At 41.5% G+C, this 60,948-nt stretch overlaps 7 protein-coding genes across 12 annotated transcripts; 5 read left to right on the top strand and 2 right to left on the bottom strand.

Annotated features, from left to right (window-relative positions):
* Positions 1–2,709: 2,709 nt before the first annotated feature.
* On the bottom strand, positions 2,710–5,069 carry atox1 (antioxidant 1 copper chaperone). The gene is made up of 4 exons (XM_037262411.1): positions 4,922–5,069; positions 4,124–4,199; positions 3,382–3,512; positions 2,710–3,079 (listed from the first exon to the last, which is right to left on the bottom strand). Exons 1-3 carry the CDS (start codon positions 4,925–4,927, stop codon positions 3,388–3,390), a joined length of 207 nt encoding a protein of 68 aa, XP_037118306.1. The 5' UTR covers positions 4,928–5,069; the 3' UTR covers positions 2,710–3,079; positions 3,382–3,387.
* A 3,834-nt stretch (positions 5,070–8,903) lies between these two features.
* mbnl3 (muscleblind-like splicing regulator 3) lies at positions 8,904–21,999 on the top strand. 3 transcript variants are annotated; one of them, XM_037261483.1, is made up of 7 exons: positions 8,906–9,822; positions 14,321–14,485; positions 15,057–15,260; positions 15,326–15,550; positions 15,978–16,125; positions 16,426–16,526; positions 17,086–21,999. In XM_037261483.1, exons 1-7 carry the CDS (start codon positions 9,649–9,651, stop codon positions 17,101–17,103), a joined length of 1,035 nt encoding a protein of 344 aa, XP_037117378.1. In that variant the 5' UTR covers positions 8,906–9,648; the 3' UTR covers positions 17,104–21,999. The 3 variants fall into 3 exon arrangements, with proteins under 3 accessions (XP_037117380.1, XP_037117378.1, XP_037117379.1); XM_037261484.1 differs by having other exon boundaries at positions 8,907–9,822; positions 17,083–21,999; XM_037261485.1 differs by lacking the exon at positions 16,426–16,526 and having other exon boundaries at positions 8,904–9,822; positions 17,083–21,999.
* Positions 22,000–23,120: 1,121 nt separating this feature from the next.
* rap2c (RAP2C, member of RAS oncogene family) lies at positions 23,121–27,682 on the top strand. The gene is made up of 3 exons (XM_037262289.1): positions 23,121–24,079; positions 24,782–25,067; positions 26,333–27,682. Exons 1-2 carry the CDS (start codon positions 23,807–23,809, stop codon positions 25,058–25,060), a joined length of 552 nt encoding a protein of 183 aa, XP_037118184.1. The 5' UTR covers positions 23,121–23,806; the 3' UTR covers positions 25,061–25,067; positions 26,333–27,682.
* Positions 27,683–28,626: 944 nt separating this feature from the next.
* On the top strand, positions 28,627–32,735 carry zgc:92907 (uncharacterized protein LOC436733 homolog). 2 transcript variants are annotated; one of them, XM_037262288.1, is made up of 6 exons: positions 28,627–28,836; positions 29,161–29,323; positions 30,145–30,283; positions 31,031–31,138; positions 31,320–31,349; positions 31,381–32,735. In XM_037262288.1, exons 1-6 carry the CDS (start codon positions 28,756–28,758, stop codon positions 31,433–31,435), a joined length of 576 nt encoding a protein of 191 aa, XP_037118183.1. In that variant the 5' UTR covers positions 28,627–28,755; the 3' UTR covers positions 31,436–32,735. The 2 variants fall into 2 exon arrangements, with proteins under 2 accessions (XP_037118183.1, XP_037118182.1); XM_037262287.1 differs by having other exon boundaries at positions 31,320–32,735.
* Positions 32,736–34,412: 1,677 nt separating this feature from the next.
* Positions 34,413–43,537, top strand: si:zfos-80g12.1 (sestrin-3). Its single transcript, XM_037262286.1, has 9 exons — positions 34,413–34,665; positions 39,350–39,547; positions 39,899–40,081; positions 40,292–40,543; positions 40,995–41,097; positions 41,307–41,431; positions 41,500–41,666; positions 41,750–41,894; positions 42,636–43,537. Exons 1-9 carry the CDS (start codon positions 34,600–34,602, stop codon positions 42,723–42,725), a joined length of 1,329 nt encoding a protein of 442 aa, XP_037118181.1. The 5' UTR covers positions 34,413–34,599; the 3' UTR covers positions 42,726–43,537.
* Positions 43,538–45,106: 1,569 nt separating this feature from the next.
* On the bottom strand, positions 45,107–53,383 carry foxo4 (forkhead box O4). Of its 2 annotated transcripts, XM_037262284.1 has the most exons (4): positions 52,793–53,383; positions 51,617–52,209; positions 48,991–50,408; positions 45,107–48,197 (listed from the first exon to the last, which is right to left on the bottom strand). In XM_037262284.1, exons 2-3 carry the CDS (start codon positions 52,067–52,069, stop codon positions 49,002–49,004), a joined length of 1,860 nt encoding a protein of 619 aa, XP_037118179.1. In that variant the 5' UTR covers positions 52,070–52,209; positions 52,793–53,383; the 3' UTR covers positions 45,107–48,197; positions 48,991–49,001. The 2 variants fall into 2 exon arrangements, with proteins under 2 accessions (XP_037118179.1, XP_037118178.1); XM_037262283.1 differs by having other exon boundaries at positions 51,617–53,383.
* Positions 53,384–54,365: 982 nt separating this feature from the next.
* ubl3b (ubiquitin-like 3b) lies at positions 54,366–59,558 on the top strand. 2 transcript variants are annotated; one of them, XM_037262291.1, is made up of 6 exons: positions 54,366–54,543; positions 54,822–54,935; positions 56,917–57,025; positions 57,549–57,635; positions 57,727–57,804; positions 58,172–59,558. In XM_037262291.1, the coding sequence occupies exons 2-6, from the start codon at positions 54,909–54,911 to the stop codon at positions 58,222–58,224; spliced, it is 354 nt and encodes a 117-aa protein (XP_037118186.1). In that variant the 5' UTR covers positions 54,366–54,543; positions 54,822–54,908; the 3' UTR covers positions 58,225–59,558. The 2 variants fall into 2 exon arrangements, with proteins under 2 accessions (XP_037118186.1, XP_037118185.1); XM_037262290.1 differs by having other exon boundaries at positions 54,367–54,527.
* Positions 59,559–60,948: the final 1,390 nt, after the last annotated feature.

Raw genomic sequence — 60,948 nt, forward strand, 5'->3', positions numbered from 1 at the left:
ACAAAAAAAAACGTGGAAAAAGTGCCTTATTCATTTCAAACCGCAATAATGAGCAGTTGAATTACTTTTCAAAACAGTTCAGCCCTAATCAGAAGTATGATTCCGGCTTTTCGTCTTGGCACAAAATTCCCAGTAGTTGGGCTGTTGATGAGAAAAACTTTCAAACTGAGGGTGAAAAAAAGTCACTTAAGCCATTTTGCTGCAAACAACAGCTGCAAACGGGAAATGAGCAGCTGTCTCCTGTTCGTGGGAATTAATTGATGATTTATTCGTTCATGTATCATTGTTATCATCTTAAAATTAAGTGCCGAGCCTCTTTTGACCTCTGAACCTCGACAGCCAGCATGCTTGTCCCTTCGGATTCCATTGCTAGCTACTTTGTTTATTGTTGACTTATTTGTTATTTATTGCCGGCGCCTGGGCCGTAAGCATAAATCACGGCGCTTCCTCATATAAATGTCAGCGTGCACGGGCAAGCTCATAAAGCTCTAATTTGATCGCCGTTCATGTGGGGATGCGGCGTGAATAAACGGCGGGCCTCTTCAATCATAGTTTTCTGCATCCTGTCACAAGACCCCCTGGACACACATCCATCAGGCTGATGATAAGACCCACCCACTAGCGGCCGTTCAAATGCACAGCAGGCTCCTGATTGGCCGTCTCCCCACGCGCATGCATTTAATTGGTTCATCTAAATCAGTGGTTCCCAAAGTGGGCGGTACCGCCCCCCTGGGGGCGGTGGAAAGATCTGGGGGGGCGGTGAGGAAGAAAGGGGCGGTAGGGGGGCGGTAGGGGGGCGGCAGTCGATTTGTACACAACACGCCGCTCTGGCCCAGTCAGATCCGACAGCATAGACTACAAAAGCAAAAGCTCAGGTTTGTAATTTCAAGCTTGTAATGTTCAGAATTTTATCTTATAATAAAAACCGCATTCTGGCGGTCAACATCATCTTGAGTTCAAGTCAACATGAAATTGGGGACTCGCCAGAACGCGCCGTGTTGTGTTGTGTTGAGCTGGTTAGGGCAGTGGTCCCCAACCACCGGGCCGCGGACCGGTACCGGTCCGTGGGTCACTTGGTACCGGGCCGCCAAGCCGCACAGAATTTTTTTTTTTATCGACGATCAATTAATTCAGGTCAAGACACTCGTCCCGGTCACGTGACATGTTTCCCCAGTCGAGCCCGCAAAGCTAATATGTGGCGACAGGCTAACTAACCAGGCAGTGAAGCATTCAAAACTGCTTCAACACATGGAGACCAAGCATCCTGCAATAAAAGACAAACCTTAAATCACTTCGGGTGTCATTGTCTCCGATTACGTCTAGATGGGACCGGCTCGTTTCTGAGAAACAAACTCAGTGCTCCCACTAATTCAACGTACCATAATTTTCGGACTATAAGTCGCACCGGAGTATAAGTCGCACCAGCCATAAAATGCCCAAAAAAGTGAAAAAAAAACATATATATGTATATAAGTCGCTCCTGAGTATAAGTCGCCCCCCCACCCAAACTATGAAAGAAAACCGCGACTTATAGTCCGAAAATTACGGTAATGGTAATGATATTATAAATGTATTATTTATTTATTTATATAAATGTATTATTTATTTATATAAATGCCTGGGGGGGGGGGGGGGGGCGCTAGGAATTCACTGGGGAGCCAAAGGGGGCGCCAGCCTGCAAAAGTTTGGGAACCACTGATCTAAATTGAGGCGGTCCTTGAAATCACTCATTTTCTCTGCTTTTCAAAATCTGTTTTGAGGTTAAAAAGGAGAATGTGTTCGTTATATTTACCATTCACGATCCCTAAAGGTAGGGTTAGAACTCATTTTTGTCACGGGCTGCATTGTAGTCATAGTTTCCTTCGGAGGGTCATTATGACTGTGAACCCAAATTAATGTATGAACATATATATTCTTCATATTAAATCTAATGGAAGCTACAAAACAAACTGACAACTAATTTTCAAATCAAACAAGTAAAAACTGTTCAAATATTTTGAAAAGATGATTTTTAAAAGTGAAGACACTTTGCAATTTTAGTAATGACGCGTGAATTTGACGAACAATTTGTCTTTGGGGGCCACATAAAATGATGTGGCGGGCCGTATCTGGCCTCCGGGCCTTGACTTTGACACGTGCCTAAAGGTAAAAATGATTCACTTGGAACACTAAAATGAAATCCTTCAACAGATTAAAAAACAAAAACATCAAGTGACTATTTTTTTGTGTCTAATCTGAGTGAAAAAAAAAGTACAAATAATATTCCATAATATTGAGCATGTGTTTGCTGGAGATTATTTCATGCTGATACTTAATAGAGCTCTGCTGCCATCAGGCAGCGCAACAATGCAGCTGCAATTTAACCCAGAGCACTGCTGATGCACAAAAATGATTTTTTTGTCATCATTCACAATTGCATAGTAAGACATTTTAATATTGTGTCCTTTGATGGCTTGTAATACAAAATTAGTTTACATTAAATTTAAAATACTCTTGGACTCGGGTGCAAAATATTGTGTTTGGGGATATGCCTACTTACAAATATCCAAAGTTGCTATGCTACTACCAGCAGCTAATCTGTGATAACATGAGCCCAAACAGCTAAGGGTGACAAATTGAGATTTCTGATACTTGAAGACAACAAACAAAAGAGCAGCAGCTACAAGCTGGGCATGTCAAACTTGAAACATCTCAATAAAAACATGAAAATTAGAGCATTTTTAATTTTATTGCGTTCATATCGTACAATTCACAAGTAGGACATGGAATTCATTTTTCCTTGCTACAAAAATGTGTAAATTTGTTTTTCTTTTTTTTTTTAGTGTTAGCTGTTCAATAAGAACTCAAACCGAGCAATCAGATCATAAATTGTAGAAGTGATAAAAAAATGTTTAAAAAAAATCTGGATATAACGACTGACTGCTTTAGCGCGGAATGCATGAAGGTGTGCAAGAAAAAATTATTGTTCTTTAAATTAAAGAAAGAATGTCGGCAACAAAGACAAACTCTTGAGAGTTGCTCCTACAACGTCCATGATTGAAGCTCGTTCCTTCATTTGGCACCACCGCAAAACCTTCGTCTTTGAAAAACAAAAGCAACAGCAGAAAGAACAAGTTAATAACACACCATGCCACAGTATGTCGGGTTTTTGGGTATACAGTAATCCCTCGTTTATCGCGGATAATTAGTTACAAGACCACCCGCGATATGTGAAAAATCCACAAAGTAGTGTCACCCTTTTTTTTCCCACATACATACATTGTTTGTGTATCAAGAAGTGTACATTAAAGCATATAAGTGCATATGTTATCATTAGAACATTAAATAATAGTTTCAAACATGTAAATACTATATTAATACGTAGTATAACGGCAGAGTCACCTGTTTTTATTTAGTGCCCTTGTAGGTGACTTGTTTGCCGCACTTCTTTAGCGTCTCCAGCAGAACGTCGGCGTCCTTGTCTGACTCGATCCACACCAGCTGATTCGGGAGGTCGATTTCAAACTTGACATCTTCGGAAATCAACCCATGTACGTTTTGTCAAATCATGTTCGTAACGCTGAGCAGTTTGCACATTAAGACTGTACTTTTTTTTAAAAATAAATTAAAACAAATAAATAAACAAACAAATAAATTAATCCATCCATTTTGTACATCACTTAAATTGTACATATATGTTGAATGAAAAGATTATCTAAGTATGATACAATAAACAGTTGTTTAGGATGACGGAGAATTTAATTGACTTAAATTTTGCTTATCAGATGTATTGTATACACTTAAAGGCACTAATATGACAACTAATAATAATGACTTTCGATCTGATTGGTTATTTCTGGACATATAATCCCAGTTGTTTACTTTTTTACATGTTTCTTGATTGAGTCGTACAAGTTACAGGACCGATTAATCCTGACTAGAGTTTTGAAAGGATTTATCTTGGTTTCATATTTTTTACAATATTTTTTCTATTTTCACTTTGACCATTTTTCCAAGCATATCAGAGCAGAAACATGAAAAGGAAATACCACAGGATAAAGAGATCCGACAGTGGGACTTTGGTAGTTGAAAAACCAGTGGAATTGGCAAATATTGATATGGACGTACTGGGCCTTTGTCTCACCTTCCAACCTGTTGAGGATTCGGCTGACGGCACCCGAACATCCTTCACACGTCATAGCCACTACAAACTCGTGTTTCTGCCAAAACACATAGACACATTGTCATTGTTTCTTGGTTTGTTCCAGTGGCACATTTTCTAAACTGGTCATTCCCGGTGAGGGACAATTACGTTACTCATACTGTGGCTCCAAGCCTGCAACTAAAGATTATTTATTATTGTTATTATTATTTATTATTATTTATGCAACATATTATATAAATCTCAAGTCAAACAAATAAATCTAAACAATTGTGCCGTTATCTAAATAATCTAATAAATTTGACCAAATTGTTGTACGTATAAATTGGAGTCATTTTATAATAAAATTTGAATTCAAAGAAACGTTGATTAAAAACATTTCATTCAGCAATCTAGTTTTAATGAAGTATATAGTTGATCGTTGATAGTTGAGCAGGACAAATGAAGACAATTGAATTAAATAGAAAACGCATCCAAAAGAGCACAGCGAAAGGTTTGTTTAAATGTAAATTCTGCAACGTCACAAATGCAATACGGAAGCAAACTACTTTATCAGCTTACAACCAGCTTTTCGAGTGGTAACACAACCGACTTGCAGCTAAATGAAACAAACTCGACATATTTGCCAGCTTGTCGTAAACACTGAGCAACTGTTAGGTATCAAAACAAATGGTTGCTAGCTTAGCAGCAACACGGCCGCTATAGGCAAGCTATGCTAATCCAACATTAAAAAAACATTTTCAGATGTTATTGCGATATAAATATGTCGAGAGAACTTACGGGCATGTTTATGATTTTGTGGCGTGTCCCAAAAAAAATCACTTTTACCACCGAGTGACAAAACACAAACAAACAAACCACCACCTAACTCTGGTTGACTAGTCAAGCTAACAACAACCAATGATTGAGCAAAAGGTTCCGGTTAGTTTTGCAAATTTCTATAGTTGCGGCATGTAAAAGCAAAATACAAATCTTTATACTCTTATTTTTTATCTGCTTATAATAAACACGTCTTTCTATTCAAAATCATACCATCAATAATTCTGAACTCGACTTTTATTTTGTTGACCATTTTCTTTTCTTGATAATTATAATGCCATTACGGCCACCTTGACGTTGTCCCCTTTCGTACATTTTACAAAGGTATCCAAATATATCTTTAAGGACTAAAACTATATATATTTTCTTTTTTAGTCATAAATCCGGTCAGGTCAAAACAACAGCAAAAATATGAAAAACATTTTTTTATAATTGTCATTTCGACAAAAGTTAAAGTCAAAAACTAGTTGGATTAAAAAAAAAAAACGTGGTTATCGTGATTACTGTCAAATATCAAAAAGGGTAACAAAAAAACTGACATCGTTGGTTAGATTTTAGGGTATATGTATATCACTTTGTACATTTATTTTCAAATATGCTCTGATTCCCCAATGAACCACTAGAGAGAGCCCGCATACTTAAACTTGTGCAGTTGTGCCTCTGGTTGTCAAATCAAACTGTAATTATTTTGCGAATCGAGTCGATCGTTTAGAGATCTTGTTCATTCTAAAATCATACGGTCAACCCCGTCAATAGTAGCGCTTTCACACAAAAACAAACACTATTACAACATTGGATTATGATGATAATTCGAAAACGACAAAGGAAATATGCGAATTTGTTGACAACACAGCACCCAAAAAAGTATTTTTCCATTTGCATTGATTCATTCTGTTTTCGTCCTTGTTTCCCAGGGTCACAAACTTCACCACCACATCTTGCCCTCGCGTAGACACACACACACACACACACACACAATTTTGTTTTTTGTCTCATTCACACGCGCGCACACGCAAACTATACCGTATATGGAACTGACAGGGACAAACCGATTGAATGCGTCAACGCCTTTATTCAGATTCAAACAAATAACAGTTAAAAGAATGGATGTTTACATCATTTAAAAAAAATCAAAAGACTTCATCAGACCATATTACTTCAAAACATTAAAGGAAATTATATCGTGTATTCAATTAAAGTGTGTTTTTACGTCACATGATCGGCACTTAATTTTCCACATAAGCGCCAAAAACGTCATTGTTTGGCATCAACGCTACGCTGTGGAACCTGGTACATTTGCCCACTTCTGTTGACTGGGTCACTACATACAAGGCTCAACTCAGTGCAACGAGAAATATCTAGTCTTGGAGACGCACAAAGGGCTTGAGGACATAGATCAACAGGTACACGTGGAGAAAAACCAAAAACGAACTCTGGTTTCAGAACCGTGTTTGGAATTCTGAGAGGCCTTGAGAGATATGAGGTTGCCTTTTGTAAAAATTAAACTTCACTTCCCAAGCAAGTTTGTCTTTGCCATTGCCTCTTCGTTGACAGGTTGCCACAATTGTTTCCACATGCGGCTCGCTAGGAACACTCCCGTTTCTCCCCAACGCCGCCGATTCAAGGTCATGGTGAGACATTTCACATCAGACACAAAGACAAATACTTTGCTGCTTTTAAATACTGAATAAAAAGATACAACAGTATCCGTTTAGGAACAAGCTGTCCTTGGAAATGTACTCACGTCCGCTTACAGGAAAAACGCGAGGTGAAATACTAAGCATCCTCCCTTTTTTGCCATTTAAAGGTCAAACTTTTTTTGTTGTTGTTATTTCGTAGTCATCTGTCATCAAGTTGTTAATCTGTACAAATTCCAGGTATTTTCATCATAAACTAGATGAATTGTTTATATGTTCCCAAAGAGCTCATAATTGCGAACACTTCTATAAGGGAAGTTCAAACTGTTATTGCAGTAAATTCTTACGAATGGTCTTGTACTTTTGTCTTGATAGCTTCTTATCTTGTCTTACAAAATCGGCATCTTTATTCAAAAATGATATGAATTTAAATAGGTAATTTTTGAACGAGTATAGCGGTAAGGACGACTGAAAGAGCCCAATTGACACCGATAAATATTTGAGTGAAATGTCATTAATTATTTAACAGTGTTGTGTTTAAAATTTTGTTTGTGAACTATGAATTAAACAGGCAAAATGCACCTGTTTTGATCCATCTTGGCGGGTGGCCATTTTGTCACTTCCTTTCGACTGAAAATGACATCACGGTTGCCAGCCAATCTCAAGTGGCGGTTCAGCTTCGGAAAACTAGTGAGCCGTGATCGGCTGTGACCTGAGATCTGAAATCATAGACCCCTATAGATCCCTTCAAAGTTTCAAAACAATGTCTAGAGACCCCAATGACAATTTTTATTATACAATCAGCGGAACACAATGACTGATCTACTTCTCACACATTTCCAAAAGGCCTAAGACACCATTATACATTAGCATCAAGCTAGTGCCCTGTTTGAACATTTTGGTGTATCAATACAGATTATTTAATGCTCTTGTGTGTTGTGTGTCCGTTTTACTGGCATTACTGAATAAACTGCTTGAAGTAAACAGGATTTTCAGAGAACTGTGCCAGCAAGTCTCCTCTTCCATTTCTTGAGGTGATGTTATATTATTATCTTCTATTTTTTGACAGTAAGAGACTGAGAACAGGTACTTCTAAATCTCCCCATTGTGAAATCAACATGTGAACCGGCCATGGTTGTACTTAGCCACTGTGGAGGAAAAATAGCTCTCTGTGAAAGGGAGGAGTCGTCATGGAAACGTCTGCAGCCATTGGCCGTCTGCTCGTCGCTTCTGGCTGACTGAAGCATCCGATTGGCCTGCCTCCTTTCTTTCCACATTATTTCATCCTCCTGGTTAGTGTGTGCCTGGCTGCTAGGGCGTTAATCATCGGCGAGGGCCTCTTGTCAAGGACGCCGCCTGTCTCGCTGCATGTGATTCATGTCACGTTTTAGTCAGTGGCTGTTTCAGGATGAGTGAATGAATCCAAACAGCGAATAAACAAATAATTACCTCAGAATAGTTCAGTTGTGTTTGACTTATGCTACATTTTATACATTGGAGTCCATCTATTGAGACCTATCCCCGTCCCCAAATAAATAGCGACATTGGCATTTTCTCAGAAGTGTGCATTTCGCAATGCAAAGGTAGCGCAACATTTTATTTGACAATTACTTTCCTCTCAAATCTTAGCATCTCTTAGCCTTCAAAAGTGCATCAGCGTCAGGGATCACGGCGATTGTCAACCGGTGTTTCGTGACCTTTTAGTGGCCTGTGGCGGTATTGCAGGTGGTCTCCGAAATTGGACATGGATAACAATTGTAACATTTTGAAAAATGAAATGGATTTATTATTTAGACTTTATTTATTTTCCATTTTATTTCTATGAATCATTTACCCATCCAAATGATGTCAAATATTGCTGAGATTCCTAAAAGAGACATAAAGACGCAAATAAATAGCCTGTATAGCTCTATCCTCCTTCGGTGCAAAATAAAATAATAATCCACCAAAGCAGTGGTCCCCGAGTTGCTTCTTCATTATAATGTTGGTCCCTTGGTCCAAACCAGTTGAAAACCCCTGACATACAGTATACAGACAATCTCAGAATGTCAAGCAAGTGGTTGTGCTTGGGCCCTCCAGTGGACAAACGAGGAACAACAGTTATATTGGGAACTAGCAGTGAATGTGTTATCTATTGTCACGAGCCACGTTGGATTCCCTGGTGGGCCGAATATTTTCTCTCTCTCTCTCCCTCTGTCTGTCTCTCGCTCTGTCTCTCTCTCTCTCTCTCTCTCTCTCTCTCTCTCTCTCTCTCTCTCTCTCTCTCTCTCTCTCTCTCTCTCACACTGACTGAATGAAGGCATACAGTCGCCGCCGCCTTTCCTGTTTATTCCAGCCGCCCTCCCTCTTTCGTTCGGCAGGTCCCCTCCTTGTCTGTTCGTCGTCGCTTGTTTCTTTCCTCCCCTTCCTACCTCGTGGTCCTCATCAGCACCCCTCCTTCTCTTCCGCCTTCAGCGCCGCACAATCTTTAGCTGGCAGTGCTCCATTTCTTCTGTTAGCCAACGCGTTTTTCGGGCCGTTTATTAAGCCACGGAGACCAGGAAGGAAAATATGCAAACGGGGCTAAAGTAAGAGGTGGAAGTGGGACGTGAGGAGCCGCCTGACGCCGTTTTATACCCTTTTTTTTTTCCTAGATGAGGGCGTCACGGTGCCCGCTAGCCTGGAATGCAGACTCCATTTGAACGAGCTGCACCTATTTGTCTTGGACGTTTCAAGGACGCGGACCTGCCAAGTGACTTTTTGGGACATACGCGCACTGCGGTGACTGCCTCTGTCTCAGCATGTTGACGTGAATGGAGTAGCGACGCAGGGTGGGCCTGGCACTGGCACCCCACCTCCACATCCCCTCTCCACTATGCCACACATGATATCCTCCGAGTAGATTAGTTTATTCGCCCCCCATGGACTCTGCTATCTCATCCCTGTCCAACTTCAGCTGTTACTTTTCCCAGGAAGAGCCAATAAAGCACAGCACCGCTCCGCAGAAATCCCCGCGGACATTTTCCATCCGCGCATCGTCGTTTCCAGTTGCTCCAGTGAGTTTGCTCGGTCATGGCGGTGAGTGTGAGCCTGGGCCGGGACACCAAATGGCTGACCCTGGAAGTGTGCCGCGAGTACCAGAGAGGCACCTGCTCGCGCTCCGACGCCGACTGCAAGTTTGCTCACCCGTCGCGTAGCTGTCATGTGGACAACGGCAGAGTCATCGCCTGCTTCGACTCGCTCAAGGTAAACGAGCGGCGGACAGCAAAATATTTGCGCTGTCACTCGGGTTGACCTGCAGGTGCCTCGCTGTTTACCTTTGGCAGGTGGTTTTCGTTGAACCATCTGGTTTGCTAGCTACGTTGGTTTAGGTATTAATACTTCACCTTTAATCCGTTGCAGAGCATGGAAAAAATCCTAACACGTAAACCATTTTATATTTTGTGCCCAGGAACCAGGTTGGCATGAGTTGTGTTGCGTTTGGACAAAATGTGTGCTTTGCAGCACCCATTTACGTTCTTGGTGACAGGGAACTACAGTGGACTGCTGCTGATTTTTAAACGCAATTATTGTTTTCTTTTTGGGGCGGGATGGGCTTTCCCATTTTACTCCAAGGCAATTTTTTTACTTGTGTGTTAAAGTGAATTGAGGGGGTTCATCTACAACATGTAGTGCTTTGACACCTTGTTGTGGCACTTTGTTAAAGTGAATTGAGTGGCACCACCACTAATTTCTATAATCTTGTGGCACTGTAATGCCAGGCAATATGAGTGGAGGTGTTTTATTTAGACAGATATAGTGCTTTGCCGCCATCTGGTATGAATGCTGCTGGAAACCTGAATTTCCTAACGGGGATCAATAAAGTCTCTCTCTCTCTCTCTCTCTCTCTCTCTCTCTTGTCACAAACGTATGTTGAAGTGAGTTCAGAAGTTTTATCTTGCTGAAAACTGAACATTTGAATTGGAACACAAAGCAAAAGAAATCTACAGCTCATCGCTTCAATACAATCAAACAGGTTCATCCTACAATCCTTGGGCAGCTTCAGTTTGGCTCTCCTCCAAGTGCCACATTCAGGTGTGTCTTTTTCATCACGTCGACTCATTTGCTCGCGCCTGGCCCAGGAATGTGCTGGCGAATATGAGCCGAGGAGAGTCTCCTTAAATGTGCATGGGTGTCGGCCAAAACTGAATTTTGGAAAACACCTAGCGCTCTTACGCTAGTATGATCAGGAAATTGTCCCTTAGTTGGATAATAGGTTACAAGAATTATGATACTTCATTTGTAATGAATAATTTGTGTGCCAAAATATTTCAGTAACATTTGGTGTCAAATAGTGAATATGACAGAGTCCCGTCCTTACGTGGGCCTGTGCATCCTCAATTCTCATCGCAACGGCGCTTGTGACTCACACGCCTTTCCCACACAGCCGCAACCCAAAGCGTTGGAAAATGTTGCTTTACTGCTTTCAGGTTTTCAATGACTGGGCGATGACTTGGTCAGTGGAGACATTTACGGCTGCATCGTGGTTTGAGGTTCAAGCTTTCCCTTTATTCGGCGCCCTCATTTGTTACAGCCGCATATGCATACATCCACATTCAATACCATTTGGGCAAAACATGCACATTAAGTTGTTGCAAGGATGTGCAAGCTTCAGTGCCACAATTAGAATTGAAATGGACACCAAATTGTTTGTGTCAATCTATGAATGAAAAAAAATGTTTTCTTAAAAAGGCGACCTCGAAAACCCACGGGTTGCTTCAGCAAAAATAATAGAAGAATTGGTATTAAAATAAACCAGGTAAGACAGGAAAAAGGTATTTGCAAACGGCATCACGTTAAAAAAAAAATTGTGCGAATTATCGTGCACATTGATTTTTTTATGTACAGAAAATATTGTACCTGATTAATAATAATAATAATCAGAATTGGTTTCAAAATAAAATAGTTCTTGTTTGTTTGGATCTACTATGTATGCATATGTATAATGCAGTGTCTTACGTAGTAGATGAGCTAACGGAAATTAGCATCAATGTTTATGGTAATTCCAACCAAACCTTCAACAACTGCCACTTAAGCGCGTTTAGACCAGCAGCACATACAAGGACAGCTCACAATCAAAAACACCAAAATGTGTAGCTATTTCATTAACATTTGCTAGCTTGATGCTAAAATATGTAAGATGCCATGGACAGGCTAAATGCAATTAGCTAACTGCTACTTTACACACAGAGCACAGGAGCAGCAACACATATAAAAGAAAACAATATAAAACATTTATCATAGGCAAGTCTTGTATTCTCAAGAAGAATTACAATATAATATTTATTCATTGTGCATGCAGGGTGTCCGATAATACAATTTCTGCCCAGCTTGTGTTGAAAGTGTGCCTATGCGGGACGTTTGGTTTCCTGCTGCAAAGGAAAAGTGCGAGCCTGACGAGTGGAATCGTGTAGCATCTCAGCTCGCAGCCGCCGCTGTCTCCTTGCTTATTGAGTTTGAATGCATTATTAGTCCATTTTTTCACGTTATGTCATCCAGAGCAGCAGAGATGGAGAAGGCAGTGTAGCGGGAGGCCTAGCAACAGCACAGGAGTGAGTAGCCATTGGATAGTTTGATCATCCTGAGTGGCACGGCTGTTTTTAGCACTGAGCAACAGTCTGCCTCGGTATTGTTGGCATGGAGGGCAGCAAGAGGCCTGCTGCCGTTTTGCGCAGAAGGCCAGGAGGACGCGTTGGAGGCCTGCCTCGTGGAACGAGGAATTTACAAAATTGGTTTACCCTTCCTGTTTAATGTGTTTGCACCTGTCTGATTTAAGTGCTCGCTGCGTCTGCAGATATGATTGTGTCTTGAAATGTTGGGTGTTATTCAGATTTCCAGGAACTCAATATTTTGAACGTTGTATCACATGACCAAACAAGTAGCCACAAGGTGGCGGAGATTCCCCGGCAGACTCTTCAACTTTTCAGTGTCTCGTTGTGTGCTTTGTTTAGCGTTTGCTGGGGCATTTGCACTAACTTGTGGCTACTTGTCCGATTTTGTGATACAACTGAGTTCCTGGAAATTTAAATAACCATATCTGCAGGCTCAGGGAAAACTTAAAACAGACAGGCTCAAGAACATAAAAAATGGAATGGTAAGGGATTAGTATAGAATTTAATTGAATGCAATTGAGAAAATATAGTATAGCTTAATTCTCCGCAACAAGATTCTGTGCAACAACAGTGGTACCTTTTGCCCCAACGTCTGACACATATTAAACTTGAGGTGCAATAAAAGATGGTTTGACAACACGGAGCGCTGAGATGTGACCATCTGTTTCCATTCTCCAACTTTATCTCATCAGTCTTGTTTGTTCGCCTTGTTGGCTACGAGGGAAATTTCACAAACTGCCGCAAATATTTTCGCATAGTTCAAAATGAATACATGTATTGGAGTCTTTTTTTGTTGTTGTGATTTTATTCGTAGAATTCTGATTAGGCTGCTGTTCTTGTTGCCCTGCCACACTTATCTAATATCCAAGTGAGCTTCATTGAATTCAAAAATTTCCATAAAGTTTTACTGGTGACAGGTATTTATGACATCACATCATGTACATAGGGGTCAAACGTTTACGGCAAAGTTCCCAGTGGTGCAAATAAGCTACATGTGCCCTGAGATTGGCTGGTGACCAAGTCATTGTTTACCGCACCTCTGAGCTAAGGTCACCTGAGGTCACCTGAGTCAAATTCACCAATGACGCCAGTGAGTGCTCCAGTAATTGAAAAGATTGACTTTTTTTTTTTTTCCAGCAGTACATGGCCGCAATTGTTCTTTGCTCAGGCATAACCTTTCCAAATGCGCATCTGACCATGTACAATTTCCGAGACGGCTGGCGCATTGTTCATAAATTATCCAGCACAAGATCCTTGGAGACCTCATTAGTGCTTAATTTTAGCAGAACTTACAAAATGCCACCCTGTATTTAAAACCCACTTGACGCTTAGCTAACAAATCGTTCTGTTTTATGATGATCATGAAATGGCAAGTTTTATGATTATTGATGTCGGGTTGAGTCACAGATTTATTTATTTGTTGTTGTGTTTATTGTGTTCATATTTGGCACTGTGGTGTGTGTGGAGAAGTAGAAGTTCAAAAGTTGAATTATAATCACTGTCGATGCTCATTTCTGGTAGCTGTCAATGGTTTCCTCATGTTAGCATTAAGCTAGCGGACTCACATTAGACAAAATGAAATTGTTTGATTACATTTTGGTGTTCAAAAGTTTAATTTGCTTTAATGTGTACGTTTTACAGTAGACTTAAACTACGAGTAACACATAGTTTGACGTAAGTACACTGCCTTTTATTTGAACAACTGAGCAAAACAGTCTTTGTGTTTAAACCTCAACGTGAAGTTGTTACTGGTATCCCAGTGTTTGGCAGCAAAAGCTAAGGAATACTTATAAAAAGTGTGTTTTGATAAGTTTACACTTGTTAAAGTGTGTGGGAGGGGTAAAAGGATCTTTTCACTTTTGACAAGGAACACCAACTGGGCATTAACCCTTTAAGTTATTCTGTTAAGATTTCCAAGATCGACGACACAAGTGCTCCTTTGCTTCGAGGTAGTTTGAGCAATTTGACGCTTGAAATCAAATCTGCTCCTGTCGTGTTTATCTTTTGCGGTGGCCATAATGTTCCATAAAGCAATTTATGGTCTAGTGTTTGGAGGCTCATCAGTGTGTCGCTTTTCCTGTTCTTTTATTCAGGGTCGCTGCGCGCGAGAGAACTGCAAATACCTGCATCCTCCTCCACACCTCAAAACCCAGCTGGAGATTAACGGCAGGAACAACCTGATCCAGCAGAAGGCCGCTGCCGCCATGTTGGCTCAACAGATGCACTTCATGCTACCTGGAGCGCAACTGCAGCCTATGGTGCGTCCCCAAATACGACATTCTTATTTCTTAAAATGTTGTGGCATTAACCCTTTTATCTCATTGGATATGGGCAGACCCACCTGACATAAGTGAAAGTCTAAATCCGGAAAAAAATCATTTGTGATGGTAATGCTAGCATATAATGCAAATCACTCTGGATGAGCTCATGGATATTAGCATCGCTATGACATCAATCTCTGTCTCTGCGAGAACGATTATTAAATCTGCAAATGTTTACACTCCGTATTTTACAGTGAAGCTCACATTTTACTACACTGAAAGTGTTCAACTGTATTTGAACGTTGTTTACTGTAAAAACATCTGCAAAATATCCCATTTACTGCAACAGAGGTTCACTGTATACTGATGTCCAACTGACCTCTCATCACTTAAAAAACTCTTAAGTTAGGGCACTCTTATGTCAAGGTGCCACTATAAAGAATATCCTCTTTATGACATTTTTGTTTGGTGGTAATGCTGTTAGAGTTTGGACTGTACAATATGTTAATTGGCTCAGTAAATATCGTGAGGCAATGACGTAACAAACGTCGTTTTCTCAAACCCACAGACAACGTTCTCTGTGACTCCCTCGCTGGCGAATAGTCCCAGTATGCCATTTAGTCCCTACCTAAACCACATGGGCCCGAGCATGGGCTTGATGCCTGACCTGCTGCCCAGCACTCCCCTGCTGGTCCCTGGAAGTCCAACCGGCCTGTCTGCCATGGGCAATGCTGCGGCCCCGCCCAAACACTCCCGCACCGATAAGCTGGAGGTATGGCACCGATGTGTTCCTTTGGCGCACATTGAAAGGTAAACACGGGTCGCGGTTTGTCGCAGGTTTGTCGCGAATTCCAGCGTGGGAACTGCACTCGCGGGGAGAGCGACTGTCGCTATGCGCACCCCCTAGAGGCCGCCATGGTGGATTGCAATGAGAACTGTGTGATCGTTTGCATGGACTACGTGAAGGGACGCTGCGGCCGGGACAAGTGCAAATACTTTCACCCTCCTACTCACCTGCAGGCCAGGATCAAGGCTGGACACAATACGGCTTCTGCCGCCTTGGTGAGTCAACACCATAAGGAGAGCGCTATTTAGGGGCTCAGTTTGTCAATGCGATTAGATTCAAACCCTGTGACAATGTGCTGCTACACATAGGGTTAGGGTTAGGCATATAGAAAAAAAATTTAAATTTTTTTTATCACATCTGCCTGTTTTAATTCTAGCCTTATCCCTAAAGTCAGTTGAGGTCACATGAGCGCTAATATTACACTGCAGCGTCCTCTGGTGGCCATTTTTTTTTTTTTAAACATAAGCGTATATTTTACATTCACTCCGTTCAAGGTTTACTTTGAAACTAACAAGTACAACAAAAGAGGATTATACATTGTTCATTCAAATACCAAGAACTCTTCCATCACCATTCATTCATATGATTTTGAAAGTGGAGCTACTCTAATGCTATTTGATGCTCCGCGGTGGGTGTGGTCAGGGTGTTCCGGCAGGAGGCGTGCAGTCGCTACCAAAGAGGCAAATGTTGGACAAGAGCAACGGCGCCCCCGTCTTCAACCCCAACATGTTCCACTACCAGCAGGCCCTTGCCAGCATGCAGCTGCAGCAGCCGGCCTTCATCCCCACTGGTGAGTGAGCAGCTGCGGCGCAGGCCCCTCAAAAAAGGCATTGTTTTTCCCCCTCACAATCCCTACGCCGATCAAACATGTAACTCGTAGTCCATTTTGAATACAATTGTCAGATATTGCCGTCTGATCACATTGTATGACTATTTGTTGCTAAACTTAATACTTTGGCTTTTATTTTGTTTGCATGTCCGGCGATACGCCTAAAATCATCCTGCCAATGTGGCTTCACCTGTTGCCATGGTAACCGTCTCATTCCTGTTCCTCCCCTCATCCTCATCTTCTTGTCTGCCTGAATAAAAGTTACCATGATGCACGGCGCCCCCGCCTCCTCCTCCGCCGTTTCGTCGGCCTCCAGCGCAGTCGCCGATGTTCCTTTCACTGAATCCGCCACCTCCGATCAGGTTTGCCCTTGTCTTGTCTTTTAATTCGACTCTTTAGTATGGAAAGCCCTTCAAGCATTTATTCCTTTTCATTTCATATCTTCATATTTTTTTGAACTCTTAGGATGTATATAGGAAGGAATGACTGGGGAATTGTAGTTTCATGTACTACATCAATTTTACGTCGTCCTCATTTAGTGAGGACTAAGTTAACGTTATACTCAGTGGTTTGGAACAAAATGTTAGCTGTGTTAGAAGTTTGTCGAAATGTTTGCTCCTCTTTGTTCACTTAATGTGTCATTTGATCATATGAGTGTTACTGGCCGTCCCATCCGGCCTTCTTTTATTGCTTCCTCCTCATCTTACCATTATTCAGACGTTAGATAAAACAGAAAACATGTTCATCTTGCTAATGCTAAGTACAAGCCACAATAATGTTAGCTAACCACTGACCATGGATGTGCGCGTGTTTAGCTGAACACACGTTAAATGGCAACAGCTAGCTCCTCAGTTGTGCCTTTTTGCGCCTTTTCTATATTTAAGGAATAACAACTTCTCTCCTCTTTGTGTCTCCCAGTAGAGCTTTCTGAACTTGTGACTCCCGATCCGGTGGAGCTCCAGTGCATCCCCATGAATATGGAGGCCCACCTGTATCCTGTTCCCAAACTGCTGATGGGGGCTCTCGTGGCCTTGGATTCAGTAAGCCTTTCTCCAAATGCTACTTAAGGCCCTACCCAACCCCTCCAAAAAAAAGAAAAGACAAATGTGTGCCTCTTTAACTGCACGCCAACTTTAGAGGTTGCGCCCAAGAGACGCCACCTTCTTCTCAGCCATAATAACCGACACCTTAAAAGTGCACCAGATGTGCATGCTAACTGAGCCGGAACAAGAGTTGGCTAAGTCCATTTTTGTTTTTTTGCAGGAAAGGGATTTAAAGTTTTATGGTGGTGGACATTGATTTTTTTTTTTTATAATTTATCATTTTTTGACAGAAATGGTTCTTGTTCTTACATTTTACATTATAATTTTGGACTGACCATTTTATATATTCATATGAGATCATATTGTGACATTGTAATCCACGACCAAGAGACTGTCATCATCTTCAATGTCATAGTATCATCTCGATCAGAAGTGATAAAAAGTCAAAATATGTTCTCCTTAGAAAACTAAGGGGTAAATGTGGGGAAAACAGATTAAAATATAATATAAATAAATATTGGGGGTAAAAAAATATCAACTGTACTTTGCAGTTGTTATACCACTAATCACCACTAAATAGCACACACGCCTACTTTCTTTTGATTCTTCTACAAATCTTGGAAGCTCACTTTTGAAGCTACAGAAATGAAAGTTGGCCCAGTGTTTCACTGGTAGCTTCAGAAACGCGCTAATAGCAATTGTGGACTTGAAAACTTGATTTTGACCAGTATTCATCTGAATATGACAACAATGGCGTTAGCCCACTCTGGTTCTTGGTAGCTCAACAAAATATAAGACACAGACAAAGAAGAGGAAAGGATAGTTAGACTCATCTCAAAGCCAACCTTGTGAATGTTGATAACCAACGGAGGGAAGATGGAGACGAGTTGAATGACAGACTTCTGACAAACTATCACAATGTGTTTGCGGATGGCCTTGCGTGTAAATCCTTCTACGTTTCATTTGTGCGATATTCACTTGTGCTTATAATGTTGACTTCATTGGGATTTTAATTTTAGCTGCAGAGGAGACGTCATGCAAACGCAAAACAATGTTCAGGGAACACACACTCACTGTCATATATTTAAAAAAAAAAAAAAACGAAAGTATATGGGATTGGTAAAAAGCCATGATATCGAGAGATTATCAATAATGAAAAAAAGTATTTATCCTGTATGACAGTGGTGCTCAAACCCCTGCTGTATAAAAAAAAAAAAAAACTAAGATGAATAGAAAAGAATTTGATCATAATAGATCACATATAAATGATAACTACTGTAGTCGTAAAAAATGATGGCAGGTGCAGAAATGATTGTGTTAGACTTTTATTGCATTGTTATTATTATTGTTGTTGTTGTTTTTATACTTGAAAGGCAGTTAAGAATGTTGACTTGTTACTTCCAACATTGCCTGGACAGTTGGACCAGTTTAAGTGGATTGGTTCTATTTTCCTACGGGAAAGTTATGTTGAAAAAAGCCTCCATTATAGTTGTGTACAGCTAAAAAAAAAAAAAAAAAAGCCATTCACAGTAACGTTTGTGTTTCACTCAAAGTCTATCTATAAACATATCCTACTATATACACAACAATAGAATACTGAATCATTCAATCATCATCAATTAACTGATCACACGGGTGACATTATGACAACGGTTTTGTGTTCAATGAAGATTGTAAAAGCTACATTTTGGTCTCAAGACAAAAAAAAAAAAAGTGACTTTACCATGCTGACGTTAGACTGAATGCAAACACTTCAATCGGGCCAAAGTCATCCACTATTATATGCAAGGAACTGCACCATTTAATGCAATGCTGGATTCAAATGTACATATTCACTTTTTAAATGTCATTTTCATTCTGTTTCAAAAGTTTTGGGGTTGAATGTTTGACATCATAGAATCCATTCCTGTGTTTGATGGCTCTCAAAGGGCGCTTGAAACTTGAAACAAGATCCCATCGTTTTGTCAAAAGACTTTAAAGATGAACAAAATTTACAAAGGAATTGTTTTAGTTGGGTGGACATTGTGTGTCAATTGTAGCTTGCAAAATCCCTTCAATCTAAATTGTAACGTGCCTCTTTCAAATGGATTCATTGTCCCTATACCTTAAGATGAAATGTTGGATTTTGTTTTCACGCATTACATGAGAACACTTTTTAAGGCAGCTGTGCTGTTTTATTGAGTGTCAGTGTGGTAGGTTAGTATGTGCTGAAGAACGGCATAGGAGGCGTTTTAATAAATCATGTCTCGGTTTTGGTGAATGTATCCAACCCTTGGATGCAAATAGTGGCCCTGTAAAAGATGCTGACATGGATTTGTTTATGAAATCACTTTGTTGCCACGCAGAAAAGACGATATAATTTTATTTATATAGCATTGGTCGATGTATCAGGGAGCTAATGGGGATTTTTGAAGTCAATACTGTATTTTTGTTTAAAAAACAAAAATATAAACAGTGGTGACAGACAGTCCACAAGTCTCCTTTTTTGGGGGGTAGGGTCGCTCGCTGTGCTGGCCGATGTCCATCCTCTACGAATGTGTGACCTTCACCTTGTTTGCACTTATGTACATATTAGAGAACTGTCTGACTATCCCTCCAAATGTTTATTTTGAATAAATTTAGACAAAAGCGTCTAATATAATCGTCAACCAGTGTATTGTTAATATTACTGTACGTCTATTGAGTACAGTGGAACGCTTTTACCTAATATTCTTTTCTTTAAGTGTGTATTATTTTTGGGCTTATGTAATGCTTGTTTTTTTTTTTTTTTAAAAGAGGCTGTTAAATTTGAATCAAATCCTACGTTGGTGTCAAATAATTGAGAGGTATTTGAAAACTCAACGACTGTTCTCTAGCAATATGACTAAAATGTAAGTTGGACATGTTGTAGCCTATTGCTAATCTATGCTAGCGCATAAGTAAAGTTCTAATTACGGTAAATATTTGTATTTTCTTTAATGCCTTGCTTATTTAATGAATTGGTGGGGGTGGGCATTTGACAGTAGCAACATAACTCGAATATGTGCTTTATTTGGTAGCCTCTCACTTATGTATGCTAACCTAAAGTCAGAATCAGTGTAAATAGACGTACGAAAAACATCTTTAGGCCAGGATGTAGCCAGCAAACTACCTGAAATTCATTGCATGCACGGCCAACGTGTTGATCATTTGCCTCATAGGACCCCTTGGTAGCTGTTGCTGGCGGGGGGCTAGTGGGGGACTCCCGAGAGACGGTTGATATTAGTCCATATCAACGACATCACTAGAGTGGGGGTGTCAGAAACACTAAATTGAGCACGTTCTCCCAAAACTTTGAATTTTACTCTGCGTTTTCGCTACAGTTTCGTTTTTGAAGTTCGCAGCGTTTAGATGTCCGCTCTTTCTTTTTTTGCTCCTGCAGCCTGCTGTTTTGTTTCAATAGCGCTGCCCCCGGCTAGAGTGAGTCATCCTGATGAATTGTTTCACAGCCCTCCAACATATGAACACTAGTGCTGACAGGGAAGGGATGGAAAGCCATTTGATCATTTAGCCCGTATCTTTGAGGCCCAGGTTAAGTAAGCTGCTTGTCCTCATAAATAAGACAGCATAGTGCACTAGTAGAACAACGGTGTCTTACTAGTAGTACGAATTTTTGGATGACTAATGCCTGCTGGTACACCATACAATTAAACTGGTACCCCATGTAAACAACTGTGCTAAATTAGTAACACCACTAGAAACTAGTACACCCTTTGTACTCAATAAGAAGACTTTTTAGTGAACTAGTACAATGACTGTGCCTTACTAATAATCTTTTTCCTACCACTAGTTCCACTTTTGACCTCTTGTGCCCAATTAAACCTTACTGATAAATGACTGCTGTGCTAGTAATACTACTAGGTCCAAATTATAGGCATGTCATGCACTAGTAGCCTACTGAACCCTACTAGTAGACAAATGGCCTGTTATTGAGCAGAAATGTCATACAGCAACTCGTGGTCTCTACTAATGTACTGAATTGTCTTGATGCACTTGATATCAGCTGAGTGTCCATGTACTAGTAGGCCAAACATGGCACTAGTAGTGACAGAAAAAGATTACCGAATCGCTAATCATTTTAATCGTGCACCCTAGTTCTACTGGTGTGCCGAAATGTCACACTGCATTGGTGGGGAAAACATTCCTACTAAGACACAGTCATTCTACCAGTGCGCTGAATTTTTTTACTAGTGAGTGCATACCAGTCCATGGACTTTAACTAGTAGTTCAACTTTGACATACTTGTAGAACTTTGTGCTATTAGTGCAGCAAAACTTCACGAATTGATAATTGGGTGCTATTAGTTTATTAGTTCTGCTATGATGTAAAATTCTACCATTACTGTTAACGTCCTGTGCTTCACTAGTAGTACACAGACTAGTCAACTAGTGTAGTTTTGCCTCACTGATAGCATAGTTGTCCTAATAGTATGTCAAACTTGTCCTGCGACTGAGACAAAGTAGTAGCACGCAGAACTATGTGTGCCTTTAGGACACAGTAGTGGTTTTCTGTTCATATTGTCTGTTTATTTTGATACTTGTGTCCAAAATATTCAAGGAACATACCAAGTTGTAGTTGGGAAGTTTGAGAATAAGCCATATACAAGGAAAAACTGCTGTTTATTGTTTGCCTCAGTTTCTTCTTCTTGTGCTTTTTACATGCCACGCTACTTGTCAGTTGTATACATTGTTGTTATGATTGTTATTATGACGAAGGTACCGTGCCTATTATTCTGCACTTTCTGTTTGACCTTTAATAAATACACATTGTGATCTCAGGGTGGTGTTTCTTCCATTGTTTGTGCCACTTCTTTTGTATGTTTGCGATCGTTTGTGAGTGACCAAATCTAGGTATTATATATATATATATATATATATATATATATATATATATATATATATATATATATACATATATATATATATATATATATATATATATACATATATATATATATATATATATATATATAATTATTAATCAACTTAAACAGGGGTAGACATTCATATGATCGGCCTAATTTTGGGCCCGATTATCATGACTGGAATTGTGAATGTTAAACCGATTCAATATTTACCATTGTGCATCTTAATACATAAGAATGAATGGAACATTTGGGATATTTTTTTTAGTTTTATCGGTTTTAGTATTCTGTGTATTTTTTTTTTCAAATCCATATAGAGTATTGTTAATGCTTGTTTTCAGTGTCTTAAACTCCCATTACAATATGTATGATACCAGCTTCTACTTTGGGACATACAGGAATGTCAAAACATTTAAAATGATCCACAAAAGCACATGGATATCATTAATTGACAAATATTAAATCAAAGCTTTTATGCTTTAATTATAACATGTTTCAGTTTTTGTAATGAATGAGCCATTGAATGCAGTATGCAAAATCAAGATCAAGAATACTTTATTGTCCCCTTGGGGCAATTTGTTTGGTGTGGACTCTGTGACAATTGATCACTGACTGGCTCTAAGCTAGTGAATCAGTGAATGAGATAGAAGACTACAAAAGGAAACTATGAGACAAAAGCCAACAAAACGATTGAGTAAATCAAGCTTCGCAAAACATTGCTTTATATTTAGACTTTTACCGTGTGACGCGCAAAGCTCTCAATATTATGTGTATTTTATTTTGTGAAACCCTGACTGTGGATGGTATGATAATCAATGAGATCTCATGTACACTACAATGTGATGTTTCACCCTGGCCACCCCATCAAACGTATTCTAGCTACGCCCCTGTTACTTGTGTGTGTTTCTTTGAAATAAAGTTATTATTAATTTATTTCCCACTGTCAGAAGAAGGTTGAGAGTGGTTAGCTAAAGTGTAAGCGACGCCTAAACTAACATCGGGGTTATACTGATGCCTGTGATTGGCTGGCGACCATTTCGGGGTGTACCCCGCCTTCCTTCCAGAGTCAGCCGGGATAGGCTCCAGCTCCCCTACCGACCTCACGAAGAAAGATGAGCACGATAGACAGATGGAGGGCTTTCCGCTGTAAATCCAAACCTGCCTTTCGGAGCCTCTGCGTTTAACTCTCCGCTGCAATTCAGCCGGGAGCGCGTCGGTAACACACACGGAGTCCGTCAAAGGTGGACGGCAGCCCCGGAAATACAAGCAGGCCCCGGCCGTCGGACGGACGGACACGCCGGGTTGAGGGGCACCGCCGTCAGCCGAATGGTGACGCCAAAATAGAATGCGGTACGCGGCGTGCGTGACTCGACGACACATCTCCGACAGTGCCTCTTCGTAACTGGGTCGGACCCCTGACGAGCCCGGGTATGGGACCGCGGAGATTTAGCCACCGTCGAGCTAGCTAACAGGCGGAGTGAAGCGGAGAGGGTAGCAACTTTTCTCCCCCTTTACACGCCGAGTTTTTCATCCTAAACTGGTGGCAGTTATGACCCATCGAGTTTATTATACCCACAAATAGACGACGTTTGATATCGTTGTCTCGGCCTGGTTTTTGACAAAAGAATAGGGGTGCACAGGGCCCGTCAATGTTTCGGGGCGTCGCGAAGCTAATCCGTTAGCCGCTCCAAGTTAGCTTCGCCTCAGTCCACCACCAATGAAGGAGTACAAAGTGGTCGTGCTGGGCAGCGGCGGCGTCGGCAAGTCGGCGCTGACCGTCCAGTTCGTCACCGGCACCTTCATCGAGAAATACGATCCCACCATCGAGGACTTTTACAGAAAGGAGATCGAGGTGGACTCGTCCCCGTCTGTACTGGAAATCTTGGACACTGCGGGCACCGAGCAGTTTGCCTCCATGCGGGACTTGTACATCAAGAACGGGCAGGGCTTCATCCTGGTCTACAGCCTGGTTAACCAGCAGTCTTTCCAGGTAAGAAAGGACGACCCTCCTCCTCCATATTTATCGCAGGGGACACATTCCTGGTCCATTTGTGATAGGAACAAATCTGTGAAATTGACAGACCATCAAAACATGAAGAACTAGAGTTTGACCTGCTAAAGAGAACCGCCGGGCGTAGTCCTACCTTCAATGTATTAAATATGCCCAAAGTGCCCCATCAAATGAAAAGAACATTAGTCTTACTCAGGGGTGTCAAACTTATTTTTTTTGATGGCCGCCTCGTAATCATATTTTCCATCGAAAATGATATGCAGTATAGGCTACACAACAAACTGATGAATAACAAGTTTTGGAATCAGAAATAAGTTAAAAACTGCTCAAATACTTAAATAACTGCATGGCAATAAAAGTGTCTTATTTTTTTTTTTTTTTTAAAGTGTAGATAATTTGCAATTTTAGTGTTGACACATGAAGTTTTCAATTTGTCATCGTGGGCCCCATAAGATGATGTGACAAGCTGTATCTGGCCCCTGACCAGGCCTTGAGTTTGACACTTATGGTCTTACTGGTTTTGAATTGAACAATTTTTTATTTGACTGCTAAGTGAATCACATTCATTACGGATGATATGTTTGAAAAACCTGAGATGAAATTAGCATGTATAAATATTTCTGCTACCTTTGTCATTTGAATTGCCCAAATTTACTTTTCACTTCCTCTTCCTCCTTTGAGGACATCCGACCCATGCGAGACCAAATTGTGCGAGTGAAACGCTTCGAGAAGGTGCCGCTGATCCTGGTGGGCAACAAAGTGGACCTGGAGTCAGAGCGTGAGGTGGCGGGCTCTGACGGCCGCGCCCTGGCCCAGGAGTGGGGCTGCCCCTTCATCGAGACCTCGGCCAAGAGCAAGACCATGGTGGACGAGCTGTTTGCTGAGATTGTGCGCCAGATGAACTATTCTACGCTGCCCGAGAAACAGGAGCAATGCTGCACCGCCTGTGTGGTACAGTGAGGAAGAGGTACGGATGCTCATGCACTCGGCGCGGCTACGTCCCATAAAAGTATCTGCATGGATTCTATTCCACCTGAGAGATTTCAGCCTAGTAAAGTGATATTGGTGTCTTAATCATAGATGTACTAAAAAAAAATGTCTAAAATGTTATTTGATTTGTCTTCAGACAGATTTGAACCTCTCACTCATTGGCTTTAACATGGCGCCAAAGCAATAGTTTTATATTAATCTTCCTTTGGCCAAATTTGTGCAGGTTCACTGTGTATAAAAAAATAAAATGGAAGCTCCGGTTTGACAAAAGTAGAAATGAGACCATCAGATGACTGCTCCAGCGACAAGAGATGTAGCGAGAAGGACGAGTGGGCGAAAGCATTTAAGATGGATGTTCGACGGAGGCGAACCACAAACGACGCCGCTCGGCGGTTCGAGCAAAAGAGCGAAGCAGACAGTTTAAAGAGGAAAAACACCACATCCTGTATAAGAAATGACGTTCCAAACCAGGAAGTGACATTGATGCAGCGCAGCAGCAATCTATTTTCTGAAACTAAAACATAGCTTACCTGAATTTTAATTCGTTCCGGGAATTTTTGTATTTATTTATTCCCAACAATGAAATCTCTTCATTCTTCAAAATTTTTGGCTGTGCTGCACCCATATTTGCCAGCTGCTTTCATTTTAATATGTATAATTTGCACCTGAGTAAAAGGCACAGGACCAGTCAAATTTAAAATAAGTCCAGACAATACAGGAATCGATTATCAAAGTAATGGACAATTCTTATCCTAGTTTTGTTTTTTTAATAGTCAATTTATATTTGGTCAATTTATATTTGCTCTTTTCTTGAACTGTCAATTTAAAATAATGTTCTGATTATGAATAGGTTGACACTTTATAGATGTTTTTGTAGCCAATTCATTGATTCAATTAAAAAAAAATTTCACGGATTACTCAATTATTGAAATAATCGTTGATTGCGGCTTTAATATCATTACTATAGATTTTTGTCACGTAAAATAGTAGTTCTGAACTTTTTTTCGTTTTATTCAGGAGGCTGCTATAGATTAATGGCATTGTCATTCATTTCAATGAAGAAAGATAATTTCAGATTTATGGGTACTGTCATGGGAGTTAAGTCATCGCTGTACTTGGACCTTCAAGTCTTTTGTAAAATATTTCGACTCAATTCCAGTGTGTGTGCGCCGTAAGACAATTTCTTAAAACGTGTTTTTATACGGTCTTGCTGACTAGTGGATTTTGTGTGTGTCTTTCCAGATGCAGTGTTTGTCAGATCAGCGGGGGGGCGAAAGGAAGTGGGGGCACCCAGAATCGCCAGCCCCTGCACAACATGGCCCCCCGGTTTGAAGGTTCCCTGGTATCTTAATGCAGGCGTAACCGCCAGCCGGGACTCCTATTTTTGATATCCCGATTTTCAGAGGGACATTTGGGTTGTGCCCCCACTCGAAAAGCCTTGAAAGGACCACGGAGAGACTTGCCACGTAGTCAAGTGCTCATGAATTTCGTCCCCTGCCGATCTCCTTCCCCTCCTTCCTTTTAGTCAGAAAAATGTAATAACCAACAAGTGTTTGTGAGGCAGCAGCTCCTTTTTAAAGCTGCTTTAATCGCCATTATATACTTTCTTATTATTAAAACTTGTATTGCGTCACTATGGGATGCCGTTTGGGCAATTTTTTTAACATTCTTTACATCCAGCTTAAGGTACGTGCACTAGCACGCTCCTTGTCAACATTCGGCCCACTCGTAATAGTCTCCTGGACCCTACTAATTACAAAAAATGTCTGCTACTAATTTTGCCTCGCTTCATCTTCACTAGTAAGACAGTTAACTAGTAATATTGAAATGTCTGCTTATTAGTTGGTCGACTTTTGCATACTCATCAAATGACTGGATCTTAAGCTGGATATCAAGTATATTAAAAAATAAAATGCTCACAATGGCTTTCCATATGTCATTGGTTTTAGGGGAGTCTGAAGTATTTCGTCTTCAGGAAACATTTTGAATTTTAAGCACGGACACTTAAGTTCCACTTTCAGTATATTGCTCACTTTTTTGTTTAAATTCCTTTTTTTAAGTTTCACAAAGTGTTGACAGGATGGTTGACTGTATTGAACCAAGGCATTTTTTTTTGCGCAGTAAAGGCCGTTGTTAAATGTTCAAATCCGTGTTTGATGCAGCGATTTAGCTGAATTTGAATGACTTTGACTAGAGTCTCGGTAATACGTGTGTGTGGATCATATGGATGGACACCTGTCTCCCCCGTGCGCTTTTTTCCCAGCGTCTCGGCGGCGGCGGCGGCGGAAGGACCAACGCAAGCACACTTGTCCACATGCATATTTTGACTTTTCATTATTTCCACTTGACCATTTGTTGTCATTCAATAAGTCTAGCTGCAAACTGTTAAACGGATTTAACATTGCTTTCTGTTTTTTCCCCCTCTTAATAGTATCATATTTATTAAAAACTTATGATGTGATTAGCCAGTTTTAAACATTTTGATTTGATACTAGGTTTTTGCTTTGGTGACATCAGGCTACAAAGGTATATATTGTTTGTTTTTATATTAAGATGAGAATTTAACAGAGCCTTAAAATAATTTCTGATGCATCTCTGTGTCTTGTTTCTTCTTCCACTAACACACAGGTGTCAAACTCAAGGCTCGGGTGCCAGATGTGGCCCGCCACGTAAATTTACAAGGCACGCAAGGACAAATTGTGCATCGGATTCATATGTCAATACTAAGAGAACAAATACTTTTCATTTTTTATTGACATTCATAGTGTTTAAATATTTGAGCAGTTTTATTGTCTGTTTGGAAAACTAGTTTGTTGCGTAGCTAATACTATAAATACTCATATGAGACGTTCATACATTTGGGTTGATAATTTTAATGGCCCTCCGAAGGAAACTACGATGCGGCCCGCAGCAAAAATAAGTTTGACACACTTGCACTAACGGATAGCCTTTTTCTAAAAAAAAATGTTTTTATTGTGTCCTCAAATGCTAAAATTAGCATACAGCAATCAAGTTACTAGTACACTCTTTAAAATAGTAGGACAACCTTGGCATACTTGTAGGAAGTTAACTACATTATACTAGTGAGGCAAAATTAACTTGTTGACGTGTGTGCTTTTGGTACTAACAGTGTTGTGCCAGATCTTAACGAGCAGAACTTGATGTCACTTGTAGCATGCATGTTTTACCTCACTATTATGTAAGTTGTATGCCAGAGCTGAACTGGATATCATATCAGAGCTGTTTGAGCATTTATTCAATATCCTGGTACCAATACAGATTTGTAGCTGACTAGTAACTGTGACTGTTAAAATACTTCTTACTACTGCACTGACTTTTCTTACTAGTGTGGAGAAAATGTGTACTATTGCACTAATCTCTTGTTGGAAAAAAGTTAATCGAATAAGTGCTCAACTTGCTTTTCTAGTAATTAGCATTTAAACGGGCTTCCGCTTCATTTCTCAAAATATTGCAGTTTAGCCTCCAACCGTTAGAGGCAGTGCATGTTTTCTTTTTATCTTAAAGCTGTGACGTCAGGGGTAAATACGGAAGTGATGGTCATATTTACGCCACGACCTGGCTTCTGCCCTGCCAACTGAGACATAAGACAGAAAAAAAAGACCTGAAATGGCCAAGTCCGCGTGAAGATCACGCCGTGAGCAGACATGAAATCTGTGTTTGTTACTGTGGGCACGACAAGCTTTGACGACCTCATCAAGGAAATCACCTCCATTGAGGCCATTAAGGTGATAATAATTTGGTGCACCGCAAAAGCCGTTTATCGAATACGTATGTTGCAGCACAGAATTCCAAACTATGTTTTATTAGGTTGTGCTCAGATTTAACACTGCTGTTTTGGTCACTAACTTCATTCAGAATAATGAAATTGGAGTGAACTTTTATTAAGTGTTGCCACAAATAGCACATTGTAATTTTTATACATGCCACAAGATGACACCAAAGCCCTAGTTTTATATTAGACACGGCTTTGGCAAATTTGCGATTGTTATGACTATCCAGGTTGATTGTATTTCAAGTGAATAAACCAGTGGTTATTTTTCTTCTACCAGGCATTAAAGCATCGCGGCTATGAACGTTTGGTTCTCCAGGTGGGAAGAGGTGCCGTTCTGCCGGATCCTAAGAACTTTCCGCACGTCACCATGGAGGTTTTTCGCTTCAAGGACTCCATAGCCAAGGACATGGAACAGGCAGATCTCATCGTCAGTCATGCGGGCAAGTACTCTCTAATGCTGGTTTTCTGTTTGAATACATTTTACTCAGTTGCCTTCAGAATTTCAAGCAAATGCAAGTGTAACTACGAGTGGATATAAAAAGATTTTGTGACGTTGTAAAGGTGGGGAAAAAAATCGAAATGATTATCTTGCTCTTCTATTGTTTTAGCATCTTTTTATGGCTTTAGCCAGCCTCCACACCTCCATTAGGCCCTGAGCAAATATTATGTTTGGGGTCCTGTATTTCTGCCAGTAATATGATTATCAATACTTCATTTTTAAAGAGTGTCCCGCCTAGTTTGTGTGCAATTCCTGCCTCTATATAACTGTAATAATGAACAAAGGCCAGTAGATGGCAGAATTGTATTGCTTTGGATTAGATATCAGTGTGACTTTTAAGTAGAAGATGAAGATAAAATGGTAAATCATGGAATCATGTGAATTCTGGGGCACAGAAATGACAAAATGTCGGACAAATCCTGACACCTGATACTCTAACAGATTGTTTGTCTGCACAGTTTGGTATAAACAGCATTTGTGCCACCGTGGGTAGTTGAAAGTGTGTGTTGTGACCGTAAGAGCAGGTGTTCAAGGGTGGTGAGGACTGTGTAAAGAAAAAAAAAAAAAAAGTCACCAACTTTGAAAACAATTCTTCAGACTCCATTTCCAACTTTACACACGTCCATGTCTACCTTTTGGATGTTTTTTTGTTTTTTTTTTAACGTTCACACATCCATTAAAACATGTCAACGTGAAGTGAAACCGGGAATTTGCCGATGGGCTCGTGGACACGTTAAGGAATGTGGATCTTGTTTCTGTCAGGGGCCGGAAGTTGCTTGGAAGCACTGGGCGCTGGCAAAGCCCTGCTGGTGGTGGTCAATGACAAGCTGATGGACAACCACCAGCTGGAACTGGCCCGACAGCTGCACAAGGACTCGCACTTGCTCTACTGCACTTGCCTGTATGTAATGTAGACCTGGGGAGGGGTTCTCAAACGTATTTGGGTCCAGAGGGAAAAAAAAGAAATTCCAGGGACACACTGCTGCAAATTAAACATAAAGCAGAGGTGTCCTAACTTTTTCGACAGAGTACCGAAAATAGAGGCAGATTATGCTGTAGGTTAACATGATGAGATAGCAAAAACAGCTCGGTATCATTTTATAATGATGAAAGACAGCAAGATTTGTTATTACGTTAGCATGTAGTAAGTTTAACCTCCAAATTCGGCCAAAAAGAATTCATTCTGATTTGGGTAGCTGGCAGAATCCCATCCACTGATGTCATACTTTTTACATTTTCAATGTTTTTAAACATTGTCTTATTTTTTATAGTATTTTAGAAGAGGAGCGTAGAATGCAAAGAAATTAGAATGTTGCGTATCTTTGAAGGAAAAAAATTCAGAAAGTTAATAATTGTCTCAAGAAAAATCAAACAAGTATAAAGTTGTGGGTTTTTTTTTTTTCAAATAGTCAAAATATTATGTTAAATTAACCTTAAACAAGGCAAGAAATTCAAATTTAAATGTGAATTTCAAAAAATACATTGATTACTGGATTATTATTCTTTTTTTCTGAAAGAATGTCTTTGTTCTGTTTGTGTACTTTATCTATTCATGTATTTTTTTTAATGAGAACCTCGGGACTAGATTGTACAGAGGGATAATTAAATTTAGTGAGACCTTTTTTTTTTCCCCCTCTTCCTCTCGCAGAACGCTGACAGAAACCCTGAAGAGCATGGACCTTTCCGTCCTTCAGCCTTTTGTGCCAGGTCAGCCAAAGAAATTTGCAGACTTTATGGACAAAGCACTTGGACTCAAGTAAATCTTTGTGTCACTTTAATTTGGACCAAATATGAAAAACTTGTTTATTTTTTTTATTTCATATTTGCTTGGGTCTCTTGAATTCATGCCCACCCATATTTTTCCTAACAGTAGTGCTGATTTACACACCAACTGCCCTCTCACACTGAGTTTCCTCGCCTATGACATAATCTGCTAGGCTGGGTGAAGATCTTTCAAGTGACAGCAGGGCTACACTGCATTGTATTGTTTTAATGCAGAAACAAACACATCCCATTACGAGTGCCTTGGTATCATGTCAAATCTGAAAGGTAAGCCGATCTGCAATGATTTTTGATGGGTATACACATTAGCAATAGTTGCAATTGTTAGCTTATGCTAAGCGACATGATTGTTCTGTGACGTTGTTCCTGGAATATTTTGACAGAAGCATGGCACAAACATGTTATGAGTACTACTGGGAAGTGTTGCGGTATTTCTCCTTTATTTTCATATCCTCACCAAGGAACAGCAGTTTTATTTTGTTTAATTTTTAATCAATCTAGTGCTCCATCTTGTGTATGTGGGCCAAAGTGCAATTCAGGCTGTTTTGTCTATGCGCTATCAATGTCACCTCAGTCTTGTGTGTTTTGCAGACCTCGCACCAGTAAAGGCAATGAAGCATCATACTCATAGATCACTTTCTACACTTCTCAGGATGTAAAAATACACATAGTCAGTCAACCTTTGCTTGGCAATGCATCATATACTGTAGTGACCACATTATAAAAAAACAATTGCTGTTTTTACCATACCAACACCCTTTAAACATTTAGGCTTATTGAAAACACACTTTTAAAGTATTGGTTAGTGCGTGTTCTTATGCTCTCCCTAATCATTTAACATCACTTTGAGGAAAAGAAGAGTTCTTTATCCTGTACAAATTAGAGGCACGGTGTGCTTGCCTCCAGTTGAACTGATACATCCCAAACGTAAACATTACTCATATTATTTTGTCTAACAAAGGTTTGCGAGCATTTTAATAGATAGCAGAAAACATTATTGGATGGGCTAACAGAAATTTGCATGTTTGGGGTATCGTGTCGCTCAATTTTGTTTTTTTTTAGACAAGTGTTGATCAGGCTTTTGCTGATGATGATCGCAAGGAAGAGAAATGCTCACATTTTGCTTATGTATGGCTTTGATTGAGATATTTCCAACTCTCTTAATTCAGCACAGAGAATAATAGTATTAAGCACTTGAGTCCCACCCCCACCTAGCTAGCAGATGGCTCCTAACTGATTGTTAGCCGTCTGCTTGTTCAGACCGGTTCTGCCAGCCTGTTCAATAGGATCCACATGATGTTTGCGCAAAGCCTCAAGTAATTTAATAAAGGTGGACACTCGCTCTTTCTCTCAGGCTGTCGTGCGTGACTGCTATTTTGTTTTTTCCCCTCCTTCCATTGCGCTTCTTTTGAAATCTTGCATTGCTGCCAGACAGTGAGTTGGTTGTACGAAGCAACTCTATGTGCCCCCCCCCCCCACACTTTTTTTTGGGGGGGGGCACAATGACAGGAGTTGAGGGCTTACTGTACGGCTGTACTGTTATTTATAATAAATGGAATTTTTTTATGTTGTTTTTCTTCCTTTTTTTTAGTTTAACATAGGCACTTCCTCTTATGACCCTGCAGGTTCTTCACTTTCACCTACTTCTGACTTGCATTGAGATTTATTGTTATAGGAGAATATTAAAAGCAGGCACAAATGTTAAAATGATGCTTGTATTTGTACTTATATAAGTACAGGAGTAGAATTAGTCATTTTACCAGAGTCTACTTTTGCCACCTCTGTGGGTATGTCATTAATCTGGTAACTTTGAAATTATGCAGTCAGGCAAAATTCATAGTTAAAATTATTATGTGTACACACTTGAGGACAGCCGGAATGCCGTGACTCCTGTTTTCACAAGTGCGTGAAAAACAACTTGATTTAAAACTGTTATGTCGAGCGCTTTAAGAACAATCGTCCTATTCATCACAACAGAACTGGACCAAGGAAGGCCATGCAAAGAATCACAACTGTGTCAGTTTTACAGTAACTTTAACAAACAACTGAAAAGATATACAACTCAGAAAGTTGGCGGGATTAGGATTTAGGGTAAAACTTCAAGATGAAACTGTAGAAGTTCTAGATTTCCAATGTTTCCGATCTTTTTGTTTGTCCCTCTTGCTGTTCTTGCAAGAAGAATGACAAAATTCACATCAGGTCTTTGTTCCATTGTTTTTTTCGGGACTCTTGCAGTTTGTGTTGCTCTTCAATTCAAATCCATTGACCAATTTGAATGAGGAAATTTAGTGGTTGATTCTTGGCTCAAATTTCAGCACTTCAAATTTATTCATCAGAAATCTTTGCGTTATCGGTCGGCTATGGCCAGTTACCCAAAAATAAAGAATTTTGATTGAATTCTTGTTTCTAAACCCCTAGTCATAATATAGGGAGTTTCATATTGTTGATCAACAGATTTCGTTTTCTGTCCGTGCAAATACACGTGTTCCCATTCAAAAGCCCTTCCGTGGCAAAAAGGCAGCTTAATCAATCCAATCAAAGACTTAGTTGTTGTTCACATGCATCCATGTTTGTCTCATTAAGTCAAACGGAGATAAATGTGCGAGCTTCATGTTGTGGATTGTCGTATGAATGTCACTTTTAAAAGAAATACACACTAGGTCTAATGTCCACAGTCTTTATATGTTATTATTTAATAATAATAATAAAAGTCCCTTTTTGTTTTGATATTTTTTTAATAAGCTTGGCGTCCTAAATAGAGGGCATGTTGTTATATGTTAGATCCTTTGTGTGTTTTGTGTGCACTTGTTTGCCGAAGGCATCGTAGCACTTTAGTGTCCGCCCCTCGGCAGCCAAACCCGCCCTCGCTGTGCTGTGATTGGCTACCTGACACCGGAACTTCCACGTTTTCCGCCCTTTCTTCGCTGTGATTGGCCACGCTGTTGCTAGACCCGCTAGTCTCGCGCTCTCCTTTGCTGTCATTGGCTTTTCCCATCTATTCCACATTATTTTTAGTGCACATTTAAAAACAGGTTTGACAATTCATTCAAGACGCAAAGGAGAAAAACGATTGTCAAAGATTATATAAAAAAGACTAATATAAAACGCTATGGTTGGCCAAGTAGCTCGGCTACGCAAGTACGCCCGCCCATCTTTTACTGTGATTGGCTGCGCCGCTAACGGAACCGGCATCTGACGTTCACCTCCTTTGCTCTGATTGGCCAAACTGCAGTCGTAGCTGTCAGTTCGCATGCTGGCAGCTTTTGCCTGGACTCAGTCGTCACTCGTCTATCGGGGCAGAACGCCGTACGCGGCCTGCGGTGCTCCGCTTCTCCGGTCTTCCACCTCCTCCTTCGCCTTTTGTTACAAGCAGCACCCGGCGGGGGACCCACCAGACATAACCGCGTTCATGTAATTAGCACACTGGGCTGGAAAATGATCATCTGTACGAATAAAATGGAGTACCCGCTCAGAAGCCAGTACCAGAGAGTCCAGAAACAGGTAGGCGAAGGCGGCTAAGTTACGGGAGCACTTAACGGCTAAACAGCAGAGCGGGCACTCCATGCATTTTGCTCAAGGTCCAAAAAAAAAAAAAAAAAAAACCTCTTACATTTGATATCTACTTTTGTTTTATTGCACCACCGAATTTTGTTAACTCGCTTTCAGTCTGGTAACTTTGGCGTAACGTAGTACTAATATCGTAAAAATGTATATACCATTCATCTTTTAAAAACTTTATTTTGGGTTATATCCATATCACGTTAGATTCTTTGACTTGTAGCCATCGTGAAAGAACTTTGTGAATGGTTCCTTTTCCGTTTAAAGGTACTTTCTCGTCACTCTTAATACATGTCACGTTTATGTGACTTAATTGTATACATTTAAGTTATGACCATAGTTTATACACGAATCATGACATATGTGTGGCAAAAGCGCACCACTGGGCTGTGTTGAAATGGATGAGTTACAAGCTTCACTGGAGGTGGGGGATGACGTCAACCCGAGAAGATTTTGGAAGGAAAAGTGTCAAGTGAAGGAAGACGTGCAGTGCAGGGGCAGCCTCAGCAAAACTGTGACAGTTTTGCATTTTCATCCAAATTGATTGATGCTCTGCGCCATTCTTTTTGTGTGTGTGTTATGTAGTGATGTTTTTGCAGCTCAACAAGGACTGCCAATCAAAGTTGTTTTTCTCCTGTGCCACTGCTATTCGCTTTGCAACCTATAAGGGGGCGCTGTCTCTAGTCCAGAAAAGAGGAGAGACGTGTTTGCTGCAGTTAGAAAGCAAAAAAAGGCAGGAGGAATGCGAGAGCAGTGAAGGATTTGCTGGAGAAAGGGCTCTCGTCATCACCAACAAACATTTTTATGCACCAAAGGCGAATACAATTCGATCCTAAAGCCAATCTAAAAAAGAACTGTGAAATTGCAAGATTTTCTTCTTCATCCTGCAGCACAGTTTTGTTTGTCTTGCTCCTCTTCACATATCTTTCTTCTTCTGCGGGGAGCGTCTCAACATGTATTCAATATCCCTCATCCAAAGTAAGATCCATGCGCGAGTACACTTTATTGGTACTGGTAAGACCCTCAACCCCACTCAACACACACACACACACACACACACACACACACACACACACACACACACACACACACACACACACACACACACACACTATTACTAGTGAGAAATCCTTGTCACTAGTAATGACTAGTGACTGAATCTTACTAGAAAAACAATTTCTGCTATATTGTTTGACCTTTCTGCACACTTAGCATCACACATGCTCACTAGTTTGGCCTCGAGTGGAGCACCGTTGTTGAGTTGCATTTTAGTAAGCCAAAAGTAACATCAGTAGTGGGGAAAAAAATGACACAGCACCTTAGTCATTTAGTAAGTAGTATCATGCAATTGTCTACTCATGCGGTTTTTGCCTCACAAGTAACATGACTGATGGATGGATGGCACATACTCAAATGGCTTCATGGAGAAGAGACTAGGAGCTAGTTTTGGGCCCAATATTGTTTCCAGCAGAGTAGTTTACCAGCTAACTGTGTACTAGTAGGCCAGAAGTGGCACTATTTGTGAAAATAAAAATGTGACCTGGGAGAAATACTGTCCTGAAATGGCTTCTGATAGTGAGAAAAAAAAAGATTGTACAAGTGCCTGTAGCTTATGCTGGATGTCAAGGAGACTGAATAAATGCTCAAATGGCTTCATGGAAAGGCCAAGCCCATTTTTTATAATGAATGAAGTTCATGTTTATAGGCTTCATGAAAGGTTTTTCTCTTCACCCCGCTGTAGTATTGTCTTCTCCTTATTTCTTCTTTCCCTTTTTCTCCTCCCCCTCTTCGTCGGCATCCTGCGGCTTCTTTGGCTGGTTTTGTGCCGCGGCCGATCTCAGTTCGGATTGCACGGCCAAAAGCAGCCCATGTGTTTCCGGATGAATTTATGCCAGGCCCGCCGCGTGATTGGGACGCAATCGGCATGCGGATTAAATGTCCTGCTACTGTGACCCACAAACACACACACGCACGTCTCAAGATGTCACATGTACCCCCCGAGAAGCCATTTTGTTTTCCGTCTTTCTGTGTTGATCGCTACCGCCATATTCCTGGTCTTTGTCTCCTTTGACTTTGATTCCCGTTGGTGTTTTTCACATCTTCCCGCCTGGCGGCTGGAAGAAACAAAACCACCTCGCCACTCTTCCTCTGGTTTTGGCTGCCGAATGATGGCCATCTTTTTTTTTCTTTTATAAATTGTTTTTCACAGCAATCCTTCAAAATCTGTGCTCTATCAGATTGGCATTTACTTTAAGGGGGTTCTTCTCATTTGATGGCACTGAGGCTGCTCCTTTTGGCCTACATTCCTGTCATCACAAGATCAAGTCAATTCATCAATAAGATAATTAACCAATGAATCCATTTAGAATGAATTATTAGTTCCATCCTTGGTTGTGGTTTTTCTGTGTTGCTGTCGCATTTGTATGCACAAAAGCCTTGGCGGTCATGCCCTCCTCCTTCTCAATGTTTACTGCACAGAACAAAATGTGCTTTGTAATAGCTCCCATCGTCTCCTAAATGGTGATTTATTTTTTTTAGCGCTATCCACCCACATGCAACAGGTTTTTTTTTTTCCCGCTCTCCTTTTTCATGCGGGTGTGTGGTTTCCCCTTCATTTTTTTTTTCCACCTGCGTGCACAGTAAGGTGTGTGTCGGCAACTTTACTTGTTTGTTGTCAGCCAATAGCAATGAAGTGAATTACTTTATCCTTTGCGTGTCTGACTGGACCAAAATAAGACTGTAATGGAGAGATGATGTAATCATGACATTAGAATATAATTTTACACTCATAACACCAAATGTGTTTATTAAAACACTTTTTTCAGTATCATCGGTGCTTGTTCTTGAAGACATGGAAAAAAAATCACTTTGAGGAAATGAAAGAAAGACTCACAAACAAGAAGCGAAGACTGCTCGCCTCAAACTGTTTTTTGTTGTTCCCGCTTAAAGTTTACTTTAAAAATGGCATATAAAACAATAATATTCATTGCAAGTATCATACTCCCTGAATTTACAATTCAGCAGTAAGAGGAACACTATTTTACCTGTCATATATTGTCAATAAAAGATATCTTGGACTTTCGCTTTCACATAAAGGGAAATTTTTGCCAGTCAGCTGTGGCTCTGCTTCCCCTTAGACGCACTTTACTTGCGAAAAGACATCATACATTTCCTCATTGTTTCCCCACCAAGACAGTCATGATGGCAAAACACATTTTCCAAGTCAGCATAAAAATGCACTTTTTTTTTCTGTATCATACCATGGGTATGGAATAAAATGCACACGTATATGCAACCTTACGCAACACAGTCATACAAGCAGGATTAAGTCTAAATCAAAAGTTTTAAGGTTAATTTACGGCTAATTCCATTTTATATGCCGTTTCGTTGCTTTTGTTATTTTTTATTATTGGTTATTGGTCTGTTTTTATTCATCGCTCATTTTATTTTATTTATTATTTATTATTTATGGTTTGTGCCTTCTTGTTTTTGTTTTGTGTCTCCTACTTGTATGTCTCGTCACCGTGGGATGGAGGAAACGGAATTTCGGTTTCTTTGTGTGTCTTGACGTATGAAGGGATTGACAATAAAGCTGACTTTGACTTTGACTTTGACTTTTGTGTACTTTCTCATAGTCCACTTGGATCTCATCCAATGATTTGCATCTGAGAGCTAACAGCCAATCAGAATGAGCCATTGTCACTGACAGACAATATCGTTTGCAGACTGGGATTAATGGCAAAATGACAGCAAAACTTTTAATTCTTGACAATTCTAAACGCTGCATTTTGCTTGGATTTGTTCCTGCTTGTATTGCGCGTGTGCGTGTCTGTGCGTGCATGTGTGACTTGTTGAATTGTCAGTCAGATCAATTGTCTATTTGTTGGTATCGAAATCCAATTGGCAGGAAAGTCGAGGATTTTTTCTTTTCTTAGATGTGTGAATCCCCATTCATGTTACGTGTTAAGAAATGTAATGACGTGAAAATGGCAGGAAAGGCAAAGATTTTTTGTCTTACATGTGTGAATTCCCATTCACATTACATTGTCGTAATGACGTGATACTCGAAATTCTAGCAGCAGTTTGGAATCCCCGCTTACTTTTCACCTCACTCCACATGTCACGTTTCTTATATGCTCGTATCGATAAACAGCGTTTACAGATAATCACGTGTTAACTCGGTTGTACAGTCGAGCAGTCTGGCAAAGTCCACAATTTATTACACCGTATCTCCAAATGATAGTTCCTCAAGAGGCTTCATTTCTTGACCTAAATAGAGTCCAAGCAACAATCTCACAGGCTATAAATTGAAACACTCTTCCGCAGTCCGTGTCACCCCCGCCAAGTGTATGTGGACGCCGCAAGTGGGGGGGGACGCACGCACGCACATACACACACACAGTTGCCTGCCACTCAAATCACCTATCGGGATTTCACACTGGCAACCACACAATCTGCCCCTCCTCCCTCCCACGCACATTTCCAATGGCTTGCAAAACAAAGTTTAATGCCCGGTCACGCTTTAAACGTGTTTAAACTGATTAAAACTCACTTTATGCTGCAGTATTTATTTGAGTGCCTCCAACGGAATGCTTTTTTTTTTGCTTCTTTGTGATTGTTTGTTCAGGCGATGGTGAGCAAGGAGAAGGAGCGCGCGTCTCTGGTGCTGATGAAGACGGCGGCGGGCCGCGGCAGCCTGGACGCCGTATCGCAGCAGATGGCCTCGCACCCGCAGTATTTGGAAAGCTTCCTGCGAGCGCAGCACTACATCTTGCACATGGACGGACCTCTGCCGTTGCCCTGCCGCCATTACATCGCCATCATGGTGCGTCAAAAAAAGGCAAAACTCGTGCATTTTGAAATTAGAAATATAACTTTATAATAGTGTACTTAATAAAAAAAATACTATACAGTGAAGTCATGATTAAATACATGGTTTGTACAATAATTAAATCTGCGACCCATTCTGGTGTGTGTACTTTGGCCACGAGGGGGCAGTATAATGCAGGCATATACAAAACCAGTCACTGCTCAGTAAGCCACAGTAATATTAGTTCTTTAAATAGGATCAGTAACGCCTCAGTGACTATTATGTTGTGTGCCGACTTGTGTACAACCTTTTCTTCTTGAAACTGCGCAACTTTATTCTCATTTGATCTTTTGCTGCTTTTTTTAGGCAGCGGCACGCCACCACTGCAATTACCTGGTCTACCTGCATTCGGCCCAGTTCCTGAGGCTGGGTGGCGACCCCCTGTGGCTGCAGGGCTTGGAGGCGGCACCCTCGCGTCTGCGCCTGCTCGACCACATCAACAAGGTGCTGGCTCACCAGCCCTGGCTGGCTGCCTGCTCGGACATCAAGGTGGGAAAAAAAACAAAATCAACACATTCACCTTGACGCTAGGATGCACTTCATTGTTGGAATAATAATCATTCAGACACATCCACCAATCAGACCTTCCCTGACTGTGATGGAAAGTGGGGGAGAAGTGGTCCAATTTGTCCCGATTATTAGTATGTGTTTATCCGTGAGCTGACCACTAACCACTAGTTCTAACTTGTGTTCCCGCAGACGCTGCTGAAGTGCGGCGAGCCGTGCTGGTCTCTGGCCGAGCTGGTTCAAGCCGTTGTGATTCTGGCCCACTGCCACTCTCTATGCAGCTTTGTGTTCGGTTCCAACGCTGCTGACTGGGGCCACCCGGCGCCCCCGAGCAAGTCTCCCAATGGCACGCCGCCTACCTTCTGCGCCTTTGACGTCACTAACGGCAACCCCAACGGGCCTCAGTCAATCGACGACGTCGCCGAACAAATAACACGACGCTGGGTAAAAAAAAAATGGAACTCATGTCACTGTAATAGTGCTATATACAAGTGCTTGTCAGCGAATTACAATGTCATGGAAAAAGTAATTTACAACGTACAGAGCCCTTCTGTGAATTTTAAGTTTACAAATACTTAACGTCAATGCCTATAGATGCCCCACAAAAGCAATTGACTTTCAAAGTTACCGTACGCAATATTAGTTATAAAAATATACTTTTTGTGTAGCCAATCAATGTCACAACTTTATCAATTGAACTACTAAAACAGATTTTTTTTTTTTTTTTTTACTGATACTCTAATCTGTTGAGAAATCCAAGCAGTAGACACAAACTTCAAATTAGCAGATGATGTCTAGCAACAATGTTTTCACGGCTTGTCAATCAATCATTGCTCACACTGTCCTTGTGATTTTTTTTTTTGATTTTTTTATTTATTTTTTTTTTTTTTATCAGTCAGTGGACTCGGGTAGTGACCTGTTGAATCTGAAGGACAAGAGCCCTAAACCTCATGAAGAGCGAGACAAGCGAGAAGAGCGTCTGCTAAACAACCAAGCCGGTAAACAAAAAACAACTAAGGTCTATTTCCTTAAATTAGTCTTAAAAATTGGACAATGCAAAATTATAGGGTGTTGATATCTAGAGGCCAACAATGTAATTACATCCAAAATAAATTGCTGGCAGATTAAAATTTACTTTTTAAAGTGAATTAAAAAAAATCTGCATCTTAGGAGTTAAGTTATTTTTATTTTATGTTATTTTTTTCAGATGTTGAAGAAGAAGACGAGATAATGTACTTCGCCGACCCGTCTCGCTTCGTCACAGAGCCCAATTTCGATTACAAGGAATTTGCCCGCAGAGACGAGGACCTTTTCCAAGTATTTCGAGTTCAGGTGAGTCGAAGGTCGTACACCGTGTAGAGATTAATAGATAGATTGTGACTGTTTTTAATCGTGGTCAGGACTACTCATGGGAGGACCACGGCTTCTCGCTGGTCAACCGCTTGTACTCGGACATCGGCCACCTTCTGGACGAGCGCTTCCGAAATGTCACCTCCGTGTCGTCCCCGCACGGCCCCGAACTGAAGAGGGCCGTCTGGAACTACATCCACTGTATCTTGGGAATTCGGTTGGCCTTCCATCTCATATGTCCTTTGGTTGTCGCCGTGGAAACGGTGAGCGGATTAAAAGACTGTTTACTGCCGGCGGCAGGTACGACGATTACGACTACGGGGAAGTGGACCGGCTCCTGAAGCGAGATCTGAAGGTGTACATCAAGGCCGTCACGTGTTTCCCCGACCCTAGCAAAAGTCCGGCGTCTCCGCTTGGCTGGGCTTCTCTTAAAACATCTGAGCGGGTGAGTCAAGCCTTGCAAAGATGGACAGTTTTGAGTGTTATTCTCCTTTAAAATGGATACAATTGTTTTGGGAGCAAAATCCTTCTCCAACTTCCAGAACTGTTTCCACATTGCCCAAATACCCACAAGTTTACATTTTTAAAATATTTATCACATGACTAAAATCCCACATTTTCATCCCCCAAAAATGGTCATTCTACCTATGGCCACTTTTTCAGAATGGACATTGGCTATTTTGATCTGACTTGAAAATAGTCATCTCATTCAGAACATCTTGGTGACTATTTTATAGATGAGGCAAATTTACACACATGATCATGATGGCATTTCTAAATCAATGTAGACATTTGAGATATTTATTTTCCTTTTCTACTTGGATATCCACGCACTCATACTTATCTACTAGAGTTTGATTTGTGGATGGTTGTATTTAAAAAATTTATTTTTGCGTGTTTTCTTTGCACTATACTTACCCTAATGATCTTCTTTTTTAAATCTTGCACATAAGGAAAAAAAGAAACTAAAACCAATAAAAACAAAACTTATAAAAACTAAAAATGGTAAAAAAAGATTAAAACATCTCTTAAATTCAAAATGATTTAACAAATTTAAAAATTAAGATTTAAAAAAAACAAGATTTAAAATAAACCCATAGCAAATTCCGATATGGATCTTACCGTTTGATTTCTACGTAAAATGTGGCACATTTTTGTTGCAATCGTCTTTCTCCTCCTTTTCCAGATCCACATGAATTTACTCATCATGGAGGCGCGTCTGCAAGCGGAGCTCCTTTACGCCCTGAGAGCCATCACTCAGTACATGATCGCCTGAGAGCCTCTCGCAAGTGCACGCTTCTTTTTTTCTTCCTTCTCCATCGAGGTACACCCACTTGACGTGTCGACGTCTAAATTAGGAAGAGCGCATGTGTGCCCCAAAGATGTGCCACACCGCCTCTCCCCATGTGCAATCCTGAAAAGACTTCAGACAGAACTCACAGAATAGTATTCAGCTTTTGGGTGACAATTCACATCAACTTTTAGTGGGTCAACTTCATTTGACCTCCTGTAAACTCCTGAATACAATTAATTGCCGACGTTGCCAGAATTTCTTCTTGATCAAATACTTTTTGTGTGTTCAACTCTTTACTGTCATGCAAAAAGTAGTGAAACAATGAACAGTTGTGCGTTCGAAAATTTACAGGAGGTCGAATTGAATTCACACAAAAAGGCTCTTGAGCATTTTAGACTCATCCTGAATTGAAGCCCAATCTCTCCAACTTTTTGTGCGTAGTACTGTAAGTATTTATACTGTTCCGTCATGAACACTCTCCTTATAAGAGTAGTTGCGTAGTTTTGTTGAATGTTCTCCAAGGACAATCCTCATTCAGTATTGTTTGAAGGACCCTTTTGGATCTCCTGAGCTGTTTGTTCAAAATAATAAACCCAACAACCTTAGTTTCTTTTTAAACAAGCACTTTTAAAAAAAAGTATATATATATATTTATAATGCGAGGAAGCAAGCGAAAGACAGACGTGACGTGGGATTTTTTTATTCGTAGACCTGCTGAAAAAAGTTTGTGACTGACTGAAAACATAAAAAACTTTGAGTAAGTTTGTACGTGAGCGCTTTGTGGTACAAACACACACACAAAAAGAAGGTGTTGAGCCATCGACAAAATGATTGTTTTTGTTTTCCTTGCTCATTGAACAAAATGGATGTTTTTGTGCTTTATAGAAAGAAAATGCACGGTACCGTTTGCCAAGCAGAACGAGATGCAAACATGTTTTTTGAAGGATTTGTGGGGGAATTTGACAGGTTTTGTACACTGTTGTTGTTGTTGTTATTGTGCTATGATTAGAATTAGAACATTTGACGAAGCACAAGTGCTTTTCAAATTTAGGTCCCCAAAAAGTCGTTTGCAAAAAAAGCGCATACCCATGCCAATGAATCACTGACATGCCTAAATAGACGTGTGTGCATGTGTGTGTATAGATAGATAGATAGATAGATAGATAGATAGATAGATAGATAGATAGATAGATAGATAGATAGATAGATAGATAGATAGATAGATAGATAGATAGATAGATGTATACATATATATATGTGTGTATATATATATATATATATATATATATATATGTATGTATGTATGTATATATATATATATATATATATATATATATATATATATATATATATATATATATATATATATATATATGTATGTATGTATAGAACACACATACACATGCAAAATTTGTTTTTGCAAAGATCATGACCTTTTTCTTTTAAAAGAAATGGGAAAATCTTTTACAAAGTTGGTAAGGTTGGCATTGTATTCCGAGAATATACCTTTCTTTAACATGCCTCATCTCATAAAAAAAGGTTTCTGCAATCAGCAACTTTTTAACTTTTCTGTCATTTCTGGGCTGGATACACATGATAACTGGCAGTAAGATTTCAAGAGGCTCCTTGGAAAAACTTCTCCGCTGGACTCAAAAGGTTTTCCGAACCTTTCCCGTGGCAGTTGGACGACAAATATGAAACCAACGAAAGCACATTTAGTCACCTTTAGGGTGGAAGCAGAGAGCTTGTGATGATCCCTGTCGCCTGCAGCGGCATCGGAAACAAAAACAAAAGACCGGGGAAAAGAATCCTCCAACTGACTTGAAGCATTTGTTTCTTTTTTGTTTCCTCTTTGGAAACGACACCTGCAAAAACCCTGGAAACAAGGCAAAACGAACCTTTGACCCACACGGATCTTGCAACCACACCAAGCTAAACAAGACATCATTATGGACACAAACGGAGCGACATGAAAAAAAAAAAGATGCAAATATATGTGTTCCTTTCTATAAAGATGCTTTATGAAAGAAAACAAAATGCTGCTGTCTTGCTTGTTTCCCACTTTTTGTTTTTTTGGCACCTGTTAGTCAGTGAGCAGCCACAGGAAGTGCCGTGATGAAGACGCTAAAAATAACTTGTCATGCCCAAAACAATCACAGGCACTAATACATGTGCCTGCCCCCAAAAAATGGACACCATTTATTTATCAAAGATGTTCATGTGCATGAAAAAAAACTAAAACATGCACCACCCCCCATAAAAAAATTAACAAATTAAGAAAATCCTAATTATATCAAAAAGCTCACACCCACCCCAAAAACTATATGAAAAACATCCAATGGATTGGAGGCAGGAAGGCAAAGTGGGTTAAAGCAGTTTATTGACTCGTCAAGTTTCTATTTGTCGCGTCTCTAAGAGGACAAAGGAGGGCAAACATATCAAAATCAACCCATCAATCAATAAACTCATCATAAACATAACTGCTTTCTGCTCTCACCTCGTTAAGCTTAGTTCTAAAATACTGTGTTGACGGGGGAGCAATTTATCCAGATCATTAAAAAGAAACTCATCAAAGGGGACTAGTATCTTAAGGGGACAAAAATATCAAATGGAGATCAAGTACAAGTGGAGTGACCTCGCATGGAGGCCAAGCCAAAGCAAAGTACACCAGAACACTTCTGGAAAGCCCTGGGAGCATTCATTCCACATTCAGCACTCTTTGTCCCTACTAGTGCTAATTCAGCACACTGGTGTGGTGGTACTGATTGTCTTACTTCTCGTGTTTTTTCCCACTTTGGTCAAATCAATCCTTAACACGTGCTGCATGAAGATGTGTCAAGCACTAGTAACCTCTTTATCAAGGTTATCCAATAATTGCTCTGCTTTTTTTTGGAGCATTTACTCCATATCCTTGATGTCTAATGTAGGGTAATAATTTGTTCTCACTAATAAGACAACTTGTCGGACAAATACTAGTTCTAGTCAGGCTAAACTTGGTCATTAGCTGCAAAAGTTGCAACTAGTGCGCTGAATTGTCTAAAGAGCAAAGAGCTTATTCGTAAACGTGAAGAATATGGAATGAATGCTGCGATTTGTCTCACACACAAACATACGCACACGTCCAGTTTCATATTTAACATTCCATAAATCAATTAATTAAATGATTGGGATGTCAGACTCCATCTAGTTAAGTGAGAAGTTTGGGGACTAACATGTAAATAAAGAGTGAGATACTAAAAATAAAATAAGATGAAATGAATAAAAACATTATTGTTAATTCTTGAAGGTAACTTTCAACAAGGCCCTGATAGTATGCATCCAAACTTACTCGTAGCACCACTTCAAAGTAAATCGAGTGCATTTTTTTTTTCAACTTACTGTTTTTTTTTTTTTTAAACAAATTGGTTTTGAATGTGTGAAATGACAAACTGTACATGACCAGAAAATTAAATACACAAAAAATGAGAACAATTTGCATACACGTTCTAGAAATATCATGCTAGTGTTTCATCTTGGCAGGAAGTAAAAAATCCAACCCGAAAAAAAAAGTGAAATGCATAGCAGATTTGTTTTTTTGTTTTTGTTTTTTTTTAAAGATGCAGAGGTCTTAAAAAGCAAGTTTCCAGTCGCAACAGAAAAATAAATATGTGTTTTTCTTGCTTTTGTCACATGATTGTGCATGTTTTCTTCCGAGCGACCCTGAGAGGTAATGGTTGTATGAGTCTTTTTGTTTTTATGGTTTCATTTTGAGATGACTAATGTTTAAAAGCAAGAAAAATATCTAAAAAGGAAAAAAAAAAGCATCTGTACAGTGAGATACGGTCAGGTTGAGTGTGCCCCCTAAATGCCATGCAAATGCAAATATTAGTATTCTTTTGGAAGTTATACACAAAAAATCTACATGCACATACATTTTTACAAAAATAAGTGTATAAAAATCGCTGTTACAAATCTGAAAAATGCATCCTCCAATGTAAAAAAAAATACAAGTAGCATCTTTTTATTATTCTCCATCTATGTTGTATATTAAAGCTATAACCAAATATATATATATATTTATATTTCAAGTTAGTGAGGGTACATGACAAAATAGCAAAACCCTTCGTGTTTTTGTTGTTGTTGCTGCTGCTTAAAATTTCCTTCAAATTCTTTTGATAAATCTGCATAGTGTGTCATTGTTTATGTGCAACGTGTGCATCGCGTGTCGAAATGTTTCAAACCGAAAACAATAGTTGGGATGTATGGTACTGGTTGTACATAAGTGCTAATCAAAAAACTGAATTTACAACAAAATCAAAAATTAGGTAGCAACATTCGATAAGAAGCCAAATCCAATGGCAATTTAACATCAAATGCCCTAAAAAATTCAAAACAAATAACTTCATTTTATTAGTTCAACTGCACATTGCATTCTTTCCTCTTTTTTCACCCCTAATATAAATCATGTCTAAAGCGGGGTACACACATACACATTTTCTTTTATCATCGAGCCCCCATTCGGCCAGGGGAAAAAAAGATTCTTCCAACAATTGCCAGTCTCCTCCCTTCAGAGCAAATGTCTACCGCAGTACCAAGTGTGACCTGCGGGAAACAGCGGCCAAGTCGATAAAGAAATCCATGAGGCCCAAACGAAAAGATTTGCCATTGTAAATATTGAATACGTTTAACATTTATGATTGTCTAATTAGATCAGAGAAGAAAAACAATTATCGTATGGGTCCACCCAGCTATTGACTCTCGTCCAGCTTTATTCTAATCGCCAATCCTGATGGTTTTCCAAGCAGTTAAGAAGTCTTAACACACCCCGTGCTGTTTTAACATGAATTCTTTCCACATCAAAAGTCAGCCGCTTTTGAGATGTCTGTTAGTCGGGACTTTGCAGACTTTGATTGTAAAGGAAATGCGTCATGATTATCGCTATGTGTGTACCCTACTCAACTACTTTACACACCGCATGGAGTTAAAACAAAAACAAAGAAAAAAAAAACGACATTGCCCAAAGAGCAATTAGTGTTGAATCAGCAAAAAAAAAAGTTATGTATCGTCTTGTTTTAGCAATGGTCATCGGCGTCCTCGTTTTGTACCGATCTGCAGGTGCTTCCAGGGAAAACTGGCCAATTCTTCACCACAACACGCACACTCAAGGTCACCATATGGAAGCCAATGAGGTACTGAAGCTTCGGGGTACCGTGTTTGCCTGTAAGATGCTTGCGCGAAACATCTTGACAACTCGCAGGCAGAATTGAGGAAGTCTTGAAAATGGCCGCAGCCAGGTTATGAAAAACGCCAAAATGGAGGAAGATGGGGAGGCGCAGCTATAAATTGTATGCATAGTCGGTGGTTGCGTTGGCACGTGACGAGACAAGAGGCCGGTCCGCGTGACTATGTGGCGGGACATTTTGTCCTTTTTGGGGTTGGCCACGTCAGGAGGGTGGAAAGGTGGCTTCTCTACTCCTGGTGAGAAACAACATGAGAAGAAAAATGAGCGACAGAAGGACGAAATTGTCAACATTAGCTTTGACATTTGTGTTTTCTGGCAAGTAGGTATGGGGATTTGACTTTTTGAAGTAATGTTAACCATCAATGGCTCCATTTTTATACTTCTAAATATTTCTTTTTCATTCTCAGGAAGGGGGTGAGATTTATCCAAGAGGAGACTAAGAGCCGAAAGAAAACAGAGCAGTAAAACACCTTAACAAGCAGAGGAACAAGGCAAAAAAAGGGGTAAGTAAAAACACAGGTAGAGTATTTACTTCTTGATAGAGACTTTTTTTTTAATCCAAGCACTAGCAAGGCCTAATGGCAGCAAGTTCGTGAAGCACCAACAATGAACAAAAATACTGGTGATAACTTCTCAAATAGGAAACAAATACTATCCAAGAGCAGACAGAAAGAAAACAAAATGCTGTAACAACGACCCAAATGGAGACTAAGGACAGCAAGATAGTGGAACTCCCAAAAAATAACAGAAAAGGAGGGGAAAAAAAAAAAAAAAAAAGGGTCAAAATACTCATGTTAACTTGTCGGTTACAGGACAAGTTTAACCCGAGGAGACTAAGGGCAGAAAGAAAATAAAGGTTGAAAGAAAAGGCTTTTATCCAAGTGGACACTAAGGAGAGCGAAAAAACAGCACCAACATGTAAAAAAGGAGCCAGAATACAACAAATATTGCCGTTTACTTCTTGCTATGGAGACCATTTGATCCTAGAGCACACTAAGGGCAGCAAGAAAACAACAGTGAACCTACTTGGCAAGCCTTTAGCTGGGCACCCAATGGTGGGCAGAGCCCTGAGTGGTGGCAGGCCCCGCATAGCCCTGCCCAGGGGGCAGGACTGGGTCGAAGTTGAAGTCGATACCGTCTCCATCCATGAGGTCGCTGTTGATGATGTAATCCACATCACAGTCCAGATTCTCTGTGAACATGTCCACGTCCAGGTCGGTGGGCAGCCGCTCTGGTGCCGCCTGGAAGCAAGGCGGCGCCCCAAATGGGCCCACACCCGGGAGGACGGTGTGCTGCGTGGTGGCATGCTGCACCTTCAGGCTGGGCATCTGCAGCGGGTCCTGGGACATACCGGAGAGAATCATGCCCAGGCTGAGGGGAGCGTGGTGCTGCTGCTGGTGGTGCTGATGCTGGTGGTGCAGGTGGTGCTGCTGCATGGGCGCCTGCAGGCTTTGAGGCCCGACTGCGCTGGCTTCCAGGCCTTTCCCCAGCAGCAGCTGGGTGGGTTTGGGTCTGATGCCCACCACCGGGGAGCCCAAGCTCATGAGGCCCGTCGAGGCAGGCACCAGGGTGTCCACCTGTGCCATGAGGACGTCGGTTGGAGGAGGGGAGTCGGAGGTGAGCAACGCCTCCAGGCTGGAGGGCACGTGGGTACCATAGTGGGTGGTGCCGTGAGAGGAGTTGAAGAGGGAGTTTCCAAAGCTAGGGGTGGCGTCCTTCCCGGCGGGTCCCACCGCCGCCTGGGGGGATGTCTGCGGCGCCTGCAGGTGATGAAAGGAGGGGAAGGAGGAGGAGCTGCGAGGCAGCAGGGTGGCTGCCGACGGCAGCGGAGTTGGTGGTGCTGCCGGGGCCGTGCTGGGACTGGCGCCACCCTGCTGGCCACTCATGAGGGTCAGCCCGTCAATCAGGTCCAGCTCCTCCATCAGGGTCTCGGCCAGGGTGGGCGTCAATGCGCTAGAAGCGTAGCGGCCCAAGAGCCCATCCTCGGGAAGATTGTCGTCTTCCTCCTGGCCCGGCGCGATGGGTGACAGCCGCCCGCTCAGGGTGCTGGCGTTGGAGCTGGTGCGCGGACGGAAGGAGGTCCACATGTCAGCGTCGTCCAGGCTGCCGCGTGACGACGGGCTGCTGCTGCTCACGCCCCACTTGGAGAACTGCTGGGATGAGTTAGGGCTATCGGCACCGGCCCCTGCAGTCGCTGACGCGCCGTCGCCCTGCAGCGCTCCGCCGGCGCCGGCCCCTGCCAGAACCTGCTTCTTGGTCTGCTTGGCACGCATGCGGCTCTTCAGCAGCTTGCTGCTGTTGTCCATGGAAGCGGCGCGGCGGCGGGGGGCTTTGCCAGTTTTGCCCCCTTCTGGGTTGAGCATCCACCAGGAGCTCTTGCCCGTCGATTCGTTGTGGACCCTCAGGAACTTGTTGTGCAGCGACAAATTGTGGCGGATGGAATTCTACGAGAAAAAAAAGTTTTTTCAAGTAAGCCGCTCTTCAAATGCTCCCCACATAATTATTATTCTGATTCACACGTTCCGATTTATTTGGGCGCCATCCTTTGGCATCTCGGTAACTGTGTTGAAGTGATTTGAGGAGCTTTAAAAGAACTATGTTGGGGTGAGGAGTTTCATGTTACGCTTCACCGCCAACTTTTGAAATCTTTGGGCAAATACAACCTCTTTTTTGGGGAGGAAGCGACAATGACACCTAACACTGTAAATTGCTAACAAATGCCTTAAGTGCATGTGTTTGCTTCGCAAATGATTCCAGTTTACAGCCATAGTATTAATGAACTGTTTATTGAGGGGGAACTATCCAGAGAGGATCATGATAGGTGAAAACCAGCAAAAAAACAACTGACTTTTGTATCAAGTTAAAAAAATTATAATTTTTGACAATGGTCTATTTCTCTATTGTTCATTTTACTCTGTTTGACTCTGCTGTCTTTAGCCAGGTCGGCATTGCAAATGGCAATCGGTTCTCTATGTCGTTCTCTGGATAATTGAAGGTTAATTAAATACAAATGCTACTCGCCAGTCAAGAGTTGCAGACGACAGGAGATTTTACTACATTTAAAATCTAACTTTTAAAATTTAGACCTATTTTTCTTTACTCAATCTTAAAGACTGGCAAGAAAAGTTAGGTATGAAGTATTTTTCTACATTTAAGTGTTTCTCACTTTAATGGTTAACCCATTTTTCTATTTGTCTATGAATACTGTCAAAAATAAATGTGATTTTTTATTTACCTATTTCTCTATTTACAATTACATTCTACGTCACTGTACTCTGCTGTCAAAAAAGTACAAAATCTAGATTTACATTTTATCAATGTAATTAACAACATAGACTAAGATCTAATTGCCCATAGATTTTGTCAAACTGAAGCTCCTCAACACTCTAGCACACAGATACCACTAGATGGTGCGAGAACATGACTTAACAGTTTGCCCTTAAAAGAAAAACAGTGAAAGGGGCAATTCTTTCGGAAATAATTGATTACATGACATCAACCTAAAAATAAATAAATTGTGAATTGGGTAATAACGTATTGCTCCGAAAACAAAAGCACATTTGGAGAAGCTGGCCTCAACCCAGCAGTTGAGCAGCTCTGTTATTTTCTAGCAAAGTGGTGTTATGACAACAGTGCCCAACGAGGGACTGACCTTCCACCCGGCCGAGCTGTTGCTGTCGCCCTTGTCTCGAAAGTAAGGCACCGTCTTGACCATCCATTCGTAGATCTGCGCCAGCGTCAGCCTTTTGTCGGGCGAGTTCTCGATGGCTTGGCTGATCAGGTCGGCGTAGCTCTGGTTGCCCCACGCGTTGCGCCTGGACGAACCCTTGCGGGGCGTCACGCCACTCACGTTGGGGTCAGTCGCCGCCGCTGCAGCCATGGCGGTGGCCCCCGCCGCCTTCTCCGGTTCGGACGGCGCCACCGTGTGCCGTGGATCTGGCTTGTCATCATCGGCGGGCGGCGTGCCGGCAGCGGACTCGGTGCCATCGGGGGCTTCCTGCTTTACGGCCGAGATGTCTGGCCGGGGCAGCGGCCACGTGCACGAGCGGGGCCGGCTCTGCGGCTCAAAATCCGGGTCAATGGGCGGCGCCGGCAACTCCTCCATGGTGATCCTCTCGTTCACCTCCACCACTTGGCTACTTCCGCTCCACTCCAAAACACCGGAACTACTTTCAAGCCTCCAAATGTTTTTATCCCAGGAAGGACAACAACAATAACAATACACTGGGAGTAAACACTGGGGGCCTAAAAAAAAAAAAAAAGACGTAATAATCTGGGCACACCAATAGCTCCAGTTAATCCTCAGATTGGAGATTAGGGAACCCAAATAATCTCCTTAATACTAACTATCATAAACCTTCTGATTTATATAGAAGGAGGGAACGGGAGCGCCTTTGTTTGAAATTACAATAGTAATTTTCCCTTGTCGATGAATAATCTACTAAAAAAAGGAAACATGCGGAAAAACTGAAAAGTACTTTGTATCTAGTAGCACTACTTTTAGCAGTAGGGAGTTAAACAATAAATGGATGAGCTTGTAAATAATGTGAAGTGTTGCCACTTCAATTTGACCTTGAAGGATTTTAAGTAGTATTACAAATTACATAAAAAAATGTGTTCGTCCTATTTATTAAAATAAAAACTTTCCAGAAAAATAGACAAAAAGACTGCAAACGACTCGTACTACTACTACACTGACAGTCCAGCCAGAGCCAAAATTAAACAACAATCACGTCACCAATGTATGAACTCGTGGAGTAACAAAATATATAAAATGGTAGTCATTAATTTTGGGTGGAAGGAAAAAGGGGGAGATGAGTGTACTTACAAACTGTACGCGATTACAAGAATCCCATCTAAAGTGCAGTGTTTTTAGATGTGCACAATCCGCCACATGTCGCCATCTGCCATGTTTGTCCACTCGTGGCGCCGCACACGATGCCAGAGAGGCGGTTACAAAACGCCTCCGACTCCGCCGCCGAGGCCCCGGAGCACGTCGCGCCGGGCTTCTCCCCCGCGATGTCTATGTCTAGACTCCCAACAAGTGGCCGACAAGGCAATCCCTTTAGGCTGTGGCGTTGAGTCCCCCGGGGGTGAGGCTCCCAACTTTTGGGGAAAACAAGCCCGGGTAGCCCCCCGGTCACGTTAGCCGCTTAAGCTGCTGCTACTCCGGAGTTTGGAACGCGCCGAAAAGTCCGCCGAAAGCCGCCTAGAACTCGTTCAAAGTTGCCGTTTGGAGGCAGTGACGACTCGTCTGGTTGTTGTGGTCGTCCCGGTGGACAGAAGATGCTCCCCTTGGGTGTCTTGAATAGTTTGTTTGCGTTTGTTTTGTTTTGACTCGAGGCGAAGACTCCCTTCTGACGTCTGTTTACCACTGTCAAGTAAAACGGACTGCGCATGCGCACACGTGCATTCTGGGAAAGGTAGTCATTCCGCTGGGAAACGCGGGCGTAAACAATAACTTGAACCTTTTATAGCGTCTTACGTAACCGTCCCAAGTTCCAGGTACATACAGTCCTCGCGGGCCAATTAGGTATTAACCAGAGGTCTGTACCTAAAAATTTTACTAAAGTACATAAGAGTACTTCTACTTTAGAGTAAAACCAGTCAAGAAAAGAGTAAAAGGGTAAAAGCACGCCTTCAAATGATTACTTCAGTATTCCGTGAAAAAGATAATAATTAAGATACTGAAGCCATTACCAACTACTAACTTGTATATTTTGTCAGATTGTATGTGAGAGGCCAAAGTGTGCTCCATGTCGGTTATTGTTTGACCTGGCTGGTAACAATGTGTTCTGTTCTTCTTCTGTTTTATTATTCTAATTACCAATTTCAAAACAGATAAACAGGAAGCATGGTAATAACATGTGTATGCCCAAGCAACATCATGATGGCCCATTAAATTCAAAACTTTCTCACTGAGCCCATGTGTGATGATTAACACAATTTCCTGCTTATACTCAAACATACAAAGTAGCGTGCTGTACATTTTGTGTAGTTTTGCTACTCATCTTTCGCTATTGGCTGAATTAAGAAAACAGATACATATTGCTTTCATAGGTTGCTGGATGACTTATTAAACTGGGAATCTGTGCGACCGTTTCGCAAATATTTAATGCGCAGTAGGATGAGATGCAAAGAGTGCACTTGCGCTTATATGTATGTACGTATGTACTTATATCTATCTTTTTTTAACGTTTTTTGTTTTCTTTTAATTGTGTATGTTATTTTATGTTTATGTTTTATGCATGAAAAGCGCCCTATAAATAAAATGTATTATTATATATAATATTATAATATATATATATAATTATGAGTAATTGTATGTCATTTTAGATTATGAATGACCAATCGTCGTGTATGAACGTCATTTCCCAGTGTGCCTTGCGGCTGTTTTGTGTTTACTATCAGCTGACATCCGGCGTCTTGCCGACCATTAGCCGACAAGCTTCACATTCAGCCTTCTCCATCTGCACTCGATAATTCACCCCGTCAGAAAAGCGTCACTCGATGATTCTTCCACGCTGCTGAATGCGCATTTTGACCGCCCTCGTCAAATGCAGGTGAGCTCGACGTCAGGTAAATGGACGCCGTGGATTTTTGCACTTAGCCATTTAGCTTCCTAATAGCCAGCGGCGGCAGGTTTGGCGTAAGCTAATGCTACCATTAGCTGAACCCCCCTCCTTCCATCCCCGGATTTCGATGGGCTCGATTTGGTCTGACACCCTCACGTATATTTGTCAAATGTGGGTAGAGCAAGTGCATGATATTACGACGCCGTCGATCACACAATAGACGCCAAGCGGCTGTCGCCGTTGAGGAAGCTTGTTAAAATGTCGTCGTGCTGTTTGTTTCAGGGCTCTGGCCCCGTCTGCTGCAGCTGAAGCATACCCGTCCTGCCTCCACTCTGCTCCGGCTACACTGCCTTGTCTCTTCGCTGAGCCATGAGCACTCACCGGGACCTTGACATGGTCAGTCAACCTCTGCAGTACCTTATAAATCGCGCTTGCCTTATGTCCAACGCTTCGCACATTTTATTATCATCATGACGTCACACGGTGAAAAAAGTCGAAGCGTTCTCAAATGGCTTCACAAGTAAACAAACCATTTTGTCATTTGACCAAGGCAAATTAGAGTATTTATCTGCCATCTGATTCTGAATTTGCATTACAAACTATGAATTTTATTTCCACCAATATATTCAATGTCCACTTTTCTGACTTTCGGGTCACCAGGCCAGGTGGCACCATCGCACAGCGTTGTCAAGAATTCACATGATTATCTTGTCAGTTTGACTCGGTTTTTGACTTGTGTCGTTCGGTGTGTGGTTGGGTGGGTGGACGTGGGTCCGGGGTAACGGATTAACCAGTGTCCGTAAACACTTAGCTGAGACAGTGATTGCTGCCCCCGTGAGCGCCATCTGTCTAATCTCAGTTAAAACATTGCCCTACTTTCCTTTTAAGGATGGGACACCCCATTGATTGTAGCCTGGCCTACGCTAAATCCATGCCCGCCGTGACCCGTGCCCTGATCGGCAACACTCACGGATATCAATGAAAATGATAGCGTGTGTCACTTGACAGGTTTTTCTCTCCCAGCATGTAGTCCGTTATAGCAGAGGTGAGAAACAACTCAAAAAAAGAAACGTTCAAAAAATATTTTTTTTGTTATTAGTGTGCTTTAATTTGAAATGTGTGGGTAATGGAGAAAAAAAACAATTCGTTTATTTTGATCTTCTCATGAAGGTCATTCTGTGGCGGGATTTTTTTTATTTGTTTTTTTAACGGTGCTCAAGGTACTGAACTAAATTGAGGTGAATGTTAGTATGTGTTCCCTGAAGCATTAGCAGGGTTGCTGGTGTTTTTGTTGTTTTTTGGAAAAATGTAAGGCTATCAAGACGGCTAAGCCTTTGAGAGCCCCGCATTATCAAGATAAATAAAAGGGTCATTTGTAACAGCGTTTGAAGGATTTGATATTGCGGGCCTTTGGATTGGAGAATCTCAAGGACAGTAGCGATGCACCGTGTTACCACGGGAAACGGGGGCAGATTGGCGGTTGTTTTCGTTTGGCTGGGGAGGGTGGGGGTTGAGAGGGAGGGGAAGCTTGTTGAAATGACATGGGTATGTAACCCCACTGTAAGGTTATTGGGTTCAGAAGGGGGGGGGGGGGTCAAGGGGGCTGTCGTATCAGTAAACAGATCAGAGAGCGGGATTGCCCCGGCTTGACGTCACCTCGTGGTAATTCCCTTTGTTCGTCTCACTTCGCCTCTTTGTCGCAAAGCGCGAGGAATTTGACACAATTTAACAGTGGGATGCTTTTCACATTGATTCCGCACAACAAACGGAAAAGTCACATTAAGCGTGGTTGATTGGTCATGTGACCTGTCAAATTTAGGAGCAGTTTCAACCGATACAAATGGGCTAAAAATGACATGATTAGCTTCCACAGTGCCTGTTCTCCATATCACAGAACATCACATTGAGGAAATGTTAAAAAACTGGCCAAGATTTGAACCCTGAAGCAGATGTTCTAATTGCCGCATCCACTGTGTTCTTCTCATTGATATGACCCTGGAGTCTTCTGGAATTCCCGCTGCATAGTTTTGAAGCAGCAATCCCTGTGCTATTTTTAGTTATTTGTTCCAGCATGTTGCTTCGTGGTCACCCCCCACCCCTTCCCCTTCTTCAGGCCATGCAAATTTAATAACATGGCCCAGAGCTGTCTGGGACACCTGCGGTTAGCGCATTAGACAGACAGACTGACGCATGGGAGCAGGCCGCCCTTACGGCCCCGCCCCTTGTCTCCGCCGGCGTCTGGCCAACGGGAATGCCCGTCTCCTCGTGGCCCACACCACGAGTCTCCTCGTGCCGGCCCAGGTTAGATGTGGAAGGCGGATTCCATGAGGGATGCACTCCCGGCCGGGAATGATGTGATGATGTTTTGTTGTCTCAGGTGAACCTCCGCCTCATCCTGGTCAGCGGGAAAACGCAGGACTTCACCTTCTCGCCAAACGACTCGGCCACGGACATTGCCAAGCACGTGTTTGAAAACTGGCCCACGGGTAAGCAGCGTTTGCACTGGACGGGTTTGTAAAGAGTGCGCGCGGCAGAAAAGGGAATGACTGCCGCTAACCTGCGCCGAAGTTTGAAAGTCAAGTCAATCAACCATGACCGGTGAACTTAATTTGACCTTGTCTAAAGGTCACTCTTGAGTGTTTTAGTAACTTTTGTACTACTTTCTGTTGGCGAAGAACTAAATGAAGACAGCAAAGTTGGGCTGGCTGTGCCAGAACTGCTGCTGGCGCAGATTGACAACAATGCTTAACAAAATTCCTAATTTCATAAATCGATGAAGCAGGCAAGCGGTCTTGGTGGCCAAAGAGCAACAGTACATCAGTTGGGCAATCAAAGCAGCTGCTTAAAAAAAAAAAAAATGTCCGACCAGCTCTTAAGTGAACGTTTTTTTTTTTTTGGTTTTTTTAACTGTATGTAGGTGGTTTACAATGCGTCCAATATTATTCCGAATATTTGAGCTAGGTGACCGGACTTTAGCTGACTTTCTCTTTGCTTGTGTTTGCCAACCAGGATGGGAGGAGGAGCGGGTGAGCAGCCCCAGCATCCTGCGCCTTATCTTCCAGGGACGCTTCCTTCATGGCAACGTCACCCTCGGAGGTCCGAGCCGCTCCTTAAACTCAAATGAAAAGAAATGTGTCGCTTTCTTATCATTCGCTGAAAGATTACAAAATCAACATGTCTCTTCCAGCGCTGAAGTTGCCCCCGGGCCGGACCACCGTCATGCACCTGGTTGCCAGGGAGACGCTTCCGGAGCCCAACTCTCATGGTGAGCGCATAAAGTAGAGCAGTGCGCTGCGCCTGCATGACTCCACGCCGGGCTTAATTGCCAGGCTACACGCTGTCGTCAAGCACCTTCTCGCCGATGCTCTCATTTCCTTATTTGCACCCTCCCGGGTCCTCTTATCCTGGCTTCAACCTGATCTCATCACACCAGAGACGGCGTTAAGCAAATGACTTGAGGACATGTAAACTAGAGCTGAAAATCAAAACACACAAAAGATTTCGTAATTGCAGTTTGCAGCATTTCTTTGATTGGCTATGGGGAAAATGGCAGCTCGCGCAACACACCGTAGCCATTCCTGAATTATCATCGTCACCAATCTTACTTCTTGTTGTCTCTGCTTTCTTGTTAGGTCAAAGAAACAGAGAAAAAACCACAGAGAGCAATTGCTGTCTCCTCTTGTAAGGAAACCACCCTTCCCCTACACCCTCATATAAATGCATATATATCACACACACACACACAGACACGTCCTCCTCTTGCCGGTCGCCCGTCAGCGGTTGACTAAATTCACTGGAAATCTAGTTGATGTTTTTGTTTCGTCCTGTCAACGGCTTGTTTTTTTTTTTTTTTGTGCCAACTTATCCACGCAAAACACTTAAGTCCAAACATTTCAACATATCCTCAACATTTGTGCCCTCACTGAACTGCTGGACACACACACACACAAACACACACACCTGAATAGATTCCGTGGATGGATACTCGGCTCTGACTGAACGCTGTTAACCCCATAATGCACTTAACCAGTTTAATGGCAAGTGTGTGCTGTTCTTCATCCTCCTCCTCCTTCTTCTCCATGGATGTTATTTTATCTCCTTCAGAGGAGCAAATGGAACTTGTGCCATCTTCTTCATCCCACGTTTCTGCCTCAGCACCGGTGGCATCTGTGCCATGAAAATGTTTGTGTCTTTGTTCGGACCAGCGGGAATAGGGCGCATGTAGGGGTTTGGGGGGTGTAGACTTTTAAGAAAGGAAAAGGGCCTTGTCGGCTTTAAAAGGGAACACGCTGTGGTCAAGGTCACAGCAGGCCAGTCCAGTTGAAGATGAAGACGAAATTTATTTGGAGGGGAAGGGGGTCTTGTTGGTTGTGGATTTGCCCTCCTGTTTCTTTGAATGCTGTCTCTACTTCTCGTTTGCCTTTTATTGTGGAATCCAGTAATATCATTAATATTGAAATTTAAATATATCGATTTTTATCTCGTGTATAGGTATTTGTGTGCGAGTGTGTGTGCGTGCGCGCGTATGATCGGTGCTTGATAAACACATTAAAAAAAAAAGAAAAGAAAAAGCTCATCGCCGAGGGAGCGGCGACAAGCTTTGCTTACAGGTGCGAAAACGTTGAGCTTTTTTTTTCCTTTTCGAGTGTGCTTTGCGTTGTGATCTTTTTGTCTCATCTGTGTCACTGCTATGAACTTTAGTCCGTAAGAATCCATGTGCAAACTAACATACAAAGTGGGCTGTCTCGGCGCTTGTATGATAAAGTGATCAATCTTGAATAGCGCAAATGCTCCCCCACTTTTTACTCTGGAGAAAAGCTTGAACGGCTGCCTAATAGCTAGCTCTCCTCACGTCATCTGTTTTATACACGATGTACTTTAATAGGCTGTCTTTGAATGGTTGACCTTTGGTGTTCTAAGTATTATAATGACCTCTGGATTTAATGGCATATTGTATAGAAGTGTGAATATTAATAATGATAATGAATTCTGTCTTAAATAAATTCCTCTCACACCTGCTGCAAATGGTTTCATTTGGTGTCAGAACCTTCAGTTTTGTCATTTGTAGGAAGACGTGGAATAAAACAAAACGATACAAATTCGGTTCCATAGTCAGCAAATTTATTTTATTGTATTTGATGTTACACCAACCTGTCAAGTGACTGGAAATTAGCCGACAGCTGTAATGTAGCAGTTACACGTAAACGTTCATTAATATGCACAGACTTTGTACAGTGTGATGCACGTAAATTACACGATTAATAGGTTCAAAACGGCTGCAGCAGTCGTACTAATTTTTTAAATTATATTGAGGCGAATCGAGACATTATTGCCAACATTTTCCTCACACACCATTTAAAAGGAGACATTTAACAGCAAAAAAAACTTCCGTCCACTTTCCCAAAACATACATTAGTTTCATTGAACTGGACAGATGTAATTTTCTTATAGTCCTCCAGGCGGCAGTGGTTCTCCGTCATGCAGACGACGGAGAAAGCAGCACATTGCACTTCAGCATGTCATCATTCAAAGTCTCACACTTAATTTTGTACGCTCAAACCATTTTTACCTGTTTCCCCCCCCCTATTTGAACACTGCACTGAACCAATGAAAAAAAAAGTCAAGTTGCTCCCATGTTATATTGCTCCCCGTCTCGAGTTACGACTGTTATTGTAAGGCGAGTTGCGCAGTTTTGTGTTTCGCGACTCCAGATTCGTCACAGCGACTTGGAACGTCCCTGATTCCAAAACTGTTCAAATTCTCAATAAAAACGCTGAACGAAACGTCTCGTTTGCATTTCTGACTGGCTGCAAAAAATAGCAAACACTAAAAAAATAGTGTAGTGGTTAGTGCTCTGGACTCTCACCCCGGTGATTTGGGTTCAAATCCCATTAGGACCAACAATATTTTATCGTAGAAAATTTGGAACACAGTTGTTCCCATATAACCAGACACCTCCCTAAAGCTTAGGGTTAGGGCTGGAGACAGTGCTAGTGTTAGGGTTTAGGGTTAGAGCTAGGGTTAGGGGTTAGAGCTAGGGTTAGAGCTAGGGTTAGGGTTTGAGCTATGGTTAGGGTTAGATCTAGGGTTTGAGCTATGGTTAGGGTTAGAGCTAGGGTTAGGGTTAGAGCTAGGGTTAGGGGTTAGAGCTAGGGTTAGAGCTAGGGTTAGGGTTTGAGCTATGGTTAGGGTTAGATCTAGGGTTTGAGCTATGGTTAGGGTTAGAGCTAGGGTTAGGGTTAGAGCTAGGGTTAGGGTAAGAGCTAGGGTTAAGGTTAGAGCTAAGGTTAAGGTTAGGGTTAGAGCTAGGGTTAGAGCTAGGGTTAGGGTTAGATCTAGGGTTGGAGCTAGGGTTAGGGTTTGAGCTATGGTTAGGGTTAGAGCTAGGGTTAGGGTTAGATCTAGGGTT

The sequence above is a fragment of the Syngnathus acus genome, chromosome 10 (genome assembly GCF_901709675.1).
Source record: "Syngnathus acus chromosome 10, fSynAcu1.2, whole genome shotgun sequence".
Classification (NCBI taxonomy): Eukaryota; Metazoa; Chordata; class Actinopteri; order Syngnathiformes; family Syngnathidae; genus Syngnathus; species Syngnathus acus.

Coding starts and splice junctions, on each gene's coding strand:
- foxo4 (XM_037262284.1), bottom strand. CDS start 52,069: ATGGAGGAGTTGCCGGCGCCGCCCATTGACCCGGATTTTGAGCCGCAG. Junction 50,409..51,616: donor ACAGCTCGGCCGGGTGGAAG/GTCAGTCCCTCG, acceptor TTTTTCTCGTAG/AATTCCATCCGCCACAATTT.
- ubl3b (XM_037262291.1), top strand. CDS start 54,909: ATGAGCACTCACCGGGACCTTGACATG. Junction 54,936..56,916: donor CTCACCGGGACCTTGACATG/GTCAGTCAACCT, acceptor TTGTTGTCTCAG/GTGAACCTCCGCCTCATCCT. Junction 57,805..58,171: donor TCCGGAGCCCAACTCTCATG/GTGAGCGCATAA, acceptor CTTTCTTGTTAG/GTCAAAGAAACAGAGAAAAA.
- si:zfos-80g12.1 (XM_037262286.1), top strand. CDS start 34,600: ATGATCATCTGTACGAATAAAATGGAGTACCCGCTCAGAAGCCAGTAC. Junction 39,548..39,898: donor GCCATTACATCGCCATCATG/GTGCGTCAAAAA, acceptor TGCTTTTTTTAG/GCAGCGGCACGCCACCACTG. Junction 40,082..40,291: donor CTGCCTGCTCGGACATCAAG/GTGGGAAAAAAA, acceptor GTGTTCCCGCAG/ACGCTGCTGAAGTGCGGCGA.
- atox1 (XM_037262411.1), bottom strand. Junction 3,513..4,123: donor AATCCTCAACAGGTTGGAAG/GTGAGACAAAGG, acceptor TGATTTCCGAAG/ATGTCAAGTTTGAAATCGAC.
- zgc:92907 (XM_037262287.1), top strand. CDS start 28,756: ATGAAATCTGTGTTTGTTACTGTGGGCACGACAAGCTTTGACGACCTC. Junction 30,284..31,030: donor TTGCTCTACTGCACTTGCCT/GTATGTAATGTA, acceptor TTCCTCTCGCAG/AACGCTGACAGAAACCCTGA. Junction 31,139..31,319: donor GACAAAGCACTTGGACTCAA/GTAAATCTTTGT, acceptor ATAATCTGCTAG/GCTGGGTGAAGATCTTTCAA.
- rap2c (XM_037262289.1), top strand. CDS start 23,807: ATGAAGGAGTACAAAGTGGTCGTGCTGGGCAGCGGCGGCGTCGGCAAG. Junction 24,080..24,781: donor TTAACCAGCAGTCTTTCCAG/GTAAGAAAGGAC, acceptor TCCTCCTTTGAG/GACATCCGACCCATGCGAGA.
- mbnl3 (XM_037261485.1), top strand. CDS start 9,649: ATGGCGGTGAGTGTGAGCCTGGGCCGGGACACCAAATGGCTGACCCTG. Junction 9,823..14,320: donor CCTGCTTCGACTCGCTCAAG/GTAAACGAGCGG, acceptor TCTTTTATTCAG/GGTCGCTGCGCGCGAGAGAA. Junction 16,126..17,082: donor GCCGGCCTTCATCCCCACTG/GTGAGTGAGCAG, acceptor TGTGTCTCCCAG/TAGAGCTTTCTGAACTTGTG.